This window comes from Hylobates moloch, unplaced genomic scaffold (assembly GCF_009828535.3).
Source record: "Hylobates moloch isolate HMO894 unplaced genomic scaffold, HMol_V3 SCAFFOLD_10, whole genome shotgun sequence".
Taxonomy (NCBI): domain Eukaryota; kingdom Metazoa; phylum Chordata; class Mammalia; order Primates; family Hylobatidae; genus Hylobates; species Hylobates moloch.
Genome location: NW_026652285.1, coordinates 11,977,001 through 12,048,032, shown reverse-complemented (window position 1 = coordinate 12,048,032; position 71,032 = coordinate 11,977,001). Strand labels below are relative to the sequence as shown.

The following is a 71,032-nucleotide window of genomic DNA, read 5'->3' as shown; positions in this document are numbered from 1 at the left end:
TATAAAGGAAAATTGAGCTAAGTAAATGAGGTAGCTCTAAAGAGGCATAGCCCCGTAGATTTGGTACCCTACTTGATGTGTCATGGAACTCAGCATCCTCTTGATGTTTCTCTTACCAAAATCTAAAGAAGCTTTAGAGGAATTTGAACTAGTCCACGCTTTTTTTGCATGTAAGAATTATGATATGCATCGAGGTAACTGTTTTTCAGCTCTAAAGAGGATAGAAAGTAAAGAAATGGTAGTAAGAAGTGTAAGTTAACTTTGAGATTTCCTTTAGATGTAATGAACTTGTCTTCAGGATTGCCAAACAGTAGGAATGGATTACTAATAGAAATAATACAATCTGTTACCTGGGTTCATTTCAGAAGTTTCACATGCAGGTTTAAATGGATAACCCCAAAGAACAAGGTGTAAAATTATGCATTCTGTCTGTCAGGTAACTTGTAATTAGAACAGTTTTGTGGTATTCACACTACTGAATCAATGACTCAGCCTGCAGATGAGAATCAGCCTCTGATTCCATTCCAGAGAGTAATGACTGCTGGTGTTCTTTTTATTGATATGACTCAAGCCCTGTTTTTTCCATCCTTACAGCCAACAAACCACCTGCCAAGCTGTGACCCGGAAAACTTTCATGCAAGGGGAGTTTCTAAAGATTAAACACATAGTGATGGATGAGACTGAGAATTTCTGCAGCAAATATGGCAATTGGTACATGAAGGCTAAGAATATCACCCATCCAAAGGTGAAGGGGGCTGGAAGTGGAAACCTTCACCGTGGGATTCTCTGGTTTTTTCTTGACCCTTTTCAAATCCATCATGCAGATGTCAATGGCCTTCCCCCTCCATCTGATCAGTTTCCTCGAAAAACAATCACCAGTGGGATCCACTGTGCTCTGGAAATAGCGAAGGTTATGAAAGAAGAAATGAAGAGGATCAAAGAAAATCCTCTCTCCAACATGTCTCCAGACACATTAGCGTTGTTCAGGGAGACTGCCTATGAGGAAGCAATGTGTGCCCAGGCTCTGCCTGGGGTGTGTGAGACAAAGACTAATCTGACAACAGAACAAATAGCTAACTATGTGGCAAGAAAATGTCACAGCCTGTTCCAGTGTGGCTATCTGCCCAAAGATATAGCAATTCTGTGCAGGAGAGGGGAGGACAGAGAACGCTATAAGCTTGCACTGCTAAAAGCAATGGAATTAATTGAGACCCACAGACCATCAGAGGTTGTGTTTAGCCCGGCCACTGGTGTTTGGGGAAGCCACATTGTTTTAGACAGCATTCAGCAATTTTCAGGCCTGGAGAGGACTATCGTGTTTGGGCTTAGTCCAGAACGTGACCAGTCAGAGGAATTTCATAAGCTCTGCTTTGCTTCAAGAGCCATTAAACACCTCTACCTGCTTTATGAAAAGAGGGCAGCCTTCTGAAAATTATTACAAATAATAGAGGAAGACAGGAAGAGCAGAGTCCTTTCTCTTAGACAGGTGGCAGTGACTCCATTTTAATATTACAAGTGAGGAAATCAAGGCACATCAGTATGGCCTGGAGCCACAGAAATGTCTCTTGGAGCTGAGCCTTCCATTCTATTTCAATGCCACTGGCCTTTTCACAATCTCCTTCACCTCCTACCTATACAATTACAATAGACTTCATTAGTCCCCTGTCTCCAGCTTTCCCACTCAATCCAGCTGTCATCCATCAAAGAGAGTTCTCCTCAAACAGAGAACTGATTTTATGTACTACCTTGCTAACATTTCTTCAGCGAGTCCCCACAGCCTTCAAACCTAACCAATTTTCAAGGCTTTCATTTATATGCCCTGACTTGCTCTCCCAGCCACATCCTTTATTGTATCTCCATCTCCCAGTGTTTCTCATGCACCCCAACCCGCCTGGCATATTTTTTGGGTGGTGGTATGGTGCCCTCCAGGCTGGTTACTTTGACTGGATAGGTCTCAAAAGTAGCCGATTGACTGGCACCTCATACTGGCTATGGGTCTCAAGCTTTCCAGGTCCAGAACTTGAATGCCTTTTTGTACCAAGTCTAGATCAGTCTCTTGGGGATGCTTTATGCTAATCAAGCTCACAAAGGACCAAAGCATAAATGAAAATGTTACTCGGCCGGGCGCGGTGGCTCACGCCTGTAATCCCAGCACTTTGGAAGACTGAGGCAGGTGGATCATGAGGTCAGGAGATCGAGACCATCCTGGCTAGCATGGTGAAACCCCATCTCTACTAAAAATACAAAAAATTAGCCAGGCACGGTGGCAGGCGCCTGTAGTCTCAGCTACTTGGGAGGCTGAGGCAGGAGAATGGCGTGAACCTGGGAGGCGGAGCTTGCAGTGAGCCGAGACCGCACCACTGCACTCCAGCCTGGGCGACAGAGCGAAACTCCGTCTCAGAAAAAAAAAAAAAAAAAAAAAGAAATAAAGAAAAGAAAATGTTACTCTGTTAATTTATAGTGAGGACCATAGTCAGAAGTGGGTCAAATGCTTTTGCTAATCAGTGCCCTCAACAGTAATATAGGAAGCCAAATTATATGAACATTATATGAACATAGCCTTATAGTAAGGGAAGCTGGTAATCTGATGCAAATGTTAAGTCTTCAAGCTATATTAGACTATTGCAGTATCTATTAGGTTGGTGCAAATGTGCAAAAATCACAATTACTTTTGCACCAACTTAATATAAAATAAGATTGCAATCATTTCTAAAAGATATTTCTATCACAAGGACTAGACAAATTAGTTTGCAGGTTTACAAGCTAAAGCAAATTTAGAATGCTAAGGATGACTAGTTTTTCATTATTCTCTGCCCTCAGATGAATTTTTTTTTCTCTGTCTTGGTTTCTAAAGTTTCCAGGTTCACCACCAACCCTCTGCTTACTGCCCTCAACATATACAAATTTTGCCTACATTTATCCTCTATGTATGTTAATACATTCATGTAGGCTAGAAACGCCTTATACTCTGCCGCTGGCCTGGAAAGTAGTCTTCCTATAAGGGGCCTTGGCACATCTCTGATCTCTTCCATTATGACTTGGTGCTAATTTTTAAATCCAACTCTCAGAGTTTACAGGGATCCTGGGTGGCAACTTTACCACCGACACCACCCACACACATCCCTGACTCCTGGTCTGTGCCTGTGCCATTTTCTCAGTCTTTAAACCCTTTTCTGTCCCCTCCACCTTTGAAATCCTTACTTGTCAATCACATCCTTGTTCAAATGCCTACTACCTCAATTAAACTTCTACTATCTCCCTAAGCGAAACTTTCCAATGTATGTGATACATATTAGAAATGAAATCAAAGTTCCCCTTTTCTAGTCAGCTCCCCAAATGGCTGAGCCAATTCTGTGCTCTTCAAATTACTCTTGCTTTTGCAAGGATTTTTAAATTGCTTTGGAAGTATTCCTATTTCCAAACTGTTTTAACTTCTAGAAAAGTTTAGGATAACTTGACTGACTCTGGGGAGGCTTGAGTCCAGGAGAACATGTGGAAATTTTGGTTATGAGTTTAGATAAAGCTCTTCAGCCTTCCAAGAGGTGGAAGAGCAGGCAGGATTTCGAGAAGCTCTCTTAGCTGCCTTTCTGAATTGCTTAGGCCCATTAGAAGGGCTAGTCTGTACCTAGGCATGGATTGAAAAGAAAAACCTCTCCCTTGCTTCCCCTGCTCTAATTACCTGGTGTTTCTTCCTTTTTACCTTTCCTTGGGGGCTTTAGGGTAGTTTCGGGTAGGAGGAAATAAAGTTCAGCAATCGGTTTTGCAAAAGATGCCAGTGCATTGACATTCTGATGCAGAGAGATGGGTGAATTCTATGAAAATAATTTAAAGAGTCAAAGTCAACAGGGTATGAAGGAGTATGAGTGGGACAAGGAATTGCTATATTTTAGTCATAAGCCTTAGTACCATTTGACTTTTTAAAATATATGCATGCATCATATAATTTTTAATAAAAGAATTGATTTGTAAAGAATTGTTTTAAATATTGAATTTGAGAGTCTTTGTCAGTTCTTAGTCTAGTGAAACAACTCAATCAGGAGGAAAGTAGAATAACTAACTCAGTGATTCTCAACCCTGGATGCTCATTATAATTTCCTGGGGGACTTAAAAAAAAATCAGTGATCAGGCCAGACACCAGACTAATTAACCTCAGCATGTCTGAACACAGGCTTGGGCATTGGTATTTATTAAATGTTGTCCAGGCAGGGTGCAGTGGCTCGTGCCTGTAATACCAGAACTTTGAGAGGCTGAGGTCTGGGGGAATCACTTGAGACCAGGAGCTGGAGACCAGCCTGGGAAACATAACAAGACCCCATCTCTACAAAAAATTTTTTAAAAAAAACTTAGCTGGGCATGGAGGTGCATGCTTTTAGTCCTAGCTACTTCAGAAGCCAAGGTGGAAGGATCACTTGAGCCCAGGAGTTTGAGGCTACAGTGACCTATGATTACTCCACTGCACTCCAGCCTGGGTTACAGAGCAAGACTCTATCTCCTAAAAAAAAAATTCCAAATGATTCTAATATATCACAAGGGTTGAGAACAATTTAACCCTTCTCCTAGTCTGTTCTTTCTGTCCTCAAAAAATGTGTGCACATTTCTCTTCCTATTAAGACTGTGAGCTCCTTGAGAGTAAGAGGATGAGTCACTTACACATCTTTATTTCCCCTAGAGCAACTAGTACAGTGCCTCACACAGGGCAGGCGCTCAGTAAATACGTGCTGAATTGTACTTGTAGCTTTTAGAAAACTAGAATCTACAATTATTCTATTCAATAGTATGAATTTGTAATGTTAGAGATTTCAAAGAAGTCAGTGTGGAGAATAATCTTTAACACTGTAATAATGAAGAATAAGGGAACAATAAAGGCAACTCAATTGTTTTCAGGCAACATGTCAAATTAAGAATCTATGATGATAGTTCACTAGGTTCAAATGTAAGCTTAGGAACTGGTGGGGACTAAGAATAATGGACTAACTTGGTTGTATTTAGGATTCTTAATATTTTCTACGAAGTCTTAATATGATGGATAAAGCAATTAACTAAATGAAATAACTAAGATAAAAGAGAAGCCTTAGAAGCTGTGAGATGCTTCTAAAACTTACTTTTAAAAAGAAGGGTAATATAATATTGTCATGGAAGCTTCGGAAATGGAAAAAGGCAAAATTAAAAGTTCTTAAATCAGGCTGGGCGCAGTGGCTCGCAGTGGCTCACGCTGGTAATCCTAGCACTTTGGGAGGCTGAGGCGGGTGGATCACCTGAGGTCAGGAGTTCGAGACCAGCCTGACCAACATAGAGAAACCCTGTCTCCACTAAAAATACAAAATTAGCTGGGCGTGGTGGCGCATGCCTGTAATCCCAGCTACTTGGGAGGCTGAGGCAGGAGAATTGCTTGAACCTATGAGGTGGAGGTTGCAGTGAGCTGAGATCGCGCCACTGCACTTCAGCCTGGGCAACAAGAGTGAAACTCTGTCTCAAAAAAAAAAAAAAAAAAAAAAAGTTCCTAAATCATCTGGTTATCTGGGTGTAACTTTTTTCATTTTTGCTTATTTTTTTTCTATTCTTTGTTGATATGGAAAAATATTTTCACACAGTTATGATCAAGTTGTGCCTTCAACTTTATATCCTATATGTGTGCTTTTTCCGTTTAATTGCTTTGTGAGATATTGCTATAGACTACATTATTGTTCCCAATATTTCATACCTCTCTTTATCTATACCCTTTGTAGTTACTAACATTAGAGATAGAGATATTTTCTACCCCTATAATGTGGCCTTGGTCATGTGACTTGGAATGTTAGTAGTTGTGATGTGCACAGAGGCTGTACATGGACTTTCAGCATTGGGTTTACTCTCTCGGGTTTCTGCGATTTCCACACAAAGAATGTACCCTGGGTGGCCCACCAGCCACTGAGCTATGTGAATCCAGCTTGAACTCAACTCATGGCCTGGAGCCAAGTTCCACCAGTCCTAACTAGCTCAGCCAAAATCCAGCTGATCTGAAAGTGCATGAATGAGAAATAAAAGCTTATTATTTAGTGACTGAGATTTCAAGGTTGGTTGTTTTGTAGCTGTAGCCGACTAAGGCAGGCATTTCCTCATGTTGTAGCACAGTCTTCAATATAATCGTTTTTAATGGGTGCACCGCATCCCAGCCAGATCATATGAAATTTCAGTGATCATTCCCCTGTTATTTGTGTCACGAGCAATTTTACACCAATTAAGTTAAGCCAGGCACATACTCAGGCATACAACCTTTTCTTTTTCTGGTATATTTATAAATCCCTGGAGATGGGCTTACTGGATGAAAAGGGCTTACTGGATGAAAGAATCACCTTATTCAGATTAGTTCTGATGGGAAGTGAATAGAAAACCCCAATCACTGCATCTGATAACGTATAAATTTTGTTGCATTAACTAAGAGAACAAAATGCTGACATCAGGTTCTGATGACAAAAAAGAGGCAATGATATCTTGGAAACAGGTGACTCTAAAAGGGCTGCAAGGGAGCACAGTGAGTGAAACTAAGGCTCACCACCCTAACCTGGGGCTGCAGAGAAGAACTTAACCTGGAGACCTGTGGGTAGAAACATGAATTATATAACCTCGACACTGTATTAAAAAAAAATCTGTGGTCACTTAAAACTGACATAAGGTACAAAGAGAAAAGAAAAGATGCCTCTGACCATGAACAGGACCTTTTAATTTTTTTTAATTAAAAAAATTTTTTTGAGACAGTGTCGCATTTTTGTTGCTCACGTTGGGGTGTAGTAGCGCAATCACAGCTCACTGCAGCCTCAACTTCCCAGGATCAGGCGATCCTCCCACCTCAGCTTCTGAGCAGCTGGGACTGCAGGTGTGCACCATCAAGCCCGGCTAATTTTGGTACTTTTTGTAGAGACAGGATTTTGCCATCTTGCCCATGCTGGTCTCAAACTCCTGAGCTCAAGCTATCCACCTGCCTCAGCCTCCCAAAGTGCTGGGATTACAGGCGTGAGCCACTGCACCCAGCCTAAACAGGACTTTTTAAAAAGAGAAACTCTGGCATGGGAAACCCATTTGAGAAAGAGGAGAAAGTGTAGAGGTCAACTAGATCTTCTGTGAAACTGAATTGTCTCCGTTTCCCCAAGGTTTTGGGCAGGATGAACATAAAATTATTTTCAAGAAGCTTCAATCTGAAATAAATACAAAGTTTATAATAACTGCATGCTACTACTTATTGAAATCTTACTACAACCAGCTACGATTTGCTAAATGCTTTGCATACATTCTCACGACAACTCTATGAAGTATCTACACATTATCTCCACTTTGTAAATGATACAACTGAAGCACAGAGAATTTCACTGTCTCAAAGTCACATATCAAGTAAGTGGCCAAGCTTGTTAAATGTAACATTTAAATAGAATCCTTTTTCTCATAATCCCAACTCTGAGAAGTTATAAATACTCTGAAAAAACTCTCCAGTGTATGCTGGAATATTCAGAGTGAACAAGAATACTTATGTTTGCCATCAGGGTCTTCTGTCAAGCTCTTGTCTCTGGAAAGCATTAGCCTTTATTGTAAGCAGACAGCTGACTAGCCTATTCTGTTTCCTACAGTTAACATCTGCAGTCATCACAGAGCCTCTTGACCATTCTGGAAAAGTCTGAATTTCTTGATCTGCAAAGCTCAGGATCAGACTCTGGTCATATTCCTGACCCATCCAAGGTCAGGCCCTCCTGACATGAACTGCCAGATCCCCTAAGGCTGCTTCATCTTACCTTCTCCCATTGCAACCTTGCAGGCATTTCCTAGTGATGTAGAATTATGATGTCCCCACCTTCCTTCCCTTAAAATCCCTGACAAATACAGGTACAACGTCAGAGCAGATATTGCTGATTATCAAAGGAAATGGGCATTTGGAAAGTTCCAGGGACAGTGTTTTCTCTCTGAATCTACCTCATTCACAAGGGGAAGGAGGGGCCTTAGCTGCCCCATTCAATATCTTCAGTTAACAGAAGGCAGACATGATTTTGAAAGAAATGGGATCAGTTTTCACTTTTGTTTCTTCTTTCATTCTCGATCTAAAATGGGTGTGAATATGAGAAATTAAGACATAGCCACTATGTATTTCCTCTTGTTATTGTTTACTACTTCAGAGTTCTCTTGGGCCAATTGCAGATAAAGTCCCTTATCCCTGCTTTAATCAGGGAAGGCTGTCTTTGCCCAGTTGTACAGCTTGAAAGAGGCATGTGGTAGAGGGGGAGACAATGAAGGAAGCAGGTGATTCCTTCCTAGCCAGCCAAATATGATAAACCCCACCAGTCAACAGCTAATACATCAAAATACCTTTACAGTCCCATTGATGTCTCCTCTGATATATGCAGTTACAGCAAACATATATTCAGTGCTTCGTATGTACTAGACATGGTGCAAATTGTTTTAAAAAATATATCTTTTAACCCCCAACCAGTCTTTGAATTATGTATAGCAGTAAGGTAGGATAAGGCAGTGTTAAGGGCTTGAGTCCAGGGGTCGCATCAACTCTGGCCTTGAATTCCAACTCTATTCCTTAATTGGCTGGATGACCTTGAGCAAGTTACTTTACCTCTTCAAGATTCAGTTTTCTCATCTATAAAATAGAGGTAAAATTCATACCTGTGTCTTCAGGTAAAGATGAAGATTGAAAGTTAATACTACATTTAGGCTGACCACTGTGGCTCACAGCTGTAATCCCAGCATTTTGAGAAGCCGAGGCAGTTGGATCACTTCAGCCCAAGAGTTTGAGACCAGCCTGGGTAACATGGTGAAACCCCATCTCCATAAAACAAACCCCAAAATTAGTCAGGCATGGTGGTGCGTGCCAGTAGTCACAGCTACTTTGGAGGCTGAGGTGGGAGGATCACTTGAACCCAGGAGGTCAAAGCTACAGAAAGCTGTGATGGGGCCACTACACTGCAGCTTGGGGAACAGGGCATGATACTGTCTAAAAAAATAAAAATAATAAATAAATATGATATTGGCCGGGCACAGTGGCTCACGCCTGAAATTCCAGCACTTTGGGAGGCCGAGGCGGGCAAATCACTTGAGGTTGGGAGTTCAAGACCAGCCTGGCCAACATGGTGAAACTCCGTGTCTACTAAAAATACAAAACAATTAGCTGGGTGTGGTGGCACACACCTGTAATCCCAGCTACTTGGGAGGCTGAGGCAGAAGAATCACTTGAGCCCGAGAGGCAGAGGTTGCAGTGAGCCAAGATCGCGCCACTGCACTCCAGCCTGGACGATAGAGTGAGACTCCGTCTCAAAAAATAAACAAACAAACAAACAAATAAATAAATGAGACATTTAAATAAAGCATAGTATGTGGAAAGCTCTCAATAAATTTTAGATCTTACTAGTTCCAATTTACAGCTAAGGAGGTTACGACTTAAAAGATAAATACTTAGGGCCAGTTTCGATGGCTCACGCCTGCGATCCCAGCACCTTAGGAGGCCAAAGCTGGAGGATTGCTTGAAGCCAGGAGTTTTGAGATCAGCCTGGGCAATATAGAGGGACCCTGTCTCTATAAATTTTTTTTCTAAATTAGCAGAGCATGGTGGCACACACCTGTAGTCCAGCTACTTGGGAGACTGAGGTGGAAAGATTGCCTAGGCCCAGGAGTTCAAGGTTGCAGTGAGCCATGATCATACCACTACACTCCAGCCTGGACAACACCACAAGACTCTAGCTCTAAAAATAAATAAATAAGTAAATAAATAAGCAAATAAACAATAAATACCTTGCCCAAGATCACAGAACTAGTAAGTTCTGAATCTGAGATCTGAACCCATGTCTGTCTGACTCCAAAGTCCATGTTAGCTTCTATGTTCTTCTGTTTGTACATCAAAGTTAAAGGCGTAAGACTCCTTCCGTGTTGACAGTAATTCATTTGATTTTATGCTGAGGCTTGGATCAAATACACTTAGAATACTGATGGTATTCTTAGCCTCTAAAATTTTTCTACAAAATCAATATGATTTCCTAAATGACTTACATAATAAGAAATGTTCAGAGGATAGCATTTTGTATACCAAGAAACATAAAAGATATACCTGTCATTACAAGTTCTATATAATTACATTATAGAAAGATTAGAAAATAGAGAACCACAAAAGAAAATTCAATCCCTATTATTACCGCCGAATCATGCAGTTGCTTTCACTTTTGCTTGTTCATTTCCTGGTCTAGTCCACCGGCAGATATATTTTAGCAGAGTTGTAATCATGGCATACATTCCATTGTATATCCTGTTTGGGCTGATTGTTCTGGTGACCCCTTTCTTCTCTGCAGTCTCCCATATAGTATGTGAGGCATTTCCCACATTGCAGCCTAGGGAGAGGTGGCTCTTGGTGCCTTTGAACAAGGAACCAAGATTATCAGTGCAGTAGTGCCCCTTACGTTCGGACTGGTTTCATGAGCAGCCAGAACTCATGCCTATAGAGAATAAGAGGATGATGGGTAAGTAAAGGAGGAAAAAGCTCTTCACCTAATTCCATAAAATATGGGGTAGGGTGGGGTGGGGTGGGGTGGGGTGGGGGCAGACATTTTAGGGAACTGCAACAGAGCAACACAATTAGGACAGAAGCAGCCTTCTTTCGTCGCTTCCCCAAGGGTCACTGTGGGAAGATGGCATGTGTGTGTGCCCTGCTTGTGCAGTTGCCAGGCACAGAACCCAGGAGGTCTGGAAAGCAAACCTGTGTTTGGCCAAAGGTACTGAAGGGTGGCAGAATCCGTTGCTCCCAAATATGCCATCTTGGCATAAGGATTATTTGGAGCTAAAGGCACTTGAAAATAGCAGATGCATATGAGGATGCAAAGGCATAAAAATAATAGACTCTGAGGACTCGGGGGAAGAGTAGGAGCAGGGTGAGGGATAAAAGGCTACATGCTGGGTGCAGTGTACACTGCTCGGGTGATGGGTGCACCAAAATCTCAGAAATTACCAATGAAGAATTTATCCATGTAACCAAACACCACTTGTTCACCCCAAACTGTTGAAATAATAATAATAATAAAAAAAATAAAATAGCAGATGCAAAAAGGGAATCTTAATCTTTTTTTCTTCCTGAAAACAGGAGATAAAAGTCTCACGTGAAAGATGCCCTCCCTGTACCAGAAGAAAAAACATTCTTTGACAGGGGTCATACCCAGCATAATTCTGTACAAACAGACCTTGCTAAAATAACCCTTATCTTACTTTGCCTTCACACATACTTTAATGTAATTACTTTTCTACAGTTGCACTCTTTGCTCATCCTACTATATAAGCATTTAGGTTTCGGCACTTCTTTAGGTCTTGAATTTTCTATAGGGGCTCCTATATGTAAAAATCTGTATGTTTTTCTCTTATTAATCTGTCATAGGTCAATTTAATTCTCAGGCCTAGCCAAAATCCCTAAGAGAACAGAGGTAAAATTTTGCCTCCCCTATGGTTTCTGGTAATGAAAATGGGACCCTAGAAGGTTGGGATGTGCCACTCACTTCAGAGCTTAAGGGTAGGATCCCGGAAGAGCTAACAGAACCTGCAGAAGGTAAGAATTCTTACCAATGTCAGCCCCCTGACGTATCTATCTGCAGTGCTCTATAGAGAGGAGAATGTATATTTTCCTTGTCTCTTCCTTTCCAAATTCAGATTGGCAGGAGAAAAACATTTGTAAGAATGAGTTCTTTGAATTGTAACTTTTATAAATTTTGTCTGGGTATGATCCACAGCCTCCCAGGAATAATAAAAAGTCCTTGTCTCTGTCGTTTGTGTTGTTTTTCTTAAGGAAGAAAATCATGAGATTCGATTCTTCTTTCTTTTTATGTCCCGCGAGCTTGGCTTTAAAAGTCTCTCTGGTCTTCGCCGCCAGGGGGCGCAAGTGTTGCTGGTTTGCGTCAGGCCACCAGCCTGGAACCCAAGATCTAAGATAAGCAGCATTTTCGTCCGACTGTGCCAGCTCTCAGAGAAGTTTGTCTTAATAAAAGGTCCCAGTCCATAAGAGGCGTTTGTCATCTGAACCTTCATTTTCTTTTCTTTCTTTCTTTTTTCCTTTTTTTTTTTTTTTTTGAGTACAGGGTTTCACTCTTGTCGCCCATGTTGCGGTGCAGTGGCGTGATCTTGGTCACTGTAACCTCCGCCTCCCGGGCTCAAGTGATTCTCCCGCCTCAGTCTCGCGAGTATCTGAAATTTCAGACATGCACCACCAGGCCTGGCTAATTTTTGTATTTTTTGTAGAGACGGAGTTTCACCATATTAGCCAGGCTGGTCTCGAACTCCTGACCTCAAGTGATCTGCCCGCCGCAGCCTCCCAAAATACTGGGATTACAGGTGTGAGCCACCGTGCCCGGCAAAAGGGCTGCATGGTTTGCGTCCTCCTTGGGGATGCCTCTTACGTTCATGGTTAAGTGATAAAAGGCTTATAGGTTTTAAGCCATAAAAACTTACTGGTTTTGAGTCATAATTAAGATAGGTATACCTTTGAAGATTTGAAATTTTATATCTTAAAGGATTTTTTTTTAAAAGAAAGCTGTCAAGCTGTCATCCTAAACAAATGTCTATGGAAAGGTGAGATCGAAAGAAAATATTAATAGGCAAAGATGAGAATCAACTTTTATCAAAATTATTAAATTTTGTGTTTATGTATACCTAGTCATGGCTAAGATTTTAAATGAAAATTATAAGATCTGTTTGTGTCTGTCTCTATGTTTATGCCTATATGTGTGTGTTGTGTATATGTGATATATCTCTACCTCCTGATGATATTGCACCGCTACTTGATAGTCTAATTCAGAATGTCTGGGGAAGGACCTTAGCATCTGAATTTTTAAAAAGCATGCCAAAAGACTTGGACAAGCAGCCAAGATTGGGAACTAACTATCTGATTAATGAATGACATCTCTAATTCAATTCCCTCTAGTGCACAGCACCTTTTCTTCTAGCTAAAAATTATTGCTAAATCCACACTGTAATAATTTTTTCAATGTATAAGGATAGACACCCAAAAGAAATGGAACAAGAAACCAACAAGAGCTCAAGGGAAGTGGCACTCCTATGGGCCGTTGAGGGAGACAGCAGGTCAAAAAGCAGCAGGAACTTGATCAGAACAATAGCAACAGTATTAGCAGCTAAATTAATAACAGTGAATCCAGCAGAAATTTCATCTCGGCTCCAATTACAACAACTATTAGGATTATGGAGGCTACTATAAAAATTAAATGAGAAAGTCAGTGAGATGCACTGTTTAATTTCCTTTCTGGCTCTTTCACTGTTTCTTTTTGTTTTGTTTTTTTCCTTTATCTTTGCCAACAAAAAATATTTCTTGAATAACTCAGGCCTACTGGACAAAGTAACAATTCTCTCCTCCCTTTCCATCTTCTTCCTCTCCAGTTCTCCTTCTGAGAAAGTAATCCTTAATAACAGTTTGGTGTGTATCCAAAAAACTTTTTTGTAGTATTGTTCTCCAAAGTGTTTGAAGCATTTCTTCTGATAAAGTTTCTTTAGTCTTTAGCCAGAACTAGTCTTTGGCCCACTTAGTCTATTGATAAGCAGGAAACAGCACTTTTTTCTCCCTTGTGGCTAGAATGGCAGGCCTAAAATGAGTAGGAGCATTCTGAGAAACGGAAAGTTTAAAAAGGCAGCAACCTTCTAGTTTTGTTTTCACAAATACCAAAGCAGCGTTTTTTATGCGCTCGTGTTTTCGCAGAGAGGTCGGATTTGAAATCCTTTTCTAGCCTTTGAGGGTTACCACTGTCCTCAGCCAAACTGCTGGGACTCCTGAGTAGATCAGAGCTTCTGGAAATTTCTCATCCTTTCAGCATCTCAACCCTGTGGAACCTTTTAATTCCCAAGGTAAGTACAGATCGTCCAGAGAGATCTAAGCCATGCCTATTCAATGGAATGGAGAGTCTCTCAAAGAGACCTCATAACTCTAAGATGAAAATCCCCTCTGTGGCTATAGACTCTTCCAGATATACCCACTTCAGGCAAGAGAGGATGAAGTAGACACTTTAGGTCTACACTTTTAATAAATAAATGAAATAGACAATGAGAGGAGCTGGTCCTTAGACTGGACTCACCTTGTAGCTGAGGCCAGGGATGTAGGACTCCAGCCCAGAGGAACCTGGCTGGGCTGAGAGAGAGAGATGTAGAGGGTTCTCATAGTTCTGGGGAACAAACCTTCAGATGAGACAAGGGAGGAGCCTGGGAGGAAGGGATGCCTGTAAAGATTCTCTTTTTTTTTTTTGAGACAGGGTCTCACTCTTTCGCCCAGGCTGACACGCAGTGGTACGATCACAACTCACTGCAGCTTCGACCTTCCAGGACTCAAAGGATCCTCCTGCTTCAGCCTTTGAAAGTGCGGAGACTACAGGTACTGAGCGTGAGGGTGCCTGGCTAATTTTTTTCTTTTCTGTAGAGATGAAGTCTTGCTAGATTGACCAGGCTGGTTTCAAACTCCTGACCTCAAGCAATCATCCCGCCTTGGCCTCCCAATGTGCTGGGATTACAGGCATTAGCCACCGTACCCAGCTGCGCCTGTGAAGATTCTTTAGCAGTTAGCTGATTGCTTCATCACTATGAAAAGGGGTTTCTTATTTTTCTTTTTCTTTTTTTTTTTTGAGGCAGGATCTCACTCTGTCACCCAGCCTAGAGTGTGGTGATGCAATCGTGACTCACAGCAGTCTCGACCTCCCCAGGCTCAAGTGATCCTCCCATCTCAGACTCTCGAGGAGCTGGGACTATAGACCATGCACCACCACACCCAGCTAATTTTTTTGTATTTTGTAGAAACTGGGTTTCCTTGCTCAGACTGGTCTCAAACTCCTGGGCTCAAGCAATCTGTCCACCTTAGCCTCTCAAAGTGCTGGGATTACAGGCATGAGCCACTGAGCCCAACTGTGTTTTTTTGTTTTTCGCAATATATAAACTGTTTTGTTTTCAGAGAAACTTAAGCTATATTGACTGGGAAACTGTGATCTAGTTGGATTTAGATATAATTTTTGCAAGTGTCACTGCATTAGGTTATTTTGTTTACCAACATTAATTAAAGCAGATACTTGTGAAGGCCCTAGATGTTCTGTCTAGCTGTGTTTTTACATAAGACTTTTGCTTGCCTGTGCTTAACAGAAATAGACCCATGTTTTTCTTGTTATCAGATGTGTTTTATAAAATAAATGCTATCACAAATGCCAGGGAGATTATTCCAGAATGGTTATTCTTACCAGGGTAATGAAAACTCTCTTGTCTTCCAAGAGGCCTAATAATTTGGGAGACCAGTTTGCACAATGATTAAGAGTCTAGATTTTGGGCCGGATGTGGTCGCTCATGCCTGTAATCCCAGCACTTTGGGAGGCCGAGGCGGGCGTTTGTCATAAACGGCTCTTATTATTTTGAGGTACAGCTCTTATTATTTTTGTGGGTTTAAAGTCTGTTTTATCAGAGACTAAGATTGAAACCCCTGCTTTTTTTTGCTTTCCGTTTGCTTGGTGAATATTCCTGCATCCCTTTATTTTGAGCCTGTGTGTGTCTTTGCACGTGAGATCGGTCTCCTGAATATAGCACACTGATGGGTCTTGACTTTTTTATCCAATTTGCCGGTCTGTGTCTTTTAATTGGGACATTTATCCCATTTACATTTAAGGTTAATAGTGTTATGTGTGAATTTGATCCTGTTACTATGATGGTAGCTGGTTATTTTGCCCATAATAAGTTTATTGAGAGTTTTTAGCATGGAGGGGTGTTGAATTTTGTCGAAGGCCTTTTCTGCATCTGTTGAGATAATCATGTGGTTTTTGTCATCGGTTCTGTTTATGTGATGGATTACGTTTATTGATTTGCGTATGTTCAACCAGCCTTGCATCCCAGGGATGAAGCTGACTTGATCGTGGTGGATAAGCTTTTTGATGTGCTGCTGGATTCGGTTTGCCAGTATTTTATTGAGGATTTTTGCATTGATGTTCATCAGGGATATTGGCCTGAAATTTTCTTTTTTTTGTTGTATCTCTACCAGGTTTTGGTATCAGGATGATACTGGCCTCATAAAATGAGTTAGGGAGGATTCCCTCTTTTTCTATTGTTTAGAATAATTTCAGAAGGAACGGTACCAGTTCCTCTTCGTATCTCTGGTAGAATTCGGCTGTGAGTTTGTCTGGTTCTGGAGTATTTTTGGTTGGTAGGGTATTAATTACTGCCTCAATTTCAGAACCCGTTATTGGTCTATTCGGGGATTCGACTTCTTCCTGGTTTAGACTTGGGAGGGCGTATGTATCTAGGAATTTATCCATTTCTTCTAGATTTTCTAGTTTATTTGCATAGAGGTGTTTATAGTATTCTCTGATGGTAGTTTGTATTTCTGTGGGATTGGTGGTGATATCCCCTTTATGATTTTTTTTATTGCATCTATTTGATTCTTCTCTCTTTTCTTCTTTATTAGTCTGGGTAGTGGTCTATCTATCTTGTTGATCTTTTCAAAAAACAAGCTCCTGGATTCATTGATTTTTTTGAAGGGTTTTTTTGTGTCTCTATGTCCTTCATTTCTGCTCTGATCTTAGTTATTTCTTGTCTTCTGCTAGCTTTCGAATTTGTTTGCTGTCGCTTCTGTAGTTCTTTTAATTGTGATGTTAGGGTGTTAATTTTAGATCTTTCCTGCTTTCTCTTGTGGGCATTTAGTGATATAAATTTCCCTCTACACACTGCTTTAAATGTGTCCCAGAGATTCTGGTATGTTGTGTCTTTGTTCTCATTGGTTTCAAAGAACATCTTTATTTCTGCCTTCATTTCGTTATGTACCCAGTAGTCATTCAGGAGCAGGTTGTTCAGTTTCCATGTAGTTATGTGGTTTTGAGTGAGTTTCTTAATCCTGAGTTCTAATTTGATTGCACTGTGGTCTGAGAGGATTTTTGTTATGATTTCTGTTATTTTGCATTTGCTGAGGAATGTTTTACTTCTAATTATGTGGCCAATTTTAGAATAAGTGCCATGAGGTGCTGAGAAGAATGTATATTCTGTTGATTTGCAGTGGAGAGTTCTGTAGACGTCTATTAGCTCCGCTTGGTTCAGAGCTGAGTTGAAGTCCTGAATATCCTTGTTAATTTTCTGTCTCGTTGATCTGTCTAATATTGACTGTAGAGTGTTAAAGTCTCCCACTATTACTGTGTGGGAGTCCAAGTCTCTTTGTGGGTCTCTAAGAATTTGCTTTATGAATCTGGGTGCTCCTGTATTGGGTACATATGTATTTAGGGTAGTTAGCTCTTTTTGTTGCATTGATCCCTTTACCATTATGTAATGCCCTTCTTTCTCTTTTTTAATTTTTGTTGGTTTAAAGTCTGTTTTATCAGAGACTAAGATTGAAACCCCTGCTTTTTTTTGCTTTCTTTTTGCTTGGTGAATATTCCTCCATCCCTTTATTTTGAGCCTATGTGTGTCTTTGCACGTGAGATGGGTCTCCTGAATACAGCACACTGATGGGTCTTGACTCTTTTATCCAATTTGCCGGTCTGTGTCTTTTAATTGGGGCATTTACCCCATTTACATTTAAGGTTAATAGTGTTATGTGTGAATTTGATCCTGTTACTATGATGGTAGCTGGTTATTTTGCCCATAGTTGATGCAGTTTCTTCATAGCATCGACGGTCTTGACAATTTGGTATGTTTTTGCAGTGGCTGGTACTGGTTTTCCTTTCCGTGTTTGGTGCCTCCTTCAGGAGCTCTTGTAAGGCAGGCGTGGTGGTGACAAAATCTCTCAGCATGTTCTTGTCTGTAAAGGATTTTATTTCTCCTTCACTTATGAAACTAGTTTGGCTGGATATGAAATTCTGGGTTGAAGATTCTTTTCTTTAAGAATGTTGAATATTGGCCCCCACTCTCTTCTGGCTTTTAGGGTTTCTGCAGAGAGATCTGCTGTTAGTTTAATGGGCTTCCGTTTGTGGGTAACCCGACCTTCTCTCTGGCTGCCCTTAACATTTTTTTCCCTCATTTCAACCTTGGTGAATCTGACGATTATGTGTCTTAGGGTTGCTCTTCTCGAGGAATATCTTTGTGGTGTTCTCTGTATTTCCTGAATTTGAATGTTGGCCTGTCTTGTTAGGTTGGGGAAGTTCTCTTGGTTAATATCCTGAAGAGTGTTTTCCAACTTGGTTCCATTCTCCTCATCACTTTCAGGTACACCAATCAAATGTAGATATGGTCTTTTCACATAGTCCCATATTTCTTGGAGGCTTTGTTCATTCCTTTTTATTCTTTTTTCTCTAATCTTGTCTTCTTGCTTTATTTCATTAAGTTGGTCTTCAATCTCTGATATCCTTTCTTCTGCTTTATCAATTTGGCTATTGATACTTGTGTATGCTTCACAAAGTTCTCGTGCTGTGTTTTTCAGCTCCATCAGGTCATTTATGTTCTTCTCTAAACTGGCTATTCTAGTCAGCAATTTGTCTAACCTTTTTTCAAGGTTCTTAGCTTCCTTGTGTTGGGTTAGAACATGCTCCTTTAGCTCGGAGGAGTTTGTTATTACCCATCTTCTGAAGCCTACATCTGTCAATTTGTCAAACTCATTCTCCGTCCGGTTTTGTTCCCTTGCTGGCAAGGAGTTGTGATCCTTTGGAGGAGAAGAGTTGTTCTTGTTTTTGGACTTTTCAGCCTTTTTGTGCTGGTTTCTCCCCATCTTCGTGGATTTGTCTATCTTTTGTCTTTGATGTTGGTGACCTTCAGATGGGGTCTCTGAGTAGATGTGCTGTTCCTTTCTGTTTGTTAGTTTTCCTTCTAACAGTCAGGCCTCTCTGCTGCAGGTCTGCTGGAGTTTGCTGGAGGTCCACTCCAGACCCCATTTGCCTGGGTATCACCAGTGGGGGCTGCAGAACAGCAAAGATTGCTGCCTGTTCTTTCCTTTGGAAGTTTCGTGCCAGAGGGGCAGCCACCAGATGCCAGCCAGAGCTCTCTTGTATGAGGTGTTTTTTGGCCCCTACTAGGAGGTGTCTCCCAGTCAGGATACACGTGGGCCAGGGACCCACTTGAGGAGGCCATCTGACCCTTAGCAAGCTTGAACACTGTGCTAGGAGATCCGCTGCTCTCTTCAGAGCTGTCAGGCAGGTACACTTAAGTCTGCTGACACTGTGCCTGCAGCCGCCCCTTCCCCCAGGTGCTCTGTCCCAGGGAGATGGGGGTTTTATTTATCTCCCCCAACTTCTTAACATCTCTAAAATCTAGATGTGTGTCATAACAGATGCCATCTCCTACTCACTAACATCCATGTTGCAGGCATAATCAAGTTGTGTGAACGCCTGATATGAATGAGAAAGCACAAGTAACAATGAACAATAAACAATTACCAATAAAGTTTGGGTAATTTCAATTTCCAATTACCACTTACAAATCTTGATTCTGGTTTGTATTCTGCCACTGCCACAACAGGGCAAAAACATTCTTGTTTTTCTCCCTTTGGACCCCATGATCTTTGAAATAATTTTTTTTTTTTTTAAGACAAGGTCTGACTCTATCGCCTAGGCTGGAGTGCAGTGGCACAATCTCAGCTCACTGCAACCTCTGCCTCCTGGGCTCAAGCAGTCCTCCCACTTCAGCCTCCTGAGGAGTTGGGACTGCAGGCATGCACCATTATGCCTAGATCATTTTTATATTTTTTGTAGAAACAGGATTTCACCATTATGCCCAGGCTGGTCTCGCACTTCTGGGCTCACGTGATCACCCATCTCGGCCTCCCAAAGTGCTAGGATTACAGGAGTGAGCCACCGCATCCAGCCTAAAATAAGTTTATAACTCTGTAGCATAAGTATATTCTCATGTCATGTAATTGTTCCTTGTTTGCCTGTGACAAAGAGAAGACTTTTGTAATGGGGGGAGCCTCAGATTGATCTTTATGTGATGCGACAATTCTGCTTCAGGAGAGATAGCTTCAAGGGTCTCCCAGTCGAGGACTGCAGAAAATTAACTGCCAATAAAAGCTTTTATGTGACTCCCTCTTCTCCGCAAATATTGTGCTAATGAGTACCTTCTTCCTGGGAAGGCTCCTGCTACCCCCATTAGTGGGGACTGTTCAGGGACATTTTGAGAGTCATATACTTTGAGAGTGGGATGCAATGAGCCAGACACTTTATGTTACTTCATTTATTCCTCTCCATAAGAAATGTTGTATTCTTAGTTTTGTTTTACAGATGAGAGAGCAAAGTCTCAGAGAGGTTAGGGAATTTCCCAAGGTCAAAGGCATAATAAACACATGGGTTTAGATGAGATTTACCAGATATTTCAAAGCTTCTTTTCCTTTGTAATTGTAATATAATGTTTATAGAAGAATATTTGAAATATCTGTAATTAATAATCAAATATATTAATCAATTAATTATAACTAATTGTCATAATCAGTATGATTCTTCTCCTTCCCCTAATTTCTCATTCTTTTCACATCTAGTGCTACCAGGACATTTGCGATGTACTCTGGAATCCCTCTGGAAGGAGCTGTCCTCACAGCATGAAGGATTAGAGGAGTAATAAATAAGCAAACCCAACCTTTCTCCTGGGGAATTGTGGTCCTCTCTAGAAGCTAGGTTGTGGACCTGAATTTGCAGGAGAAGCCAGGAGTCATCTGTGATGCTCTGCTGATAGCATAGAACAGCCCTGGCAGGGCCAGGACTACTGCACTTGCACTGCCCTTACTTTGAAGCAGAACCTGTTGAACGTGGGGGGCTACACTGGGAAGGTGTGTGTCAGGGCCAAGGTCCTCTGCCTGAGTCCTGAGAGCAGTGCAGAGGCCTTGGAGGCTGCAGTGTCTCCGACGGATTACCCTGTGTCCTATAGCCTTGCAGGCACCCAACGCATTGGAAGCCCTGCTGCAGTCCCTCGTGATTGTCTTGCTCGGCTTCAGGTCTCTCTTGAGTGACCTGCTCAGCTGTGAGGTTTTAAATCTGCTCACGGCCCAGCAGTGTGAGATATTCTCCAGAAGCTTCCACAAGAACAGAGAATTGTTTGTCCATGGCTTACCTGGCTCAGGGAAGAACATCATGGCCATGAAGATCATGGAGAAGATCAGGAATGTGTTTCACGTGAGGCACACAGAATTCTCTATGTTTGTGAAAGTCAGTCTCTGAGGAATTTCATCAGGTAAGCAGTTGGACCTTATGTCTCTAACTATTATTTAATTTGGGTTTAATTTTCTCTGCTAAGTAACCTTGTTCCTTGAAAATTAAGTGGTAAAATTATCTGTGACAACAAACTGTGTTTAGGAGAGCACGATGGGGTAATATTTTCTACCTTTTTTTTTATTATACTTTAAGTTTTAGGGTACATATGCACAACGTGCAGGTTAGTTACATATGTATACATGTGCCATGTTGGTGTGCTGCACCCATTAACTCGTCATTTAACATTACGTATATCTCCTAATGCTATCCCTCCCTGCTCCCCCCACCCCACAACAGGCCCCGGTGTGTCATGTTCCCCTTCCTGTGTCCATTTTCTACCTTTTTTAGCTAAAGAAAACCGACTCAGGTCATTTTTCATTTTTCTGAGACAGAGTCTTGCTCTGTCACCCAGGCTGGAGTACAGTGGCACCTTCATGACTAACTGCAGCCTCAACCTCCTAGGCTCAAGCAATCCTCCCACCTCAGCCTCCTGAGTAGCTAGGACCCAGTTGCCTGCCATCATGCCTGGATAATTTAAAAATATTTTTGTAAAAACAGCTATGTAGCTCAAGCTGGAGTGATCATAGTTCACCATATCCCTGAACTCCTGGGCTGAAGTGACCCTCCTGCCTCAGCCTCCCCAGTTGATGGGATTGTAGGCATGAGCCACTGTGCCAGGCTCAATTTGGTTTTGATGGTGCCTGCCTATCTCTGCAATCTGGCTTTAGCTAGCTGGGACTTACTTCATTAAAGATCTGAAAATCCACCCAGCCATGGTAAAATAAAACAAAATGCTTTTAAAATTTAAGTTAACTTTTTATTTTAGAATATTCATAGACTTACAGAAAAGTTGCAAAGATAGTACAGAAAGTTCGCTCTTTCATTACTACAACCCTTCACTCAGTTCCCTCTTTCATTACTACAACCCTTCACTCAGTTCCCTCTTTCATTACTACATTACTGTGGTTCACTCGTCACAACCACAGTACATTGCTGTGAACTAAACTCCACAATTTATCTGGATTTCTCAGTTTTCTCCTACTGTGCTTTGTCTGTTCCAGGATCCCATCCAGGACACCTTATGACATTTAGTAGTTATGTCTCCTTAGCTTCCTTGGATCTGTGATAATTTTTCAGACTTTATTTTTGAAGACCTGGATAGTTTTGAGAAGCACTGTTCGGGCACTTTGTAGAATGTCCCTTTTGGGTTTGTCTGATGTTTTTCTCACAGTTAGGCTGGAGTTATAGGTTGTCAACTTAAAAATCACACAATTTATAAGTTTAGAAAGGAGATTTTATTATAAAGTGTTACAACCTGCAGGCTGGCCATCCTGATTGGGGGGAAGCTTAGACAGAAAGGCAGCACTTTGAGAGAAGGGAGGATGGAACAGGGATTTGTGCTGAATGGCTTGGGCAGTATATATATTCAGCAGATTATAGGAGGAGCTATGAATACTCCTGAGAGGGGGTTGTGCATATGCATGGAGAGTAAACATGCTTATTGTGTGTATTGTCCCATGTTCACTTTTTAGTAGAGACAACTTTTTTTTTTTTTTTTTTATACTTTAGGGTTTTAGGGTACATGTGCACAATGTGCAGGTTTGTTACATATGTATCCATGTGCCATGTTGATTTCCTGCACCCATTAACTCGTCATTTAGCATTAGGTGTATCTCCTAATGCTGTCCCTCCCCCCTCCCCCCACCCCACAACAGTCCCCGGAGTGTAATGTTCCCCTTCCTGTGTCCATGAGTTCTCATTGTTCAATTCCCACCTATGAGTGAGAACATGCGGTGTTTGGTTTTTTGTCCTTGCGATAGTTTACTGAGAATGATGTTTTCCAGTTTCATCCATGTCCCTACAAAGGACACGAACTCATCATTTTTTATGGCTGCATAGTATTCCATGGTGTATATGTGCCACATTTTCTTAATCCAGTCTATCGTTGTTGGACATTTGGGTTGGTTCCAACTCTTTGCTATTGTGAATAGTGCCGCAATAAACATACGTGTGCATGTGTCTTTATAGCAGCATGATTTATAGTCCTTTGGGTATATACCCAGTAATGGGATGGCTGGGTCAAATGGTATTTCTAGTTCGAGATCCCTGAGGAATCGCCACACTGACTTCCACAATGGTTGAACTAGTTTACAGTCCCACCAACAGTATAAAAGTGTTCCTATTTCTCCACATCCTCTCCAGCACCTGTTGTTTCCTGATTTTTTAATGATGGCCATTCTAACTGGTGTGAGATGGTATCTCACTGTGGTTTTGATTTGCATTTCTCTGATGGCCAGTGATGATGAGCATTTCTTCATGTGTTTTTTGGCTGCATAAATGTCTTCTTTTGAGAAGTGTCTGTTCATGTCCTCTGCCCACTTTTTGATGGGGTTGTTTGTTTTTTTCTTGTAAATTTGTTTGAGTTCATTGTAGATTCTGGATATTAGCCCTTTGTCAGATGAGTAGGTTGCAAAAATTTTCTCCCATTCTGTAGGTTGCCTGTTCACTCTGATGATAGTTTCTTTTGCTGTGCAGAAGCTCTTTAGTTTAATGAGATCCCATTTGTCGATTTTGGCTTTTGTTGCCATTGCTTTTGGTGTTTTAGACATGAAGTCCTTGCCCACGCCTATGTCGTGAATGGTATTGCCTAGGTTTTCTTGTAGGATTTTAATGGTTTTAGGTCTAACATATAAGTCTTTAATCCATCTTGAATTAATTTTTGTATAAGGTGTAAGGAAGGGATCCAGTTGCAGCTTTCTACATATGGCTAGCCAGTTTTCCCAGCACCATTTATTAAATAGGGAATCCTTTCCCCATTTCTTGTTTTTGTCAGGTTTGTCAAAGATCAGATAGTTGTAGCTATGCGGCGTCATTTCTGAGGGCTCTGTTCTGTTCCATTGATCTATGTCTCTGTTGTGGTACCAGTACCATGCTGTTTTGGTTACTGTAGCCTTGTAGTATAGTTTAAAGTCAGGTAGCGTGATGCCTCCAGCTTTGTTCTTTTGGCTTAGGATTGACTTGGCGATGCGGGCTCTTTTTTGGTTCCATATGAACTTTAAAGTAGTTTTTTCCAATTCTGTGAAGAAAGTCATTGGTAGCTTGATGGGGATGGCATTGAATCTATAAATTACCTTGGGCAGTATGGCCATTTTCACGATGTTGATTCTTCCAACCCATGGGCATGGAATGTTCTTCCATTTGTTTGTATCCTCTTTGATTTCATTGAGCAGTGGTTTGTAGTTCTCCTTGAAGAGGTCCTTCACATCCCTTGTAAGTTGGATTCCTAGGTATTTTATTCTCTTTGAAGCAATTGTGAATGGGAGTTCACTCATGATTTGGCTCTCTGTTTGTCTGTTATTGGTGTACAAGAATGCTTGTGATTTTTGTACATTAATTTTGTATCCTGAGACTTTGCTGAAGTTGCTAATCAGCTTAAGGAGATTTTGGGCTGAGACAATGGGGTTTTCTAGATATACAATCATGTCATCTGCAAACAGGGACAATTTGACTTCCTCTTTTCCTAGTTGAATACCCTTTATTTCCTTCTCCTGCCTGATTGCTCTGGCCAGAACTTCCAGCACTATGTTGAAAAGGAGCGGTGAGAGAGGGCATCCCTGTCTTGTGCCAGTTTTCAGAGGGAATGCTTCCAGTTTTTGCCCATTCAGTATGATATTGGCTGTGGGTTTGTCATAGATAGCTCTTATTATTTTGAGATACGTCCCATCAATACCTAATTTATTGAGAGTTTTTAGCATGAAGGGTTGTTGAATTTTGTCAAAGGCCTTTTCTGCATCTATTGAGATAATCATGTGGTTTTTGTCTTTGGTTCTGTTTATATGCTGGATTACATTTATTGATTTGCGTGTGTTGAACCAGCCTTGCATCCCAGGGATGAAGCCCACTTGATCATGGTGGATAAGCTTTTTGATGTGCTGCTGGATTCGGTTTGCCAGTATTTTATTGAGGATTTTTGCATCAATGTTCATCAAGGATATTGGTCTGAAATTCTCTTTTTTGGTTATGTCTCTGCCAGGTTTTGGTATCAGGACGATGCTGGCTTCATAAAATGTGTTAGGGAGGATTCCCTCTTTTTCTATCGATTGGAATAGTTTCAGAAGGAATGGTACCAGTTCCTCCTTGTACCTCTGGTAGAATTCAGCTGTGAATCCATCAGGTCCTGGACTCTTTTTGGTTGGTAAGCTATTGATTATTGCCACAATTTCAGAACCTGTTATTGGTCTATTCAGAGATTCAACTTCTTCCTGGTTTAGTCTTGGGAGGGTGTATTTGTCGAGGAATTTATCCATTTCTTCTAGATTTTCTAGTTTATTTGCATAGAGGTGTTTGTAGTATTCTCTGATGGTAGATTGTATTTCTGTGGGATCGGTGGTGATATCCCCTTTTTCGTTTTTTATTGCGTCTATTTGATTCTTCTCTCTTTTCTTCTTTATTAGTCTTGCTAGCGGTCCATCAATTTTGTTGATCTTTTCAAAAAACCAGCTCCTGGAGTCATTAATTTTTTGAAGGGTTTTTTGTGTCTCTATTTCCTTCAGTTCTGCTCTGATTTTAGTTATTTCTAGCCTTCTGCTAGCTTTTGAATGTGTTTGCTCTTGCTTTTCTAGTTCTTTTAATTGTGATGTTAGGGTGTCAATTTTGGATCTTTCCTGCTTTCTCTTGTGGGCATTTAGTGCTATAAATTTCCCTCTACACACTGCTTTGAATGTGTCCCAGAGATTCTGGTATGTTGTGTCTTTGTTCTCGTTGGTTTCAAAGAACATCTTTATTTCTGCCTTCATTTCATTATGTACCCAATAGTCATTCAGGAGCAGGTTGTTCAGTTTCCATGTAGTTGAGCGGTTTTGAGTGAGTTTCTTAATCCTGAGTTCTAGTTTGATTGCACTGTGGTCTGAGAGACAGTTTGTTATAATTTCTGTTCTTTTACATTTGCTGAGGAGAGCTTTACTTCCAACTATGTGGTCAATTTTGGAATAGGTGTGGTGTGGTGCTGAAAAAAATGTATATTCTGTTGACTTGGGCTGGAGAGTTCTGTAGATGTCTATTAGGTCCACTTTATGTAGAGCTGAGTTCAATTCCTGGATATCCTTGTTAACTTTCTGTCTCGTTGATCTGTCTAATGCTGACAGTGGGGTGTTAAAATCTCCCATTATTGTTGTGTGGGAGTTTAAGTCCCTTTGTAGGTCACTGAGGACTTGCTTTATGAATCTGGGTGCTCCTGTGTTGGGTGCATATATATTTAGGATAGTTAGCTCTTCTTGTTGGATTGATCCCTTTACCATTATGTAATGGCCTTCTTTGTCTCTTTTGATCTTTGTTGGTTTAAAGTCTATTTTATCAGAGACTAGGATTGCAACCCCTGCCTTTTTTTGTTTTCCAGTTGCTTGATAGATCTTCCTCCATCCCTTTATTTTGAGTCTATGTGTGTCTCTGCACGTAAGATGGGTTTCCTGAATACAGCACACTGATGGGTCCTGACTCCTTATCCAGTTTGCCAGTCTGTGTCTTTTGATTGGAGCATTTAGCCCATTTACATTTAACGTTAATATTGTTATGTGTGAATCTGATCCTGTCATTATGATGTTAGTTGGTTATTTTGCTCGTTAGTTGCTATTGTTTCTTCCTAGCCTCGATGGTCTTTACAATTTGGCATGTTTTTGCAGTGGCTGGTACCGGTTGTTCCTTTCCATGTTTAGTGCTTCCTTCAGGAGCTCTTTTAGGGCAGGCCTGGTGGTGACAAAATCACTCAGCGTTTGCTTGTCTGTGAAGTATTTTATTTCTCCTTCACTTATGAAGCTTAGTTTGGCGGGATAGCAAATTCTGGGTTGAAAATTCTTTTCTTTAAGGATGTTGAATATCGGCCCCCACTCTCTTCTGGCTTGTAGAGTTTCTGCTGAGAGATCAGCTGTTAGTCTGATGGGCTTCCCTTTGTGGGTAACCCGACCTTTCTCTCTGGCTGCCCTTAACATTTTTTCCTTCATTTCAACTTTGGTGAATCTGACAATTATGTGTCTTGGAGTTGCCCTTCTCGAGGAGTATCTTTGTGGCGTTCTCTGTATTTCCTGAATCTGAATGCTGGCCTGCCTTGCTAGATTGGGGAAGTTCTCCTGGATAATATCTTGCAGAGTGTTTTCCAACTTGGTTCCATTCTCCCCATCATTTTCAGGTACACCAATCAGACGTAGGTTTGGTCTTTTCACATAGTCCCAAATTTCTTGGAGGCTTTGTTCACTTCTTTTTATTCTTTTTTCTCTAAACTTCCCTTCTCTCTTCATTTCATTCATTTCATCTTCCATCAGCGATACCCTTTCTTCCAGTTGATCGCATCTGCTACTGAGGCTTCTGCAATCTTCGTGTAGTTCTCGAAACTTGGCTTTCAGCTCCATCAGCTCCTTTAAGCCCTTCTCTCCATTGGTTATTCTAGTTATCCATTCTTCTAATATTTTTTCAAAGTTTTTAACTTCTTTGCTATTGTTTTGAATTTCGTCTCGTAGCTCAGAGTAGTTTGATCGTCTGAAGCCTTCTTCTCTCAACTCATCAAGGTCATCCTCCATCCAGCTTTGTTCCGTTGCTGGTGAGGAACTGCGTTCCTTTGGAGGAGGAGAGGTGCTCTGTTTTTTAGAGTTTCCAGTTTTTTTGTTCTGTTTTTTCCCCATCTTTGTGGTTTTATCTACTTTTTGTCTTTGATGCTGGTGATGTACAGATGGGTTTTTGGTGTGGATGTCCTGTTTGTTAGTTTTCCTTCTACCAGACAGGACCCTCCGCTGCAGGTCTGTTGGAGTTTACTAGAGGTCCACTCCAGACCCTGTTTGGCTGGGTGTCAGCAGCGGTGGCTGCAGAACAGCGGATTTTCGTGAGACCACAAATTCAGCTGTCTGATAGTTCGTCTGAAAGTTTTGTCTCAGAGGAGTACCCGGTTGAATGAGGTGTCAGTCTGTCCCTACTCGGGGGGTGCCTCCCAGTTAGGCGGCTCAGGGGTGAGGGACCCACTTTAGGAGGCAGTCTGTCCGTTCTCAGATCTCCAGCTGCGTGCTGGGAGAACCACTACTCTCTTCAAAGCTGTCAGTCAGACAGGGACCTTTAAGTCTGTGGAGGTTCTTGCTGAGTTTTTGTTTGTCTGTGCCCTGCCCCCAGAGGTGGAGCCTACAGAGGCAGGCAGGCCTCCTTGAGCTGTGGTGGGCTCCACCCAGTTCGAGCTTCCTGGCTGCTTTGTTTACCTAAGCAAGCCTGGGCAATGGCGGGCACCCCTCCCCCAGCCTCGCTGCCGCCTTGCAGCTTGATCTCAGACTGCTGTGCTAGCAATCAGCAAGACTCCGTGGGCACAGGACTCTCCGAGCCAGGTGCGGGACACAATCTCCTAGTGTGCCGTTTTCCAGGCCCGTTGGAAAAGCGCAGTATTGGGGTGGGACTGACCTGATATTCCAGGTGCCGTCTGTTACCCCTTTCTTTGACTAGGAAAGGGAACTCCCTGACCCCTTGCGCTTCCCGAGTGAGGCAATGCCTCGCTCTGCTTCGGCTCGCGCACAGTGCGTTTCACCGACTGTCCTGCACCCACTGTTAGGCACTCCCTAGTGAGATGAAACCGGTACCTCAAGCAGAAATGCAGAAATCACCCGTCTTCTGTGTCGCTGGGGCTGGGAGCTGGAGACCGGAGATGTTCCTATTCGGCCATCTTGGCTCCACCCCTTGATCTATTTAATTTTAAGTGGTTTGGTTTATGGGGACCCTGGGCAAGAAGCATCCTCCAAACTCTTGGTATTATCCTCCCAATAGTCACCATAATAGTAGGCTCCCTGGTGCGCTGTATTCTCTCAAAGGTTTTCTTTTTTTCTTTTTTAAATTTTATTTTATTTATTTATTTTTTTGCACACAAAACAATAAACATTTTCTAAAAGTACATACGAACAAAAAGATGCATATCAAACATATTAGGAAGGTTGCACATGGGAAGATGGGGAATAGAAATGGGGGGTGGGAATTAAAGCAAATAAATGAGAGAGGGACTTTGTATGGATCAATGATAATAACTCAATCCTCTATTTGACAAAGAAGAAGGAGAAGGAAGAGGAAGAAAAAGAAAGTGGGATAAAGGATCAGAAAGGGAGGAAAATGGAAAAAATTAGAGTATGACTCCAGGGTAGAACTGTTTTGTTGTCGCTTGGTTCGTTGGTTGGTTTGACAGTTGTATTTTTCATATGTTTTGCCATGTTGGCCAGGCTGGTCTTGAGCTCCCAGCCTCAAGTGATCAACCCGCCTCAGCCTCCCAGAGTACTGGGACTACAGGCGTGAGCCACCACATCCAGCCCCCACATTGCTTCTAGCGTCTGTGGTAGACCTCCCAGACGGGGCGGCCGGGCAGAGGCGTTCCCCACATCCCAGACGGGGCAGCCAGGCAGAGGTGCTCCTCACTTCCCAGACGGGGCGGCCGGGCAGAGATGCTCCTCACTTCCTAGATGGGGTGGCAGCCGGGCAGAGGGGCTCCTCACTTCCCGGACGGGGCAGCTGGGCAGAGGCTCTCCTCACATCCCAGACGATGGGTGGCTGGGCAGAGGTGCTCCTCACTTCCCAGATGGGGCAGCCGCGCAGAGGCGCCCCTCACATCCCAGAAGGGGTGGCCGGGCAGAGGCGCTCCTCACATCCCAGACGATGGGTGGCTGGGCAGAGGCGCTCCTCACTTCCCAGAAGGGGCGACCGGGCAGAAGGAGACTATTATTCTTTTTTTTTTTTTTTTTTTTTTTTTTTTTTTTTTTTTTTTTGAGATGGAGTCTCGCTCTGTCACCCAGGCTGGAGTGCAGTGGCGCGATCTCGGCTCACTGCAAGCTCCGCCTCCTGGGTTCACGCCATTCTCCTGCCTCAGCCTCTCCGAGTAGCTGGGACTACAGGCGCCCGCCACTACGCCCGGCTAATTTTTTGTATTTTTAGTAGAGACGGGGTTTCACCGTGGTCTCGATCTCCTGACCTCGTGATCCGCCCGCCTCGGCCTCCCAAAGTGCTGGGATTACAAGCGTGAGCCACCGCGCCCGGCCAGGAGACTATTATTCTAAGTGAAGTAACTCAGGAGTAGAAAACCAAACATCATATAATCTCACTGATACGTGGGAGCTAAGCTATGAGGATGCAAAGGCATAAGAATGATGCGGTGGACTTTGGGGACTTTGGGGAAAGCGTGGGAAGGGGACAAGGGATTAAGACTACAAATATGGTGCAGTGTATACTGCCTGGATGATATGTGCACCAAAATCTCAGAAATCGCTGCTAAAGAACTTACTCATGTAACCAAATACCACCTGTACCCCAATACCTTATGAGGAAATAGTCCATTGCATGTTTATAAAGCAAAAACAGGTAGGAAAAATAATATTTTTATAAAAACAGGCAGAAAACAGGAGTCATAAGGAAAAGTCTTTTGTTGGTTTATTATCTATATGTTTTTGTTCCCATTTCTTCAGTGGTAGCTCTAGGGCTTACAATATGCACCTCAAACTTACCACAGTTTAATCATAGTACATGACTTTGTGAGTTACGTAAGAGCTTTACAACAATACACACCCATTTCCTCTATTTCTAAAAATAAAATGTTTCTATTATAAGCACCACAATACATAGTTTTATTGCTTTAAAAACTTAATTATTTTAAGAATAATTTTCAGCACAGTGGAGGAAGTCGTGCTACCCCGCAGAGTTGGCGTGTGTTCTAGATTCATCCCGGCACCACCGTGTCGAAGGTTTCCTTTAAGATCATGCTGACATCGGACACGCAGCTGCCATACAAAATACCGTGTACTGTGTACTTTCCTGAAAGTACACCTTTTACAGCAGTCTTAAAGTTTGCAGCCAAAGAATTTAAAGTTCCCGCTGCAACAAGTGCAGTTATTACCAATGATGGCATAGGAGTAAATCTTTTACAGACTGCTGGAAATGTTTTTCTAAAACAAGGTTCAGAACTGCAGATTATTCCTAGAGATCATGTTGGAAGTTGTTAATATCTGCTACTTGGAACATACCATTGCCTTTCAGAATAAATATTGGTATTTTTTGTTGTTGTAAAATTGAAATCAGGCATTTAACATACTATGAAAACACTAAGAGTCAATGCATAATGAAAGGTGACTCATCTGTCCCCTTTTTTTGTCCGTACTCTTCATATGAAGAGGGAATGCATAAGAATTAAGGCTACTGCTGTCACAGAAGATCATAGTCTTTTCTACCTCGCAACACAAATAGGTAGTTCATTGGGGGGAAATGAATTAGCCAACTGTGTTAACTGCAAGCTTCTGATAATTCTTTTTTGAGAACAATTTGGAACATTAAAATTTACTGAATCTTATATATTCGTCTGAGTTAAAAATATAAAAAGAATTACAGATCCTGGATGGCAATTTTCTTGATAGCATCTGATTTGCAGACTCATAGTTTGATTTTAATTAAATATATAGGTTATAATGAAGTCAATAGATGTATCAGTGAACAATTAACTATATTAAATTTTTATCATTTACTTTTTTTAAGATTAAAACCTCATGTATCATATAAATTTCAGTTTAATGTCCACCAAAAAATTAAAATTATAATCTAACTCTTATGTGTATAAATTGATGTCTCATACCAGGTTTTAATGTTGGACTTGCAGAATCCAGTACTTGTAATGGTGGGAATTCACAATACAGTAGAAGCATCCTTTGCTGAGTTATAGATTCCTTTATCAATCTCTTTTGATGCAACTTTTAAAACAAGTATCTTCAAGAAACCATTGGTGTTTTTTTTGAGGATAATATTTCTAAGTAGCATTCAGGAAGAGAATGTTATTGCACAGAAGATCTGATGATCAAAAAAAAAAAAAGCTCAAGGAAAGTGCTGATGAGTTATATTTATTGAAGACCCAACTTTTAAGGAAGGGCTAAGATTAGTCACCCATGTGAATAAGAAGCCAGGAGAGGAAAGATGGGGAAACCCAGATGACCAGACTTCTGTTAAGGAGGAAAGCAACAGAGGAAAACAGTGAAGGGGAACAGAAAGATGTAGCAAAGTGTTACAGAAAAGCCAACTGGATAGACAAAACTGCAGAAGGTAGAGGTTGGGGAGAACTGAAAGGGAAAACAAAATACTTGACATACTCTCAAGTAGTAGAAGGCAATTGGAGAAAACTAAGTATCTACTGGCCTTGTCAGCATCCAGACTTCTAAATACCCTTTATGAGAATCCAAAGAATGATGTGTGTAAGGGAAGATTTTATTTGCCCTTCCAGAAGAAATCAGTATCTATGTAAATCCTGAAAGATGAAATCAAAAGCTCATAATGATTCAGAATCAGTGCTTGCCCTGCTGTATTCTGTCTGAATGGTGAACTCTGGAAGCAGGGATTGTGTCTGTCTGGCCCTTTTTAGAGCTGGAAATGTAGTGGCTTTCATTAAATACTTGCTGTGAAATCTCTCTAAGACCAATTATTATCTTAGCATGTTTCAGTATCTTCTCTATCACAGGCTCTAGGTTCATTTGGAAAAAAATATAAGAAAATTCAACAGACTCAGCATTTGAAGTGTGCCATTGGTAGTTGTTTATGAAGTTACCAGATATTCATATATGTGACAAATGAACAGCAGGATTATGAATTATCAAAGGAAAAAACATTTGCTGAGGTGAAAAACTCTGATGTTTGAGGAAGTTTTTATTTTTATAAACAAAATCTGATGTTCAAAGGCCCCTGTTTCTTACAATAACTATTGAGCCTCAGTTAACCAGAAATTTATGAACATCCATTTCCTGACTTTTTGCTTTAAACTTTTTCTCCACTCTGTTTCTAGCACAAAAGTTTGCCTGCTGTGTTGCAGAAATAAATTTATGTTGTACTCCGCCATAAAGTGATATATTTAATATTTTTATTCTTTGTTTTTGAAAATTATATTGTAAGTTCCTAAAAACATTCTATTAAACAATTAGACATTTTGTTATTAAATAAATGTGATCTGTAATTTCTTTGTGCAGAATGATTTGAAGTATTGTATTTAGTTTACATGCATTATGGGTTCATAATTAATATCCAATGAAAATATATTTTGTTATATTGTAAAAAAAGAATAATTTTAACAGTAAAAAAGAGAATTTTTTATTTTTATCTGCATATTTACTATCTTCTGTGCTCTTCATTCTTTTTTGTAGATCTGAGTTTCATTCAGATATCATTTCCTTCCAGCTAAAGAACTTCCTTTAATATTTTTTCATAAGAAAGATCGGCTGGTGACAAATTCCCTCAGATTTTCAGATTTCCTTTTTTTTTTTTTTTCGTCTGAAGTCATTACTTTGCCTCCATTTAGGTAGGTCTTTTTTTTGTGGTTGTTATAGGATTCTAGGTTGACAATCTTTTAGCATGTTATAGATGCATGGTTCTGGATTTGGTACAGGTTTGCACAAACTCTGTAAACAACATGTTAAAGAAAAATGGAGAAGCTGCAACATGAGAATACAAAGATTTACTGAAATGAAAAGGTGGTCATTGAAAGAAAGTGGGTTATGAAACAGCATGAACATTATGACCTCATTTTAACAAACGTGCGTTACATACACATACGTGTAATATGTATGTACATGTATCCCTATACACATTGTATATGTATACTGCAATCCGTTTTATTTTCTTACTTTCGCTTTCACTGGAGCTTGTATTAATCAGTCCGGCATTAACCGCTGCTCCCACCCTTGGGCCACTCGGCATCAGTGAGAACTGGGCCTCAGGCAGAGCCGCCCGGGTCTAGGGTCCTGCAGGACTGGCAGCACTGAGCCCGGCCAAGGACGGGGAGTTGGCCAAAGAGAGGAGAATTACAAAATCCAAACACTCGGACAGAACCCTGGCGGGTTCTGACTGCAGCGGGGCAGAAAAGCAGAACGCTGGCCGGTTTTTTTCATATCAGGAGCAGTGTGACGGTTACCGGGGTTGACCAAGCACAGCGCACCGGCCGCCGTTAAATCCCACTCTGGCTCCGGGTCTGCGGAGCCTGCCTGGGCCGCAGGCTCCATAAACCCAGCCAGGAACCAAGCGCGGCCCAATCTGCACACCTGCCGCATTTTGGCAAGGGGTCGGGGGTCTGGAACAGAAGCGGAGGCCCAAATTCTTGCCTCGGTCTCCAAGACCCACTTTCTGGGGCGATGGAGAGAGAAGCCCAGCTTGGGGTCTGGGCAATTCGAGCGGGTTGGAAGGGGAAAGCTCTGGCGAGAGCTCAGCTGGACTCTCCGAGGGGTATCTGGAAGGTGGGACCGCAGACACCGGGAGAGAAGAGGGTGCGAGGAAGGAACTGGCCCATCCCGTTGGGAGCGCAGGAGCCGACGGCTGCGCGGGCCTGGGAAGTTCTTCTCTTTCTTCATAATCTTTATTCTTTGTTTTGCTGTAATCCAGATAGATGAATAGATAGATGATAGGGAGGGAGAGATGGATGGAGGGAGCGAGGAGACGGAGGAAGGGTGGGAAGACGGGGGAGGAAAAAAACCCCCAAATTCCCGGAAACTAAGAACCACGTGGCAACAGTCAGGAAGTTGGGAGCTTCTAGGCAATTTAACGCGGCAAAGAGTTCGCGGGCTTAGTAGACCCGCCCATTGGCGCTTGCATCCCCTGCGTGGGATGTGCATGGGATGACGTCAACCTGCTAGTATATAAGGACTAGACCTGGGCGCCTCCAGGGAAACGCTAAGGGGAATTCGGACGCGCCGGAGCTTGAGAGGTCAGAGAGGGTCCTTGTACCTAGCCTGGGACTCCGGAGTTCCGTTTCTACCCGTCCTTCAGGGTCTAGTCCAGCGGCATCCGCGTCGGGCTGTAACTCGAGTGCCAGGTTCGAGAAGAGAGCAGCACCCGTCCCACCCCACCCCAGTCAGGGTGTGGGGTGTGGGGGGTGTGGGGAGGGGCTGGAGGGGTGCGGAGGGGCTGGGGGTGGAGTGGAGTGGGGGTATCTGTACTTTTCTCCTCTGCGTGGGGGCCCAGCTAGTTTGCTCAGCAGCTTCCCTAAAAAGCGGACTATGGAGAACTGGGAGGCGGGGCGGGGGTGGGTAATGGGGGTAGAAGGCATTAGGGGGCGGGGCGGGCCTGACCTGTGCACCTGCTCCCGCTGGAAGTTGGAAGAGCGCCTGGCCAGCGAGCCGCGGTTTTTGCCGGGCGCAGAGCAGGAACCGAAGCCTGGAAGGCCACTGAGTGCACCTTGGTGGCTCCCAGGGCTGCAGGTCTCAGGTTTCAGAGTTATTGATATTGTAAACTTGAGAAACTAGTTCTACAGTTGTCTATGTGACCGACCAACCACTCTAAACTATTTTCCTTAATATAGAAACTAAAAAGCAGAATTAGAATTGCCATTGCCCTGCGGGGAGATTTATAACCTAGAGAGGGGAGAAATGAGAAAAACGTCTCCCTCTGGACAAGATCTGTAGAATACACGTGCTACCCCGGAAGGACAAAGAGCTCTAAGTTTTAGTTTTCCAAGAGGGCACGTCTGTCGCAGCCCACTTCCCTTTCTTTTCTTTTTTTTTAAATTAATTTTTAATTTCTGTGGGTACATAGTAGATGTATATGTTTATGGGTTACATGAGATATTTTAAGACAGGCATGTAATGTTTAATAATCACATCAGGGTAAATGGGGGTATCCATCACCTCAAGCATTTATCCTTTGTGTTACCAACACTCCAGTTATGCTCTTTAGTTTTTTATCTTATTTTATTTTATTTTTGTAGTTACATAGTGGATGTATATATTTATGGGGTACACGAGATGTTTTGATACAGACCTGCAATGTGAAATAAGCACACCATGGAGAATGGGGTATCCATCACCTCAAGCATTTATCCTTTGAGTTTCAAATAATCCAGTTACACTCTTTAAGTTATTTAAAAACGTACAATTAAGTTATCATTGACTGTAATAACTGTTGTGCTATCAAATAGTAGGTCTTATTCATTCTTTCTAATTCTTTTGTACCCATTAACTCTCCTCACCTCACCCCTTCCCTCCTACCACCCTTCCTCAGGTAGTCATCCTTCTGCTCTTAGAATACAATTGTTTTGATTTTTAGATGCCACAAATAAGTGAGAACATGTGATGTTTGTCTTTCTGTGCCTGGCTTATTTCATTTAACATAATGATTTCAAGTTCCGTTCGTGTTGTTGCAAGTGATTGGGTCTCATTCTTTTCTATGGCTGAATAGTACTCCACTGTGTATATGCACATCATTTTCTTTATCCATTCATCTGTTGATGGACGCTTAGAGTGCTTCCAAATCTTAGCTATTGTAAACAGTGCTGCAAGAAACGTAGGAGTGCAGATGTCTCTTGGATATACTGATTTCCTTTCTTTTGGGTGAATACTTAGGAGTAGAATTGCTGAATTGTGTGGTAGCTTTATTTTTAGTTTTCTGAGGAACTTCCAAACTGTTCTCCATAATAGTTGTACTAATTTACATTCTCACCAACACTGTTTGAGGGTTCCCTTTTCTTCACATCCTTGCCAGCATTTGTTATTGCCTGTCTTTTGGATAAAAGCCATTTTAACTTGGATGAGATGGTATCTCGTTGTAGTTTGGATTTGCATTTTTCTGATGATCAGTGATGTTGAGCACCTTTTCACATGACTGTTTGCCATTTGTCTTCTTTTGAGAAATGTCTATTCAAATCTTTTGTCCATTTTTCAATAAGATTAGTAGATTTTTTTTCCTATAGAGTTGGAGCTCCTGATATATTCTGGTTATTACTCCCTTGTTGGATGGGCAGTTTGCAAATATTTCCTCCCATTTTGTGGGTTGTCTTTTCACTTTGTTGATTGTGTTCTTTGCTGTGCAGAAGCTTTTTAACTTGATGTGATCCCATTTGTCCATTTTTGCTTTGGTTGCCTGTGCTTGTGGGGTATTGCTCAATGAATTTTTGCCCAGATCAATGTCCTGGAGATCTTCCCCAATGTTTACTTGTAGTATTTTCACAGTGTGAGGTCTCAGATTTAAGTCTTTAATCCATTTTGATGTGATTTTTGTATGTGACAAGAGTTAGGAGTCTAGTTTCATTGTTCTGCAGATAGATATCCAGTTTCCCAGTGCCATTTATTGAAGAGAATGTCTTTTCCCTAGTGTATGTTCTTGGCATCTTTGTGAAAAATGAGTTCACTATAGGTGTGTGTATTTGTGTCTGGGTTCTCTATTCTGTTCCATTGGTCTATGTGTCTGTTTTTATGTCAGTATCATGCTATTTTGGTTCCTATAGCTCTGTAGTATAATTTGAGGTCAGGTAATGTGATTCCTCCAGTTTTGTTCTTTTTGCCTAGGATAACTTTGGCTATTATAGGTCTTTTGTGGTTCTATATAAATTTTAGGATTGTTTTCTCTATTTCTGTGAAGAATGTCATTGATATTTTAATAGAGATGGCAGTGAATCTGTAGATTGCTTTGGGAAGTATGGATATTTTAACAATATTGATTCTTCCAATCCATGAACATGGGCTACCTTTCCATATTTTGGCTCTTCAATTTCTTTCATCATGATTTTATAGTTTTCATTGTAGAGATCTTTCATTTATTTGGTTAATTCCTAGGTATTTAATTTTATTTGTGGCTATTGTAAGTGGGATTACTTTATATCTTTTTCAGATTGTTCACTATTGGTATATAGACATGCTATTGATTTTTGTATGTTGATTTTGTATCCTGCAACTTTACTGAATTTGTTTATCAGTTCTAATAGTTATCTGGTGTAGTCTTTAGGTTTTTTCCAAATATGAGATCATATCATCTGCAAACAAGGATAATTTGGCTTCTTCCTTTCCAATTTAGATGACCTTTATTTCTTTCTCGTCTAATTGCTCTAGCTAGGATTTCTATGTTGAATAACAATGGTGAAAGTGAGGATCCTTATAGTGTTACAGATCTTAGAGGAAAGGCTTTCAGTGTTTCCCCACTCAGTATGCTACTAGCTGTAAGTCTGTCATACATGGATTTTATTATGTTGTGGTATGTTCCTTCTATACCCAGTTTTTTGAGGAGTTTTCCATGAAGGGATAATGAGTTTTATTAAGTGCTTTCTCAGCATCAGTTGAAATGATCCTGTGGCATTTGTCTTTCATTCTGTTGATATGATGTATCACATTGACTGATTTGCATATGTTGAACCATCCTTGCATCCCTGAAATAAATAGCACTTAGTCATGATAAATGATCTTTTAAATGTATTGTTGAATTAAGTTTGCTAGTATCTTGCTGAGATACTGGTCTGTAGTTTTTTTTTCTTTGATGTGTCTTTGGTTTTGGTATCAGTAATACCGGCCTCATAGAATGAGTTTGGAAGTATTCCCTCCTTCTCTATTTTTTGAATAGTTTGAGTAAGATTGGTATTAGTTCTTTAACTGTTTAGTAGAATTCAGTGGTGAAGCCATCAGGTCCCAGGCTTTTCTTTGCTGGAGACTTTTTATTATGGCTTTGTTCTCATTACTTCTTATTGGTTTGTTCAGGTTTTGGATTTTTCATGGTTCAATCTTGGTAGATTGTATGTGTCGAAGAATTTATTTCCTCTAGATTTTCCAATTTATTGGCATACAGTTGCTCATAGTAGCCACTAACGATCCTTTGAATTTCTGCAGTATCAGTTGTATTGTCTCCTTTTTCATCTCTGATCTCGTTTATTTGGATATTCTCCTTTTTTTCTCAGGTAGCCTGGTAAAGGTTTGTCAATTTTGTTTATCTTTTCAAACAATCAACAGGTGGTGAAGCTAGCCAAGCTGTGTTCTTTTCTTCAGAGTGGCAAGTTCCCCCAGGCCCTAGGTGGGTTCACAGATGCTATCCAGGAGCCAGGGACTGAAGTAAGAAAACCTTAGAAGTCTACCTGGTGTTCCATTCTACTGGGGCTGAGCTGGCTCTCAAATCATGAGACACAGTCCTTCCCACTCTTCCCTCCTTTTTCCACAGGTAGAGGAGATCACCCTGTGGCCATCATGACCATGGGTTCACAGGGAGTACTGTTAGCTATCGCTGATAGTCACTTAAAGCCCAAGGGCTCTTTAGTCAACTTGTGGTGAATGCTACCAGGTCTGGGACTCACTCTTCAGGGCAGTGGACTCCCCTCTGGCCCAGGACGGGTCCAGAAATGCTGTCCAAGGGCCTACTTGGTGCTCTACCCCTGTGGCTAAGCTGGTACCTGCGGTGCAAGACAAAGTCCCCTTTACTTTTCCCTCTGCTTTTCTCAAGCAGAAAGAGTCTCTGCCTGTACGCACCACAGCTGGGATTGTGCTGAGTCTCACCTGAAGCCAGCGGAGTCTCACCCAAGACCCACGACATATTACCTGGGTATCGTTGCTGATTATTCAGGGACCAAGGGCTCTTTAGTCAGCAGGTGATAGATCCTGCCAGGATTGGGTCCTTCCCTTTAAGGCAGCGGTTTCTCTTCTGGCCCACAGTGTGTCTAGAAATGTTGTCCAGGAGATAGGGTCTGGAATGGGTGTCTCATGAGCCTGACCAGTGTGCTATCCTACTGTGTCTGAGCTGACATCCAAGATGCAAGACAGAAGTCCTCTTTAGTCTTCTCTCTTCTCTCCTCAAGTGGAAGGAAGGGATCCTTCTGGAGCTGAGAGTCACACTGTCTGGAGTTGGGGGAGGGGTGGTGCAAGCACTCTCTTAGTCGCCCCAGCTGGTATCTCAGTAGGTCGTGTGCCTTCCAAGCCTCCTGGCTCTGATCTCAGCTCAGCACTAGGACTTGCCTAGGAGTTTTCTTGTGGCCTAGAATGCCTTTCAAGTTTATTTAGAGCCCCATAGCACTTCAGCTACAGTGGCGAGGCTTGCTGGAACTCAGGTTTCACCTGCTGAGATGGATAATTTCCGTCTCACTAGGGCTGGTCCAAATTCTGCCTCCATCAGCAGGTATAAGCTAGATTCAGCATGGTTTTGCTTACCACTGTAACAGGGCAGTACTGAGTTCAATGCAAAGTCTCACAATTGCTGTGCCCTCCCTTCCCCAAGCACACAGATTTCTCTGCACCGCGTGGTCACTGCTGGAGAAGGAGGATGGTAGGTGGAGCCTTCTATTACACCATCTTGTTCTGCCCTCCCATTTCCCTTTCTGTTCAGTTTCTGTCTGAGGCTAGCCAATCCCCTGTGATCTAGGGGAGATGGGTGGGAGGATGGAAGGAAACGGGAAGTAAAACAAAAAAATAAGAACCACCCAGAAGCATACAGAAAATTGGGCACTACTAGACAATTTGACATTGCAAAGTTTTCCCAGGCTAATTCCTCACCTTTTAGGGAGTTTGCTGAGCAAACTAGGTAAGCCTTCCTGGCAGGGGAGAAATGCACAGATGCTACCCATGGAGCCCCCACTTGGGGGTGGTTGTCCCTGCATGTCCACATCAGAGTCACTGCTCCATCAGGGGTCCTGCAGGACTAGATCCTGGGGCATGGGGAGAAATGGGGACAGCTAATAAATGGAAACCATACAGCTAATGAATGGAAACCATACAGCTAATAAATGGAAACTGTACAGCTAATAAATGGCAGAGCTGGGATTTGAACCTAGGAAAACTGAGTCTTAATCTTTGACCTCTGCTACCTCTGTCTACGTAGGTTTCCGTATACATAGCCTTCGGGACTGCTTTTGGTGGAAAGAGATAGCAGGTGGTGCTAATTCACTGCGTTGGTGGGAACTCTGGCTAAACTGAAAGGTTTGAAAAAGTTATCCTGTAAACCGACTAGAATCAGGTGCTTTTGTTTCTGAAGTGCTTTTGTAAGTGTCCTGAGTTTCTTTTCTGAATTCTTAATTTCTTATTGACTTAGTTTAATTTTATTTAGGATTTCAAATTTATATGGAAAAATATCTCTACCTTAAAAGAATGTGCAAGTGATGCTGATTATAATTCCTTTAATCCTAAGGAAAGAGCTTGGGATGGAGCTCCCTAAGCCTTTTTTGTCTGCAAAAGAATCTAAGCAGATGGTGGAGTTGCTGTTTAAATACAGTTGCCAATGAAAAACTATCATCTATTGGCTTTGACAATAAAGTTTATGGGCCAGAGAAAATATTTAACTTTGAAATCCCTATACATCGAAAGGAATATTTTACAAATAACTTGACAAAGATGTTTCAATGGTCTTGGAATGCAGAATGGAATTTTGAGAAATAGAAATTTGTAGGCAAGGGTCTAAACTAGGCAAGGTGGTAAGAATGTGGATTTTTTTTTTAGACAGATTCTTACTTTGACCCCCAGGCTGGAGTGCAGTGGCACGATCTTGGTTCACCACAATCTCGTCTCCAAGGCTCAGGTGATTCTCCCACCTCAGCCTCCTGAGTAGCTGGGACCACAGGTGAGCACCACCACACCTGCCTAATTTTTGTATTTTTTGAGGAGACAAGATTTCACCATGATGCCCAGACTCGTCTCAAACTCCTAGGCTCAAGTGATCTGCCTGCCTCAGCCTCCCAAAGTGCTGGGATTACGGGCATGAGCCACCGAACCCGGCCCAGCCTTCACTTTTATCTAACAAATTTCTTCTAAATGTCTTCACACCTCAGTCATCTCATTCCTTCTGTCACCTGCAATAACATCCACCTTAGCTGTTCAGAGTTACTAGCACCCACTGAGACTTGTAATTTCAAGCCTTTAGTATAGGATGGATTTTTGTAGGGCAGGAAAATAAGGCTGTGATAGTCTGCTTCTACATATTGTATATATCCTTGATGACTTCAAAATAGTTTATGAATTTACTGATTGTTTTAAATTTTATTTTATTTTAATAATTTTCCAATAATGATGCAAGGTATTGGTTGACTGTATTTAAAATTTTTATTTTTTAAAAAAATAATTTTCAAATAATGATGCAAAGTATTTGTTGATTGTACTGATTTTTTACAATTTCATTTTAAATAATAATTTTCAAATAATGATACCAGTTATTTGTTGATTATATTGATCTTTTTGAACAATTCTTAATCTTGATTATTCATAATTTTTATTTCAAAGTTCACTCTCCTTCTTTATTATTTCTCTTATTGAGTCCTATAATCCATTCACCTTTTTACTTTGTTGCTATCAATGCGATCCCTGCCACCCTCATCCTCTGACCTATTTGTCTTAGAATGCATAGTCCAGATTTCAGTTATTTCCGTGATAAAATCCTACCCTTCCCCCCGACTACCTTTTTAATTTGAAGGAGGATGGCTTTTAAAAAATGTTGTAATAATTCAGAATTCCAGAAATGCAAAGACAAGAAAACAACAAAAACTTATGTCCCACCCACCTCTGAGATGTATTTGGTACAGGTGCTTTTTCTTCTGAACTTACAGCATTATATGTACAGTTAAAGGCTTCTTAATTCTCTAATCTTATTATTTTCCATCCTTATTTGTAACCTCTGTAAAAAAAAAGTGCATCTTTATTCACTATGTTTTTCTCCTTTTACTAAACATAAACATATTTATTATAGTTTTTAAAATATTTTAATCTAAATGCTATTCTATTGTATATTATCTTTTGCAAACCTGCTTTTTAAATTTATCATCATGCTTTGAGAGTTTATCTATATTTACACTTGAAGATATTACTTATTTTATCTGCTGTATTACTCTTTCATTGTAAGTTGTTTGTTTACCATGTCAAATATCTTTCTTGTTCTTTATAATGTCTGTTTCAAACTGTCTCCATTCTATTATTAAAATGTTTTTGTCAGCTGGGCATTGTGGCTCACGCCTATAATCCCTAGCACTTTGGGAGGCCAAAGCAGTAGGTTTGCTTGAGCCCAGGAGTTTGAGACCAGCCTGGGCAACATGGGGAGACCCCCATCTCTACAAAAAATTTTTTTTAAAAGAATTAGCTGGGTATAGTGGCTGTGCGCCTGTAGTCCCAGCTACTCAGGAGGCTGAGGTGGGAGGATTGCTTGAGCCCCAGAGTTTGAGGCTGCGGCGAGCTGTGACTGCACTCCAGCCTGGATGACAGAGCGAGACCCCATCTCACACACACAAAATATTTTTGTCCTGTTTTTATACCAAGTGCCTCTGTCTCAGGGGGTGACTTTATTTCCTACCTCAAAGAGAAAAGTGAAGCTATCAGAAGGGGACTCTTTCAGCTTCCTCCCACCAAAGCGATGAGCCTACCTTCGCCCATGCCTATTATCTCCATTTCTCCTCCTCCTGACCTTCTTCGGCATCCTGGATCACATTCCTTCCTTACCTCTCTTTTCAGAGCTTTCACTGTCTCAATCAATCATCCCAACTTCCTTCTACCTCTTTAAATTTTCACTTCCCTACTGGCTGCTTCCCATCTAAATATGTTCAGGCCTTTCCCATCTTAATAAAATTCTTTAACTTCTTCTTTTCCTCCAGCTACATTTCTTTTTACCTCTCCTCTTTATAGCTTCATATAGCGAACAAGTTGTGTATATTTGGTGATACTATTTCCTTACCTCCCATTCATTTGTTGACTCATTGTGAAATGGACAATTAATATAGATTCCTTTACTAAACACCTGTGAACCAAAGTATAGCGTTAAATCCTTTTTGAGAATTATTCCCAACTAATCATCATAATAACAGGCATATTAAGGTGGATGCACCATGTTTTATAGGTAAGAAAACAGAGTTAGAAAGATTAAATATCTAGGTTAATGTTATAATACTTTTAATGACAAGTGGAATTCAAGCCGTCTCCATGAACTCTGGTCTGTAAGACCTTAGCCTCTGGTTTATTGCCTCCTGGTGCCCACTGCCCAGGTGTCTGAACAGCATTTTTCAAAGTCACCAATAACCTTAATTTTACTAAACCTAATAACACTTTCAAGTCATCGCCTAGCTGTATGTGTCAGCAGTATTAGACACCTTGGCTCTGTCACGCCTCACCTTTGCAGCCTCAGTTTTTCATTATGCCATAGATCTGAGACCTCTATGCAGGTGACTTTTTTCTGGGCTTCCTTAATACCATATACCCTTGGTTTTTCTCCTACCTCTGGTTTTTCACAGTCAGTCCTTTCTGAAGTCTCCTTTTCAATGTTGTTTTCTTTTACTCATCCCCTAATGTTGGTGTTCACTGGAACATCAACAATCTAAACTGAGATAGTCTCATGCCATTGTACACATGCGCTTCATGTGCTCCACTGCTTCCATTCTTCAATGCTGATAACTTCACCTGGCCAATTCCAATGCATCCTTCAGGTCTTGATTAAATGTCACCTTTGCCTTGGAAGTCTTGTTGAACCATCATCTCCAGATTAGTTTAGATACCCCTTTAGTGTATTTTTCCTTTCATAGCCCATATCATATAGGATGTTAAATGCTAATTTCATTAGCACCCTTCCTTGCCAGTCATTCTTCTCCTAAAGAGAAAGGATTGTTCCTCTCTTGCTTGCTAGTCTATTGCCTTCTCTCAGCACATATTAGACACAAAATAAATATCCTTTTAATAAATGAATTGCATGCATGTAACAATACATTTCTTCTAATAGTTTCAGCTGTGAGTTCAGCATGGCGGCAAATCAGTACCCCCTGGTGGTGGAACCGTCTTACCCAGACCTGGTCATCAATGTAGGAGAAGTGACTCTTGGAGAAGAAAACAGAAGAAGGCTGCAGAAAATTCAGAGAGACCGAGAGAAGGAGAGAGTTACACGGGCTGCATGTGCTTTATTAAACTCAGGAGGAGGAGTGATTCAGATGGCCAAGAAGGTTGAGCATCCTGTGGAGATGGGACTGGATTTAGAACAGTCTTTGAGAGACCTTATTCAGTCTTCAGATCTGCAGGCTTTCTTTGAGACCAAGCAACAAGGAAGGTGTTTTTACATTTTTGTTAAATCTTGGAGCAGTGGCCCTTTCCCTGAAGATGGCTCTGTCGAGCCCCGCCTTTGCAGCATCAGTTCTTCATTACACCGTAGATCTGAGACCTCTGTGCGTTCCATGGACTCAAGAGAGGCATTCATTTTCCTGAAGACCAAGAAAAGGAATGCAAAAATCTTGGAAGAAGGACCTTTTCACAAAATTCACAAGGGTATACACCAAGAGCTCCCTAACTCGGATCCTGCTGACCCAATTTTCCAAAAAGACTATCTTGAATATGGTGAAATCCTGCCCTTTCCTGAGTCTCAATTAGTAGAGTTTAAACAGTTCTCTACAAAACACATCCAAGAATATGTAAAAAATACAATTTCAGAATACGTCCCTGCATTTGCAAACACTAAAGGAGGCTATCTTTTTATTGGAGTGGATGATAAGAGTAGGAAAGTCCTGGGATGTGCAAAAGAAAATGTTGACCCTGACTCTTTGAGAAGGAAAATAGAAAAAGCAATATACAAACTACCTTGTGTTCATTTTTGCCAACCCCAATGCCCGATAACCTTCGCACTCAAAATTGTGGATGCGTTAAAAAGGGGAGAGCTCTATGGCTATGCTTGTATGATCAGAGTAAAGCCATTCTGCTGTGCAGTGTTCTCAGAAGCTCCCAATTCATGGATAGTGGAGGACAAGTACATCTGCAGCCTGACAACCGAGAAATGGGTAGGCATGATGACAGACACAGATCCAGGTAAGAGGGAAAAAGCTCCTCCCTTCCCGTCCTTTCTACATCCTTGGGACCTCCCATATTAAATTTTCCTTTGCTGCCTATGACTTTGAACGTCTTACATCCACTGAATACTTTATTTTGAATCCCCAAGTATTCTACTTTTCATACATGAGAAAATTTTGTTGGGTGATTAGAAACCTAACTCACGTGTCTATAAGTGGCCAATTTTCTACATTAGTAACTGAACAGAAAATTATTTGAGAATGGCCGGCCACCCTTGCAGTGGTGTACTGGAATGGCTCTTACTGGCTTTAGAATCAATTATTAAATTTTCAGGAATTTTTGAGCTAGTTGTTAAACATAGTTATTACTAAAAATTAGATTATATATACTTGCACCTAAATAAATTGTAGCAGAAACAAATGTAATAAATTCAAACTCACCACTTCCTAATTATTTGCTACACTTTACTATTGTCTTTGCTTGAGAGATTATTTACATGTATTGTATCTGTGTGGTGGGAATACTATAAAATGGCGTGCTACTGTGCATCGCTTTCCAACTCTATATTTAGTGATAATCCATTAGGAGCTTGAAATTGTCCATGGTGGGAAGATTTATAACACAGAAACTGGCAGTTGGCTATGAACGAGGGATCTCTTCTCAACTAGATCTGTTTATTAAACCGTCACCATCATAGTACTGCTTTCTGAGGTTGCTTGCTTGGGCTGGGCTCGGTGGCTCATGCCTCTAATCCCAGCATTTTGGGAGGCTAAGGTGGGTGGATCACCTGAGCAGGAGTTCAAGACCAACATAGTGAAACCCCGTCTCTACTAAAAATAGAAAAATTAGTCAGACGTGGTGGTGCGTGCCTGTGGTCTCAGCTACTTGGGAGGCTGAAGCAGGAGAATTGCTTGAACCAGGGAGGAGGAGGTTGCAGTGAGCCGAGATTGCACCACTGCACTCCAGTCTGGGTGATAGAGCGAGACTCTGTCTCAAAAAAAAAAAAGCCCTTTGCATTGAAGTTTGCTATCACCTCATAATAGTACCCTGCCTAAATTAAGATGTAGTTTATCTCTTGATCCTTGAGGACATTGTTGATTTTGTAGCTCAGGAAAATTTGTAAGTAGCTCAGGGCCAAGCATGGTGGCTGACACCTATAATTCCAGCACTTTTGGAGGCTGTGGTGGGAGAATCACTTGAGCCCTGAAGTTTGAGGCTGCAGTGAGCCATGATTACACCAATGCACCCCAGCATGGGTGAGAGTGAGACCCTGTCTCAAAAACAAAAGAACAGAAAGTATTTCAGGGTGATGAGGGTCACGGGGGTAGGGGTGTATTCAAGGTTTGTCCTCAATACCGTTTCACATTGTCCTGTGTCTCTGTTTATCCTGTTGATATTTTGCCTTTTCTTCCACTCATCACCATGTACCCATTATGCTCTATGCCAGCAGCTATAATCTGCTCTACCCCTCTGCTCCTACCAGTTTGAAATATGTCTTGCATCACTACTGCTTCCCAAACATGTTTCTATATTTACCCCATCATGCTATAATTTGGTGGGCTAGTGGGCTATCTCAGTGTCTCTAGAACAACTGAGAACACCCTAAGCCTGGAGAAATACAGAGAGAACATAAAAACTGGGACACAATCTTCTGAGTAAAGTGGATGTGTACTTGGAAAGGAGATGTTATAAAGCTGACTCCAATCTCCAAAGCACATGAAAAAGTTAATGCACTCTATAATGTCCTTTGATTTCACAGTTTTTCATTTTAACTTCAGGAATAAGCATAAGTATCAGAATGTCACCCAGGCTGGAGTGCAGTGGCGTGATCATAGTCCACTGCAGCCTTGAACTCCTGGGCTCAAGTGATCCTCTCACTTCAGTCTCTTGAGTAGCTGAGACTACAGGCATGAGCTGCTATGCCCAAGCCCTAAGCTATTTTTTAAGTGTGAGTAGTGGTAATTGCAAATCAGTGATGAGATGACATTGAACAGAGTTGAGAGTTGGGTTCAGGAGAGGTGGTGGCAGTTGGAGAGGGGATGTAAAATAAGATACATGCAAAGACAGCAGTATTAAAAGAATGTGCTAGGTATCATAACAGGTGTGCAAACAAAATGCTAACCAGATACAGAGAATGAAGAATTATATTGAATGGAGAAATGCATTTAAACTTCCAAATAATGGCTTTTCAGAGTGGGTTTTGGCAACCTTGATATGCAATAAAGGCACTTATCTAGACAGAGTGAGAGGAGAGTTATTTTGATATTATCTCTCAAGTCACACTATTTAGAAAGTCACACATTTCACCTACTGATAGAGCCTCTTTCAGTATGAAGAGATTAACATGTCAGAATAACATGAATTTTCTTTCTTAAGATCTTCTACAGTTGTCTAAAGATTTTGAATGCCAGCTGAGTCTATCTAGTGGGCCTCCCCTTAGCAGACCAGTGTACTCCAAGAAAGGCCTGGAACATAAAAAGGAACTCCAGCAACTTTTATTTTCAGGTAATTATGGTTTGTCTTCTCAACACCAGCCAGTTTCTATATTAGGATAAAGGGAGATTAAACTGTTATATTTGTTTTGTAAAATCCTGAAAGTGCTCTGCAAACCCATATGTAAGATGTGATGATGTTACAATCCTATTGGTGATAAGTGGTTTAGAAATGAACCCTCACTGACCCCACTGGGTAAGGCAGGACCACACATAGAATCCAGGAGCATTATTTCCCTTAAAGACTATTTGTTCTTGTACTTCCCAAATCTGGCTGATCATCAGTGTTTCTGGTCATTTTTAAAAGGACACATATCTGAGTCCCTACTCCACTCACAACAAATTAGAATACGTGGGGAGAGTGGCTTGCAATACGCACTTTTCTCAAACCACTCTCATGATTTTATGCTCATCTAGATTGGAAACCTTTTATCTAGTCAAACTAGTCATACGCTGCACCAGAGAGCAGCCAAAAAACTGCCTACCCTTGCCAGATTTTCCAGAGGAGTGGTGGTTGTAAATATGAGAAAAGAATATAAATCTAGGTCAAGATGGAAAACAAAACATTTAAAATGGAGATGGATTATGCATTTCTTCCCATGTTTTGGGTTTAGGACAATCACGTAGCAGCACAAACACAATAATTCAGGACCAAGGTCAACGCCTTTTCTGTACTCTTATCCCTTGCTCCCATGATAGGCTTTGCTTAGGAATCCATTGCTGTCTTCTTTGTAGAATCCCAGAGAGGGAAAACCACTTGCTTAAATCTGTGCCGTAAGTCAGTGGCTTATCTGGCACTATAATTGATACATAAATGTCATATATATGTGTAAATATCTGTCAAGGATAATTAAATTAATAGATAATGACTGCCCCCATTACAATTTCATTTTTTCCTTTATTCAAGGTCCTTGCATTCATTTACATATCAAATTTATATTTTAGAAACTGCCCACAATAAACAATGTAAAATCTAAGAGTAAACCTATTAAGCGCTGCTAATCATTTTTAAGCTTAATAAGATCCATTTTAGTTGAGCTATTACCATGGAATAAATTATAACTAAGACAAAATAATGAGCTATATGCCCATAGAGGAACAGCCTATTATTCTGGTATAAAAATATCAATTTTCTAAAACTTCTACCAAACTTTTGAAAAATAGGCATTTTTTACACTATTTACATTGTTCTAGATTCATAGAAAAATAACACAAATTCCCAAGTCATTTTTTTTTTTTTTCGAGACAGGGTCTTGCTCTGTCACCCAGGTTGGAGTGCAGTGGTGTGATCACAGCTCACTGCAGCCTTGAACTCCTGGGCTCAAGTGATCCTCTCACCTCAGTCTCTTGAGAAGCTAAGACTATAGGCATGAGCTACTGTGCCCAGCCTTAAGCTATTTTTTAAGTGTGAATAACAGTAATTGTAAAACTTGTTAAAGATAGAAAAAAAGGAAAAGGAAAACTCAGATTAATCCTACTTATTAATGAGGATGCAAAGACAGAATTCCAGAAATACAAGGATGTATCAACATGTAGAGAGTTAATGTAATTCATCATTTCTATGTATCTATGTAAATAAATTATATATTTGTCTCCTAATACATCAAAAAGGCATTTGAAAAATCTCAATACCTGTTTTTTTTTAAAGGTCCTCAATAAAATGGTAACCTATAAATAGTTCTTTAACATTATATTTATATTTACATATATATATATATGTCCACCAAGAACATCATGTTAATTGGGAGAGATTATAGGCATTCTATTAAATTCAGGAATAAAACAGCCATGTGCATATTACAAGTACAATGTAATATTAATTGGCCAATACAGTTAGATATGAGAAAGAAATTAGAGGGATTAAAATGGAAGAAGATAGGACTATATATCTGGAGAATTCATGAGAATCAAATGAAAAGCTACTGTAAACAGTAAAATAATTCAGAATGAATATAAGTACTTATATTAGTATTATAAGAAGCAACTATAAAAATTAATATGCAGAATTCAATATCTTTAATATAACCTATAATGAAAGAAAACACCCAATTTTCAATAGCAACAAAAAGTGAAAATATCTGCAATAAACCTATTTAAAGCAAAAGTTAAAATAATATTGAAGGACACAGAAGCATAAGTGAATTAGGGAATGTTACATACTTTGAAGGAAGAATCAACATCACAAAGTTGTCAATTCTGAAGTTATTTTATATATCAATTTTAAAAAGAGATTATTTAAATCTAAACATAAAAACTAAATGAGCAAGAACAGCTGGAAAATTAAAACCTGAAAAGCAAGAGACGCTATCTATAAATAATATCTATCTATATTATTTATAGATATATAAATATAATATATAAATATATAATATATAATTATATAACTATAATATATAGATATATAAAATATATATTATATAAATAATTTATTTTTTTAATTTTATTATTTATTTGCTTTAAATTTTTTAAATATTTTATTATTTTTATTTTTATTTCATATTTATATATTATTTATATATGATATATTATTTATATGTATTTAAATATATATTATATATAAACAATAAAAAGAGTTGTATTGGCATATAATTAGACCAAAGTTATGGAATGTAGGATCTGGAAATACACAGAAACACAAATTAAAATTTAGTTTATCATGAACCTGGCCTTGCAAGTAAGTAGAGAAAAACAGACATGTTCATAAATACATAGGGTAACTTGGTGGCAATTAACTGTTTAAAAGATGAACTCGTACTTTACTTCATATACTAACATAAACTACAAATGGATCAAGAATTTAAAACAAAAAGCCAGAAAAGTTCTAGAAGAAAACATAGGCAAACATCTTTATAATTTTTGCGTTAGACTTAAAAAAATCAAGATTCAAAATCTGTGAACTATAAAAGTAAAGACTGTTATATATGACTGCATACAAATAATAAGTATTGTGCATGACTAAAGCCACTAAGAACAAAGTCAAATGACCATGACCAGTAGAAAAAATATTTGCAACCCATATCACAACCAAAGGGCCAATGTCTCTAATATATAAAGAGCTTCCAGAAGTTGATAAGGACACACACACACACACACACACGCACAGAAAAATCAACAAAGATAGTCCAGAGAAAATAAAATTCATACAGCTCTGAAACATTTGAAAAGATGCTAAATATTAATCAAAATAAGAGACATATAAATTAAAAGGAGAATTATTTCTGTCTACTGGATTGTTTAAAAAATGAAAAAACCTGACATTATCTTTTATTTGCTAGTTGTGGGGAAACACACCTTCTTGTACATTGCTAGTGGGAGTCCATATTGGTACAACTCCATTGGAGGACAATTTGGCAATATATTAATATATTGGAATCACAAATATATTTAACCTTTGGGATTTTATTATGTGTGTGTGTATGTGTGTGTGTATGCTACATATGCTTACATACACACCAAACATACAAGGTTACTCACTGTAGTATTAACATAATAGCAAAAGACTTGGGGGAAAACCCAAGGGCCCATCGATAGGGACTGGTCAAACAAGATATGGTACATCCATAAATACTGTGTTAGATAGCTGTAAGAAAAGAATAAGGAATTGTGCATTGATATGGAAAGATCTCTACCATATATTGCTAAGTGAAGAAAAGTAGTTGCTGAATGGTTTGCTACCTGTTGAGAAAGAAAGGGCAGAATATTTGTTTGTATTTGCATAAAGCAATTTCGGAAGAATAGGCAAGAAACTTAAAAGTATCTGTGATAAGGGAGAAGGGTGAGATTGGGAAGGCAGGAAATTAAGAAAATGGGAGTACAAGTGTTTGGGTATTTGGTATAGGAATATATTAACTAAAGTTATTTTTTTAAAAGACAATTTTCATTTTTGGAACACTGTTATTGTTATTAGATTTTGAACATTAATGGTGGTAAACAAACTATGTTTATAGTTTTACAATTAGAATCCAGATATTAAGAATAAAGATGTTCTTAGCACACTAATTGTTAGCATCGATTGACAATAATTTGGCTTCAGATTCAATGCTGTCAGTGCTTCTCTTGGAAGAAATGCAGTGATTGTCTCAAATAGAAATTTTGTCTATAATTGGAGTTACTGGCACTAAAGATAGTCAGAGCCTGGTGTAATAGGTCAGAATCAGCCAGCCCCAGTGTTCTTCCTCTTGGTGTCCTAAACCTTTAGGATCCCTCACCTGACTGATTTCTTATGGTTTGAGAACAACTGCCCTGGACCCTTCACTGCTGTTTCTAAAGATTCCCTAGATCCATGGTGAAATTAATTCCCAGAACGGATACGAGGTGGGAACTCAGAGGACAGAAGGATGAATATGGGAGTTCTGGGGAGGACGAGGAGTTTATCAAGTGATCAAGGTGGAAGTCTTCAGAGTTTCAGAGCACACCTGTGCAAAGGCACAGAGTCCTCAAATCACATGGGGAGTGGTGACTACTCTGGTGCACCTGGAATGGTGGCATTAATTGAACATCTAGTCTGGTCCCTATCATTACTGTTATGTGGAATATCAAAGAAATGAAAGAAACACTTCTTATCTTCCTATAATTTCCTTCAGAAGCATGGTCCATTATACAATTAAAGAAAAAGAAAACCTATGCAATGATGAGGTAAATAAACATCAAGTGTTTTAGTGACTTTTACCATTTATCAGGCAGGAGTAGTCTGTGACTTGCAGGGCAGGGCAAAAACAGTAGAGGATCCGATGTCCAAGAGACTTGGATTCAGACTCGCCCTGCCATTTCCTAGTGGTGTGATGTTGGGCAAATCACTTGATCTCTTTTATTTTTGATTTTTTGAGGCAGTATCTTTCTCTGTCGCCCAGGATGGAGTGCAGTGGTGCAGTCATAGCTCACTGCAGCCTTAAATTCCCTGGCTCAAGCAATCCTCCCACCTCAGCCTCCTGAGTAGCTGAAACTACAGGCCCATAGCACTGCACCCAGCTCTCACTTGGCCTCTTTGAGTCCTTATCTACTCATATGAAGATGGGAATAAATATGTCATCCTTGGAAAATTTGTGAAGACCAGAGATATGTGCAAATTCGCTGGTACAATCAACAAATGATGTATTTTCTTATTTTACATTTCTTTGGTTTCCAAAGCTTCATTTTAAATATATCCTCAATTATCCTATTTTATCCATTCTATGATGTGTATTTCCCCCTATATTTTAACATCTCTAAAATCTGGATGTGTCTCATAATAGATGCTATCTCCTACTCACTGTCATCCAGGTTGCAGGCATAATCAGGTTGTGTGAGCACCTGGTACGAAGAGAAAGCACTAGCAACAATGAACAAGAAACAATTACCAATAAAATCTGGGTAATTTCATTTGAAATTACCACTACAAATCTTGATTTGGGTTTGTACTCAATACTACCACAACAGGACAACAATTATCTTCCCCCCCTCCCACTTTGGAACCCATGATCATTGAAATAAGTTCATAATCCTCCAATGCAAGTATATTCTCGTGTCACATAATTATTTCTTGTTTGCCTGTGACAAAGGGAAGACTTTTGTGATAGTGGGGAGCCATACGTTGATCTTTAAGTGATACAAGAATTCTGCTTCAGGAGAGATAGCTTTAAGGGTCTTCCAGTCCAGGACTGCAGGAAATTCGCTGCCAATAAAGGCTTTAATATGACTCCCTCTCTTCTGCAAATATGGAGTTAATGACTACCTTCTTCCTGTGATGGTGGAGTGGGGGGGGGGGGGGGCTCCTGCTACTCCCAGCAATGGGGTATTTTGAGATTCAGGTACTTCGAAAGTAGAAAGGGGAGGAAGAGAACCAACATTTCTCAAGCAGCTACAATGAACCAAACATTTTATGTTATTTCATTTATTCTTCCTCATAGGAAATGTGCTATTCTTAGTTTTGTTTTACAGATGAGACGGCAAAGTCTTAGGCTAAGGAATTTCCCAAGGTTATAAGTTTTAAAAAACATATGGGTTTAGATGAAGTATACCAGATATTCCAAGGGTTCTTTTCCTTTGTAATTGTAATACAATAATAATTATAAAATAGTATTTGAAACTTCTATAAGTAATCATCTAGTTAATCAATTAGTTAATTATAATTAGTCATCATAATCAATAGGGTTATTTCTCTTCCCCTAATTTATCATTCTTTTCACATACAGTCCCACCAGAATATTTGCAATATACTCCAGAGTCACTCTGGAGGGACCTGACCTCAGAGCACGAAGGACTAGAGGAGTTAATACATGAGCAAATGCAACCTTTCTTTCGGGGAATTTTGATCTTCTCTAGAAGCTGGGCTGTGGACCTGAACTTGCAGGAGAAGCCAGGAGTCATCTGTGATGCTCTGCTGATAGCACAGAACAGCACCCCCATTCTCTACACCATTCTCAGGGAGCAAGATGCAGAGGGCCAGGACTACTGCACTCGCACCGCCTTTACTTTGAAGCAGAAGCTGGTGAACATGGGGGGCTACACCGGGAAGGTGTGTGTCAGGGCCAAGGTCCTCTGCCTGAGTCCCGAGAACAGCGCAGAGGCCTTGGAGGCTGCAGTGTCTCCGATGGATTACCCTGCGTCCTATAGTCTTGCAGGCACCCAGCACATGGAAGCCCTGCTGCAGTCCCTCGTGATTGTCCTACTCGGCTTCAGGTCTCTCTTGAGTGACCAGCTCCACTGTGAGGTTTTAAATCTGCTCACGGCCCAGCAGTATGAGATATTCTCCAGAAGCCTCCGCAAGAACAGAGAATTGTTTGTCCACGGCTTACCTGGCTCAGGGAAGACCATCATGGCCATGAAGATCATGGAGAAGATCAGGAATGTGTTTCACTGTGAGGAAAAGAGAATTCTTTACGTTTGTGAAAACCAGCCTCTGAGGAACTTTATCAGGTAAGCAGTTGGATCTTACGTCTCTAAGTATTATTTAATCTGGGTTTAATTTTTTCTGCTAAGTCACCTTCTTTCATTCTTTCTTTTTTTTTTTTTTTTTTTGTTTGAGACGGAGTCTCGCTCTGTCGCCCAGGCTGGCGTGTAGTGGCGCGATCTCGGCTCACTGCAAGCTCCGCCTCCCGGGTTCTCGCCATTCTCCTGCCTCAGCCTCCGGAGTAACTGGGACTACGGGCGCCTGTCACTACGCCCGGCTAATTTTTTTCGTATTTTTTAGTAGAGACGGGGTTTCACCGTGTTAGCCAGAATGGTCTCGATCTCCTGACTTTGTGATCCGCCCGCCTCGGCCTCCCAAAGTGCTGGGATTACAGGCATGAGCCACAGCGCCCGGCCCTAAGTCACCTTCTTTCTTGAGAATTGAGTGGTAAAATGATCTGTGGTAATGTACTGTGCTCGGAGGAACATGATACAATCATTTTCTCCCCTTGTTTTTTTTAGATAAAACCTGAGTGTGTTCTTTTAATTTTTACAGTCATAAAAATATCTGCCAAGCAGAGACCCGGAAAACTTTCCTAAGAGAAAACTTTGAACACATTCAACACATCGTCATTGACGAAGCTCAGAATTTCCGCACTGAAGACGGGGACTGGTATGGGAAGGCAAAAACCATCACTCGGAGAGCAAAGGATGGCCCAGGAATTCTCTGGATCTTTCTGGACTACTTTCAGACCAGCCACTTGGATTGCAGTGGCCTCCCCCCTCTCTCAGACCAGTATCCAAGAGAAGAGCTCACCAGAATAGTTCGCAATGCAGAGCCAATAGCCAAGTACTTACAAAAAGAAATGCAAGTAATTAGAAATAATCCTTCATTTAACATCCCTACCGGGTCCCTTGAAGTACTTCTTGAAGCCGAATGGTCCCAGGGTGTTCAGGGAACCTTACAAATTAAGGAACACATGACTGTGGAGCAAATAATGACCTATGTGGCAGACACCTGCAGGCTTCTCTTTGAAAGGGGCTATTCTCCAAAGGATGTCGCCGTGCTTGTCAGCACTGCAAAAGAAGTGGAGCACTATAAGTATGAGCTCTTGAAAGCAATGAGGAAGAAAAGGGTTGTGCAGCTCAGTGATGCATGTGATATGCTGGGTGATCACATTGTGTTGGACAGTGTCCGGCGATTCTCAGGCCTAGAAAGGAACATAGTGTTTGGGATCCATCCAAGGACAGCTGACCCAGCTATCTTACCCAATATTCTGATCTGTCTGGCTTCCAGGGCAAAACAATACCTGTATATTTTTCCGTGGGGTGGCCATTAGGAAGAACTCCAAATCAAAATGCTATGTAAATGTCTATGGGTGACAGTCTGCTGATGGTAGAAACCTTTCTTTTTAGTTCACAAGTCAGAGATTTGGACAGAGCTGACACAAAGAGTTTGGAGCTCCCCCATTTGTGGCGCTCCTTTCAGGGGTTCCTCCCCCAACTCTTTTCAGCAGCGGTTGTTGCCCCCTATTCTGATTCCTGACTCTTCCAGCCAGAAAGATGGTGGTTTTCTAAAGGAACTGTAGCTGTCCTGTGCAATGCAGATCTGTGTCTTGCACTCTGGGTAAAAGCCATAAAAATAAACTCAGCCTGTGGCCTTTCTTTCTTCCAAGGCTGGGCTTCTTTTTTTGAGTGACTTCATGTAGTTTGTTGCTTTTAAAAATTTGTCCAGAATCGTTTCCTGCAGAAGCATGGTCTGTTAGGAGCTTACAGGCCATAGCAGAAGCAATTGTTTCCTGAATTCTTGACATTTATCTTTGCTGTATTCATTTAGGGCTTGGGAGAGTCCCAAGATAATCCAGTCACTGTCAGATTAATAATTTTGTCAGAACAAAGAATACCGTTATGATTATTTAATCCTTTAAAATTGTGATCTCCAGAGCTTGTTCTCAGAATGGCCCAGACCAAGCCTTAGTTGTGATAGTGAATATTAATGGTCACTTTAAAGAGAAATTATAGGCCAAGATGAAATGAACATAAACCTGTTTGCCCTGGCTTTCAGTGGAAGATGATATTAGAGACCAAAATCTGGTTCTGAAGGTGTGTATCAGCCCTAAGGTGAACCAAACTTGGGAAAGATTGTCTTTAAAAATCAATGAGTGTATGTTTTAACTTCTCAGCTTAGTTCTATGCATTGCTCTATAACACACCTAGTTAAGTTTTATGTTATTCTTGAACTGTGATTTTTTTTCTATTTACTTTCATGGTTTGGTGGGCCATTGTTATGGACTGAATGTTTGTGTCCCACCCTTCACCCCCAAATTCCCATGTTGAAGCCCCAACCTGCAGTGTGGAGCTGGGGCTGTTAAGGAAGTAATTAAGGTTACATGAAGTCATGGTGGGGCTCTGATCTGCTAAGATTGGTGTCCTTATAGGGAGAGACACCAGAGAGCTTGTTCCCTCTCTCCTTGTGCATGCAAACAAGAGGGCATGGGAGCACACAGAGAGATGGCAGCCACCTACAAGCCAAGAGAAGCCTCACAGTGAACCTCTAGCTGCTGGCGAGAGTCTTGGACTCTGCCTTGGACTTCCAGCCTCCAGACTGTGAGAAACCAATTTCTGTTGTTTCAGCTGTTCCGTCTCTGGTGTTTTGTTATTGCAGCCTGAGAACACAGCTGTATGATTATTTGTCAAACAGAAAACACTGACACTTAACAATGCTAATGCAATTATTTATTTGCTTTTCAGTCTCTATAAAACATTCTAAAACACTAATCTAAATACTAACAATGAAATATTTGCATAACTAATGGAAACTAAGAAATCATATGCCCAATATTTCACTTATTAGTAATCTTACTCTACTGATTTCCCCCCAGACTGTGAGTTTTGGACTTCCCTGCCTTTCTCCTGTCTTTCTGTGTTTGTTCATAGAATTCCAGTTATCTAGGCTTGAAATTGTAGGCTCTCCTAACTTAAGCAAAATCTGACAGATCAGCAAAACGAGAAAAATGTTTCTTTTTTCTTTCTGACTACATTAAATCAGATGCAACTCAGCATTAAAAAGCTGTCTCTGTAAATGTTGTTCCTAATAAATTAGTCTTCTAAGATCCCTGGACTTTGGAGTTGTTGCAATGTCTTTGAGAGTAATTCTTTAAAAGTCTAATTTTGACTGGTTGTATCTCTTTATGATTTATTGCCCCACTAACAATATTTGAAACAATATAATATTTTAAAATGTATAAATAATTATGAATTTTTGTTTAGACCAAAGAGGATTACTGATATTTGTTTCCGTATGAATGGTGAAAGGTTTAACTTACAGATCTACTGCATTTCTGTTTTAAATAAAAAGTTGAGAGTTTGTGTCTCATTAAACTGAAAAAAATGGTCTTGTAAAATAAATGCTTAAATGGGGGAAAAGGAGAAGACGGAGGCCAGTGACTCTGTGAGAGGGTCAAAACGAGCCAGTAAAAGATTAAGCAACATTAACTTTCAATTTTTTTTTTTTTTTTTTTTTTTTTTTGAGACGAAGTCTTGCCCTGTCGCCTAGGCTGGAGTGCAGTGGTGCAATCTCGGCTCACTGCAAGCTCCGCCTCCCGGGTTCACGCCATTCTCCTGCCTCAGCCTCTCCGAGTAGCTGGGACTATAGGCGCCCGCCACCACGCCCGGCTAATTTTTTGTATTTTTTAGTAGAGACGGGGTTTCACCGTGGTCTCCATCTCCTGACCTTGTGATCCGCCCGCCTCGGCCTCCCAAAGTGCTGGGATTACAAGCGTGAGCCACCGCGCCCGGCCAACTTTCAATTTTTTTTAAGAAACAAGATCTCACTATGTTGCCCAGGTTGGAATGCAGTAGTGCAATCATAGCTCACTATAGCCTCAAACTCCTGGGCTCAAGTGATCCTCCTGCCTCAGCCTCCCAAATTGCTGGGATTATAGGCGTGAGCCAGTGCACTAGGCTCAATTGGGTTTGGATGGATGCCTGCCCATCTCTGCAATCTGCCTCTAGACATCTGGACCTACTTCACTAAAGATCTGAAAATCGGCCGGGTGCGGTGGCTCACGCTTGTAATCCCAGCACTTTGGGAGGCCGAGGCGGGCGGATCACGAGGTCAGGAGATCGAGACCACGGTGAAACCCCGTCTCTACTAAAAATACAAAAAAAAATTAGCCGGGCTTGGTGGCGGGCGCCTGTAGTCCCAGCTACTCGGAGAGGCTGAGGCAGGAGAATGGCGTGAACCCGGGAGGCGGAGCTTGCAGTGAGCCGAGATTGCGCCACTGCACTCCTGCCTAGGAGAGAGACTCCGTCTCAACAAAAAAAAAAAAAAAAAAAAAAAAAAGATCTGAAAATCTACCCAGCCATTATAAAGTGAAACAAAATGTTTTTATATTTTACATTAACTTTTTATTTTAGAGTAGTTATAGAAGTACAGAAAAAGTTACAAAGATAGTACAGAAAGTTCCTGTGTCCCTTTCATTTAGTTTCCTTTTTATTTTATTTCATTTGGACAAGGTCTTGCTCTCTCACCCAGGCTGGAGTACAGTTGGGTGATCACAGCTCACCGCAGCCTTTAACTCCTGGACCCCAGTGATCCTCTCACCCCAACTAGCTGAGAAGCTGGAACTGCAGGTGCATGCCACTACACCTGGCTAATTAAAAAAAAAAAAATTTTGTAGAGGACGGGGTCTTATTATGTTGCCCAGGCTGGTCTCAAACTCCCAGGCTCAAGCGTTCCTCCTGTGTGGGCTTCCTACAGTGCTGGGATTACAAGTGTGAGCCATTGCAGTGGCTAGTTCCCTCTTTTATTACTGTATTGTTGTGATTCACTCAACAACTAAGGAACCAACCTTACTTAGTACATGACTATTGACTAAACCCCACATTTTATTTGGATTCTCTAGTTTTTTTTGTTTTCATTTTTGTTTTTTTGAGATGGAGTCTCACTCTGTGGCCCAGGCTGGAGTGCAGTGGTGCGATCTCGGCTCACTGCAAGCTCTGCCTCCCGGGTTCACGCCATTCTCCTGCCTCAGCCTCCCGAGTAGCTGGGACTACAGGCGCCCGCCACCGCGCCTGGCTAATTTTTTGTATTTTTTTAGTAGAGACCAGGTTTCACCGTGTTAGCCAGAATGGTCTCGGTCTCTTGACCTTGTGATCCACCCTCCTCGGCCTCCCAAAGTGCTAGGATTACAGGTGTGAGCCACCGCGCCCAGCCTGGATTCTCTAGTGTTTCTCCAGTGTCTTTGTGTACTCCAGGATCCCATCCAGGACACCATACTACATTTAGTGGTCATGTCTCCTTACCCTCCTCTGACCTGTGATGCTTTATTTTTGATTACCTGGACAGTTCTGAGGACAGTTCTGAGTTCAGGTATCTACAAACAAAATGTACTTCAGTTTGGGTTTGTCTGATTTTTTTTCTCAGACTGGGGTTATAGGTTTTCAAGAGGAAGACCACAGGAATGAAGAGTTATTCTCATCACATCACATCAAGGGTATATGCTATCAACATGCCTTATCACTCATTATATCAACCTTGACCAGCTGACAGAGGAAGTGTTTGCCAGATTTCTCTACAGTGAAGTTACTTTCCCTTCCTCCCATGTTGCTAAGTGCAGCTCACACTCAAAGGGTGAGGATTGAAGCTCCACTTTCTTGAGGGGGCCAATATCTACATATCCTACACAATAATTTATCTACATAAATTATTTGGAATTCTTCCTTTACTTGTAAGAATGGACTTATAGATATTTATTTAATGCTTTGTGTTATATTCCAATGCTACGTTATTTATTTAGTTGCTCAGATCGTCCTAGTATTAGGCATATACAGGATATCTGGCAAAAGCCACAACGAATAGAGTATGGTAGCTCAGGCTTGTAATCCCAGCACTTTGGGAGGCTGAGGTGGGCAGATCACTTGAGGCTAGGAGTTTGAGACCAACCTGGCCAATATAGTGAAACCCCACCTTTACTAAAAATACAAAAAATTTCAGCCGGGCATGGTGGCACAAGCCTGTAGTCCCAGCTACTCAGGAGGCTGAGGCATGAGAAAGGCTTGAACCTGGGAGGTGAAGGTTGCAGTAAGCCAAGATTGCACAATTGCACTCCAGCCTGGGTGACAAAGCAAGACACTGTCTCAAAAAAAAAAAAAAAAAAAATCCACAACAGTCAACATGAACAAATTGAACAAACAAATAAATAGCAATGGGGATCCAGATCTTGGTTTCTAATACCCTTAAGTATACAATACATTATTACTCTCTATAGTCACCATGTTGTACAATTGATCTCCAGAACTCATTCATCCTAACTGAAACCTTGTATCCTTTGACCAACATCTCCCCATTCCCTGACCTCTGTCCCCCAGCCGGCCCCTGGCCATTCTTCTACTCTCTGCTTCCATGAATTCAACTATTTTAGATTCCACATATAGTTGGAATCATGCAGTATTTGTCCTTCTGTGCCTGGCTTATTTCACTTAGCATAATGTCCTCCAAGTTCATCCATGTTGTTGCAAATGACAGGATTTTCTTCTTTTCTTTTTCTTTTTTTTTTTTTTTAATGTAGAATTTTTTTTTTTAATTTTTTTTATTATTATTATACTTTAGGGTTTTAGGGTACATGTGCACAATGTGCAGGTTTGTTACATATGTATCCATGTGCCATCTTGATTTCCTGCACCCATTAACTCGTCATTTAGCATTAGGTGTATCTCCTAATGCTGTCCCTCCGCCCTCCCCCCACCCCACAACAGTCCCCGGAGTGTGATGTTCCCCTTCCTGTGTCCATGAGTTCTCATTGTTCAATTCCCACCTATGAGTGAGAACATGCGGTGTTTGGTTTTTTGTCCTTGCGATAGTTTACTGAGAATGATGTTTTCCAGTTTCATCCATGTCCCTACAAAGGACACGAACTCATCATTTTTTATGGCTGCATAGTATTCCATGGTGTATATGTGCCACATTTTCTTAATCCAGTCTATCGCTGTTGGACATTTGGGTTGGTTCCAAGTCTTTGCTATTGTGAATAGTGCTGCAATAAACATACGTGTGCATGTGTCTTTATAGCAGCATGATTTATAGTCCTTTGGGTATATACCCAGTAATGGGATGGCTGGGTCAAATGGTATTTCTAGTTCGAGATCCCTGAGGAATCGCCACACTGACTTCCACAATGGTTGAACTAGTTTACAGTCCCACCAACAGTGTAAAAGTGTTCCTATTTCTCCACATCCTCTCCAGCACCTGTTGTTTCCTGATTTTTTAATGATGGCCATTCTAACTGGTGTGAGATGGTATCTCACTGTGGTTTTGATTTGCATTTCTCTGATGGCCAGTGATGATGAGCATTTCTTCATGTGTTTTTTGGCTGCATAAATGTCTTCTTTTGAGAAGTGTCTGTTCATGTCCTCTGCCCACTTTTTGATGGGGTTGTTTGTTTTTTTCTTGTAAATTTGTTTGAGTTCATTGTAGATTCTGGATATTAGCCCTTTGTCAGATGAGTAGGTTGCAAAAATTTTCTCCCATTCTGTAGGTTGCCTGTTCACTCTGATGATAGTTTCTTTTGCTGTGCAGAAGCTCTTTAGTTTAATGAGATCCCATTTGTCAATTTTGGCTTTTGTTGCCATTGCTTTTGGTGTTTTAGACATGAAGTCCTTGCCCACGCCTATGTCCTGAATGGTATTGCCTAGGTTTTCTTGTAGGATTTTAATGGTTTTAGGTCTAACATATAAGTCTTTAATCCATCTTGAATTAATTTTTGTATAAGGTGTAAGGAAGGGATCCAGTTTCAGCTTTCTACATTTGGCTAGCCAGTTTTCCCAGCACCTTTTATTAAATAGGGAATCCTTTCCCCATTTCTTGTTTTTGTCAGGTTTGTCAAAGATCAGATAGTTGTAGCTATGCAGCGTCATTTCTGAGGGCTCTGTTCTGTTCCATTGATCTATGTCTCTGTTGTGGTACCAGTACCACGCTGTTTTGGTTACTGTAGCCTTGTAGTATAGTTTAAAGTCAGGTAGCGTGATACCTCCAGCTTTGTTCTTTTGGCTTAGGATTGACTTGGCGATGCGGGCTCTTTTTTGGTTCCATATGAACTTTAAAGTAGTTTTTTCCAATTCTGTGAAGAAAGTCATTGGTAGCTTGATGGGGATGGCATTGAATCTATAAATTACCTTGGGCAGTATGGCCATTTTCACGATATTGATTCTTCCAACCCATGAGCATGGAATGTTCTTCCATTTGTTTGTATCCTCTTTGATTTCATTGAGCAGTGGTTTGTAGTTCTCCTTGAAGAGGTCCTTCACATCCCTTGTAAGTTGGATTCCTAGGTATTTTATTCTCTTTGAAGCAATTGTGAATGGGAGTTCACTCATGATTTGGCTCTCTGTTTGTCTGTTATTGGTGTACAAGAATGCTTGTGATTTCTGTACATTAATTTTGTATCCTGAGACCTTGCTGAAGTTGCTAATCAGCTTAAGGAGATTTTGGGCTGAGACAATGGGGTTTTCTAGATATACAATCATGTCATCTGCAAACAGGGACAATTTGACTTCCTCTTTTCCTAGTTGAATACCCTTTATTTCCTTCTCCTGCCTGATTGCTCTGGCCAGAACTTCCAGCACTATGTTGAATAGGAGCGGTGAGAGAGGGCATCCCTGTCTTGTGCCAGTTTTCAGAGGGAATGCTTCCAGTTTTTGCCCATTCAGTATGATATTGGCTGTGGGTTTGTCATAGATAGCTCTTATTATTTTGAGATACGTCCCATCAATGCCTAATTTATTGAGAGTTTTTAGCATGAAGGGTTGTTGAATTTTGTCAAAGGCCTTTTCTGCATCTATTGAGATAATCACGTGGTTTTTGTCTTTGGTTCTGTTTATATTCTGGATTACATTTATTGATTTGCATGTGTTGAACCAGCCTTGCATCCCAGGGATGAAGCCCACTTGATCATGGTGGATAAGCTTTTTGATGTGCTGCTGGATTCGGTTTGCCAGTATTTTATTGAGGATTTTTGCATTAATGTTCATCAAGGATATTGGTCTGAAATTCTCTTTTTTGGTTATGTCTCTGCCAGGTTTTGGTATCAGGACGATGCTGGCTTCATAAAATGTGTTAGGGAGGATTCCCTCTTTTTCTATCGATTGGAATAGTTTCAGAAGGAATGGTACCAGTTCCTCCTTGTACCTCTGGTAGAATTCAGCCGTGAATCCGTCAGGTCCTGGACTCTTTTTGGTTGGTAAGCTATTGATTATTGCCACAATTTCAGAACCTGTTATTGGTCTATTCAGAGATTCAACTTCTTCCTGGTTTAGTCTTGGGAGGGTGTATTTGTCGAGGAATTTATCCATTTCTTCTAGATTTTCTAGTTTATTTGCACAGAGGTGTTTGTAGTATTCTCTGATGGTAGATTGTATTTCTGTGGGATCAGTGGTGATATCCCCTTTTTCATTTTTTATTGCATCTATTTGATTCTTCTCTCTTTTCTTCTTTATTAGTCTTGCTAGCGGTCCATCAATTTTGTTGATCTTTTCAAAAAACCAGCTCCTGGATTCATTAATTTTTTGAAGGGTTTTTTGTGTCTCTATTTCCTTCAGTTCTGCTCTGATTTTAGTTATTTCTAGCCTTCTGCTAGCTTTTGAATGTGTTTGCTCTTGCTTTTCTAGTTCTTTTAATTGTGATGTTAGGGTGTCAATTTTGGATCTTTCCTGCTTTCTCTTGTGGGCATTTAGTGCTATAAATTTCCCTCTACACACTGCTTTGAATGTGTCCCAGAGATTCTGGTATGTCGTGTCTTTGTTCTCGTTGGTTTCAAAGAACATCTTTATTTCAGCCTTCATTTCATTATGTACCCAGTAGTCATTCAGGAGCAGGTTGTTCAGTTTCCATGTAGTTGAGCGGTTTTGAGTGAGTTTCTTAATCCTGAGTTCTAGTTTGATTGCACTGTGGTCTGAGAGACAGTTTGTTATAATTTCTGTTCTTTTACATTTGCTGAGGAGAGCTTTACTTCCAACTATGTGGTCAATTTTGGAATAGGTGTGGTGTGGTGCTGAAAAAAATGTATATTCTGTTGACTTGGGGTGGAGAGTTCTGTAGATGTCTATTAGGTCCACTTTAAGTAGAGCTGAGTTCAATTCCTGGATATCCTTGTTAACTTTCTGTCTCGTTGATCTGTCTAATGCTGACAGTAGGGTGTTAAAATCTCCCATTATTATTGTGTGGGAGTTTAAGTCCCTTTGTAGGTCACTGAGGACTTGCTTTATGAATCTGGGTGCTCCTGTGTTGGGTGCATATATATTTAGGATAGTTAGCTCTTCTTGTTGAATTGATCCCTTTACCATTATGTAATGGCCTTCTTTGTCTCTTTTGATCTTTGTTGGTTTAAAGTCTATTTTATCAGAGACTAGGATTGCAACCCCTGCCTTTTTTTGTTTTCCAGTTGCTTGATAGATCTTCCTCCATCCCTTTATTTTGAGTCTATGTGTGTCTCTGCATGTGAGATGGGTTTCCTGAATACAGCACACTGATGGGTCCTGACTCCTTATCCAGTTTGCCAGTCTGTGTCTTTTGATTGGAGCATTTAGCCCATTTACATTTAACGTTAATATTGTTATGTGTGAATCTGATCCTGTCATTATGATGTTAGTTGGTTATTTTGCTCATTAGTTGCTATTGTTTCTTCCTAGCCTTGATGGTCTTTACAATTTGGCATGTTTTTGCAGTGGCTGGTACCGATTGTTCCTTTCCATGTTTAGTGCTTCCTTCAGGAGCTCTTTTAGGGCAGGCCTGGTGGTGACAAAATCACTCAGCGTTTGCTTGTCTGTAAAGTATTTTATTTCTCCTTCACTTATGAAGCTTAGTTTGGCGGGATAGCAAATTCTGGGTTGAAAATTCTTTTCTTTAAGAATGTTGAATATCCGCCCCCACTCTCTTCTGGCTTGTAGAGTTTCTGCTGAGAGATCAGCTGTTAGTCTGATGGGCTTCCCTTTGTGGGTAACCCGACCTTTCTCTCTGGCTGCCCTTAACATTTTTTCCTTCATTTCAACTTTGGTGAATCTGACAATTATGTGTCTTGGAGTTGCCCTTCTCGAGGAGTATCTTTGTGGCGTTCTCTGTATTTCCTGAATCTGAATGCTGGCCTGCCTTGCTAGATTGGGGAAGTTCTCCTGGATAATATCTTGCAGAGTGTTTTCCAACTTGGTTCCATTCTCCCCATCATTTTCAGGTACACCAATCAGACGTAGGTTTGGTCTTTCACATAGTCCCAAATTTCTTGGAGGCTTTGTTCATTTCTTTTTATTCTTTTTTCTCTAAACTTCCCTTCTCTCTTCATTTCATTCATTTCATCTTCCATCAACGATACCCTTTCCTCCAGTTGATCGCATCTGCTACCGAGTCTTCTGCAATCTTCGCGTAGTTCTCGAAACTTGGCTTTCAGCTCCATCAGCTCCTTTAAGCCCTTCTCTCCATTGGTTATTCTAGTTATCCATTCTTCTAATTTTTTTTCAAAGTTTTTAACTTCTTTGCTATTGTTTTGAATTTCCTCTCATAGCTCAGAGTAGTTTGATCGTCTGAAGCCTTCTTCTCTCAACTCATCAAAGTCATCCTCCATCCAGCTTTGTTCCGTTGCTGGTGAGGAACTGCGTTCCTTTGGAGGAGGAGAGGTGCTCTGCTTTTTAGAGTTTCCAGTTTTTTTGCTCTGTTTTTTCCCCATCTTTGTGGTTTTATCTACTTTTGGTCTTTGACGCTGGTGATGTACAGATGAGTTTTTTGTGTGGATGTCCTTTCTGTTTGTTAGTTTTCCTTCTACCAGACAGGACCCTCAGCTGCAGGTCTGTTGGAGTTTACTAGAGGTCCACTCCAGACCCTGTTTGGCTGGGTGTCAGCAGCGGTGGCTGCAGAAGAGCAGATTTTCGTGAGACCACAAATTCAGCTATCTGATAGTTCCTCTGAAAGTTTTGTCTCAGAGGAGTACCCGGTTGAATGAGGTGTCAGTCTGTCCCTACTGGGGGAGTGCCTCCCAGTTAGGCTGCTCAGGGGTGAGGGACCCACTTTAGGAGGCAGTCTGTCTGTTCTCAGATCTCCAGCTGTGTGCTGGGAGAACCACTACTCTCTTCAAAGCTGTCAGTCAGACAGGGACATTTAAGTCTGTGGAGGTTCTTGCTGAGTTTTTGTTTGTCTGTGCCCTGCCCCCAGAGGTGGAGCCTACAGAGGCAGGTAGGCCTCCTTGAGCTGTGGTGGGCTCCACCCAGTTCGAGCTTCCTGGCTGCTTTGTTTACCTAAGCAAGCCTGGGCAATGGCGGGCGCCCCTCCCCCAGCCTCGCTGCCGCCTTGCAGCTTGATCTCAGACTGCTGTGCTAGCAATCAGCGAGACTCCGTGGGCATAGGACCCTCCGAGCCAGGTGCGGGACACAATCTCCTAGTGTGCCGTTTTCCAGGCCCGTTGGAAAAGCGCAGTATTAGGATGGGACTGACCCGATATTCCAGGTGCCCTCTGTTTCCCCTTTCTTTGACTAGGAAAGGGAACTCCCTGACCCCTTGCGCTTCCCGAGTGAGGCAATGCCTCGCCCTTCTTCGGCTGGTGCACAGTGTGCTTCACCGACTGTCCTGCACCCACTGTTAGGCACTCCCTAGTGAGATGAAACCGGTACCTCAAGCAGAAATGCAGAAATCACCCATCTTCTGTGTCGCTGGGGCTGGGAGCTGGAGACCGGAGCTGTTCCTATTCGGCCATCTTGGCTGCTCAATCGACAATTTTTTTTTTGAGACACGGTCTCACTCTGTTGCCCAGACTGGAGTGTAGTGATGTGATCATGGCTCACCACAGCCTCAACCTCCTAGGGTCAAGCGATCCTTCCATCTCAGCCTCCCAAGTAGCTGGTACTACAGGCATGCACCACCATGCCTGGCTAATTGTTTTGTATTTTCTGCAGAGATGAAATTTTGTAATATTGCCCAAGCTGGTTTCCAATTCCTGGGCTCAAACAATCCACCCATCTTGGCCTCCCAAAGTTCTGGGAACACAGGGATGAGTCACCACGCTTGGCTGATGGACAAATCTTAAATTTCTCTTATTCCTAAGTATTTTATTATCTTTGATGCTTTCATAAATGGAATTGTTTTCTAAATTTTATTTTCAAATTTTGTATTGCTATTATACAGAAATACAACTCATTTTTGTAACCAGATCTTGCATCTTGCACCTTACTGAACTCATGTATTCATTATAAGTTTCCAACTGGATACCTTAGTTTTTATATCATATCATATGCAAATAGAGATAGTTTTACTTCTTTTATTTCACTCTAGGTGTCTTTAATTTTCTTTTCTTGCCAAATTATCCTGGCTAGAACTTCCAGTACAATGTTGAATGGAAGTGATGAGAGCAGAAATTATAGTCTTGTTCTTGATCTCACAGGGAAAGTATTCAGTTTTTCACCATTAAGTTTGGTGTGGTTGTGGAGTTTTAGTAGATGGTCTTTATCAGGTTGAGGAGATGTTCTTCTATTCCTGGTTGTTTAGTGTTTTTATCATGAAAGGACATTGTATTTTCTCAAGTTTTTTTCTGTGTATATTGATGTGATCAAGTGGTTTTTGTCTTTTATTCTATTAATATGATGTGTTACGTTGATTTTGTTTTTCAAGCCAACCTTACATTCCTGGGATAAATCTCAATTGGTCGTGACTTATACTCCTTTTTATATGTTGCTGTCTTTGGTTTGATAGTATTTTGTTCAGGATTTTTGCATCTATATTCACAAGGAATATTGGTCTGTAATTTTATTTTCTTGTGATATCTTTGTCTGTCTTTAGTATCAGAGTAATATTGGCTACATAGAATCAGTTGGAAAGTATTCCATTTTCTTCTGTTTTTAAGAACAATTTATGAATAATTGGTGTTAATTCTTTTTTAAGTTCTGATGAAATTCACCAAGGAAGCCATCTGTGCTTTTCTTTGTAGGAAGTTTGTTGGGCCTTTTCCCCTAATTATTAATAATTCAATCTCTCTACTTGTTATAGGTCTATTCAGATTTTTATTTCTTCTTGAGTGAGTTTCAATAGTTTGTATCTTCCTAGGAATTTGTTGGTTTCATCTATATTATCTGATTTTTTTGCTACACAAGTGTTCATAATATTCCCTCATATTCTTTTTTATTTCCATAATGTCATTCATGATGTCCCCTCTTTTATTCCTGATTTTAGTAATTTGAGTGTCATCTCTTTTCTTGGTCAGTCTAGCTAAAATTCTGTCAATTTCCTTGATCTTTTCAAAGAAACAACTTTCAGTTTCATTAATTTTCTCTATTCCTGTTCTCAGTTTCACTTATTTCTGCACTGGTCTCTTATTTCTTCCTTCTGCTTGCTCTAGGTTTAGTGTGCCTTATTTTCCTAGTTTCTTAAGGTGGATGGTTAGGTTATTGATTTGAGACCTTCTTTTTAAATATAGACATTTACAGCTATAAATTTCCCTATAAGCATTGCTTTAGCTGCATCCCATTAATGTTAGTCCATTGTGTTTTAGTTTTTATTCATCTCAAAGAATTTTCTAGTTTCCTTTGTAATTTCTTCTTTGATCCTTGGTTATTGTAGTAGGTCACTTGAGCTGTCATCAAATACCACAGGCTGGCTGGCTTAAACAATAGACATTTATTTTCTCACAGCTAGGGAGGTAAGAAGTCCATGATCAAGATGCTGACAAATTTGGTTTCTGGTGAGGGCTGTCCTCCTGGCTAGAAGATGGTCACCTTCTCACTGTTTCCTCACATGGCCTTTACTCTGTGCACTTTGGGGTTGGGGGTGCGGAATCTCTGATCTCTGATGTCTTTTCCTATTCTTATAAAAGCCCCAGTTTTATCAGATTAGGGTCCCACTCTTAGGACCTCATTTAACCTTAATTACTTCCCTAAAACCTTCAACATGTGAATTTTGGGGGAACACAATTCAGTCCATAAGTTATTTGTCTCTTATTGTATTCCCATATTCATTAACTCCCTCATTCTTTCATGTTGAATAAAGATTTCCACAGAATGGGTTGAAACAACTGTTGTACAAGATCTTCCACTCTCTCCAGCCTCCAGGGTGAAAACACAGCTTTATATTCTGAAGGCTGATAACTGATTGGAAGGCCTCCCATCTAAGAAGAAAGAGGCAGCTCCTGCCCTTGCCTGTGTGTGAAACTAGCAGGTCTAAGTTGTTGGGAGTCCAGAGGCAGACACAACATGAAAGTCCTGGAATACGTGAACAAATACAAGTACAAGGAATAATAGATAAAAAAAAGATTGTAAAGCAAGGCAGTACAACAGAAGGGCTCTCAGTATCTATGAGTGTCTCTGTCTGGTCTGTCTGCTTGGTAAGAGGGGTTGGTAAATTAGACTGGGAAGTCAGGGAGGTCCCACTGAGGAAAGAGCTGCCATGTGAAACCTGAGGGCAGGTACTTCTCAGTCTTAATATCCCCCACCGTGAGGAAGCAGAAATGCCTGAGTCTCTGGGGTAGGGTGGGTATGAAGGACAGAGAGGGGCAGTGTGTCAGGCCTTGGAGAGGCCAAGAGAGGCAGAGGCAGGGAAAGGGTAGACAAACAGAATCAAAGTAAACACTGTCAGTTACAAGTTGCCATTTTTGCAACACTGGATTGAATTTTCATGTTATTATTTTATACTTCTCTTTTTTCCTTTCCTTGGCAGGATTAGTCTATATGTTGTCAAAACACATTTTTCCCTTTGTATTATTGTGAAATTCTGATGTTTATTACTACTTAATATTATCCCCTTTGAAGAATATTTTCTTATGTCTGTCATTGCCTCAATGTTCCTGGGAGAAATATTTTCCCCTTGACTTAACCTCAGAGAGAGCCAATAGGAGGAGCCAGCCACCCCCAAGTGTTTTGGGTTCTGCTGAGTCTGTAGAAGTCCAGCCAGGCCTTCTCGGACCATCCCTGCTTAGAAACAAAATCTGTGATTCGTCACTGCTTCCTCTAAAATACAACAAGGCCTAAAGACTCACAAGCCAAAAAGACCTAGATTTTCTAAGAAAAGGAAACTAGAAAATGATTATTT

The 71,032-nt window shown here is 40.9% G+C and overlaps 4 protein-coding genes across 10 annotated transcripts in view; 3 read left to right on the top strand and 1 right to left on the bottom strand.

Moving 5' to 3' along the window:
- Nucleotides 1–1,429, top strand: part of SLFN14 (schlafen family member 14) — an 11,867-nt gene extending 10,438 nt beyond the window's left edge. The window contains exon 5 of the mRNA XM_032162995.2: nt 595–1,429. Coding sequence (XP_032018886.1) covers nt 595–1,429 — 835 coding nt within the window. The remainder of the gene's footprint in view (nt 1–594) is intronic.
- Nucleotides 1,430–20,877: 19,448 nt separating this feature from the next.
- On the top strand, nt 20,878–58,418 carry SLFN11 (schlafen family member 11). 7 transcript variants are annotated; one of them, XM_032163001.2, is made up of 6 exons: nt 20,878–21,105; nt 40,704–40,801; nt 44,568–45,637; nt 47,996–48,124; nt 54,282–55,005; nt 55,535–58,418. In XM_032163001.2, the coding sequence occupies exons 3-6, from the start codon at nt 44,587–44,589 to the stop codon at nt 56,316–56,318; spliced, it is 2,688 nt and encodes an 895-aa protein (XP_032018892.1). In that variant the 5' UTR covers nt 20,878–21,105; nt 40,704–40,801; nt 44,568–44,586; the 3' UTR covers nt 56,319–58,418. The 7 variants fall into 7 exon arrangements, with proteins under 7 accessions (XP_032018892.1, XP_032018893.1, XP_032018891.1 ...); XM_032162996.2 differs by lacking the exon at nt 20,878–21,105 and adding an exon at nt 34,809–34,956; XM_032163002.2 differs by lacking the exon at nt 40,704–40,801.
- Nucleotides 21,006–31,123, top strand: LOC131384406 (ubiquitin-fold modifier 1-like). The gene is made up of 2 exons (XM_058445381.1): nt 21,006–21,047; nt 30,839–31,123. The coding sequence occupies exons 1-2, from the start codon at nt 21,006–21,008 to the stop codon at nt 31,121–31,123; spliced, it is 327 nt and encodes a 108-aa protein (XP_058301364.1).
- On the bottom strand, nt 33,592–35,341 carry LOC131384443 (uncharacterized). The gene is made up of 2 exons (XM_058445609.1): nt 35,213–35,341; nt 33,592–34,515 (listed from the first exon to the last, which is right to left on the bottom strand). Exon 2 carries the CDS (start codon nt 34,493–34,495, stop codon nt 33,953–33,955), a length of 543 nt encoding a protein of 180 aa, XP_058301592.1. The 5' UTR covers nt 34,496–34,515; nt 35,213–35,341; the 3' UTR covers nt 33,592–33,952.
- Nucleotides 58,419–71,032: the final 12,614 nt, after the last annotated feature.

Bases quoted from the DNA above. Each gene is read 5' to 3' on its own strand.
- LOC131384406 (XM_058445381.1), top strand. From the start codon at position 21,006: ATGGCCATGAAGATCATGGAGAAGATCAGGAATGTGTTTCAC. The intron at 21,048-30,838 runs GTGAGGCACACA...CGTGTGTTCTAG, and splicing joins AGATCAGGAATGTGTTTCAC to ATTCATCCCGGCACCACCGT.
- LOC131384443 (XM_058445609.1), bottom strand. From the start codon at position 34,495: ATGAAGAAAGAGAAGAACTTCCCAGGCCCGCGCAGCCGTCGGCTCCTG.
- SLFN11 (XM_032163002.2), top strand. From the start codon at position 44,587: ATGGCGGCAAATCAGTACCCCCTGGTGGTGGAACCGTCTTACCCAGAC. The intron at 45,638-47,995 runs GTAAGAGGGAAA...TTCTTTCTTAAG, and splicing joins GATGACAGACACAGATCCAG to ATCTTCTACAGTTGTCTAAA. The intron at 48,125-54,281 runs GTAATTATGGTT...TTTCACATACAG, and splicing joins CCAGCAACTTTTATTTTCAG to TCCCACCAGAATATTTGCAA.